Genomic DNA, 72,089 nt, shown 5'->3' with positions numbered 1-72,089 from the left:
CGCCATTAAACAAAAAGCCTACTAATAAAATCATTTGCAAATCATTGGCCCGGTTAATATGATATAGGACATGCAAATTAATGATTTAACCAACGAGAATCATGAAATGTGGTTTTGATCGTTCCCCATCCTTCTTAACACGCTTGCTGCAGTGCGCTTGTTGATTGTGAACTAGCAAAATAGATTCTTAATTCAATGTTTAATAAGCGCATAGCAAGCAATAGTCGCAGCAAAAATCCTTTAGAGACACTGAATAAAAAACGAGTCGAAGATGCTAATGATTATGTAAATAAGGTCATCAGAATGCTGTCACACATAATTCCCTATAATCCAAAAACAAATTGCTTAATTGATGAAAACACTTCACCTCCTAATCTTTCAATGACGGGATCAAGGTAGTCCAGGTATAGTAGTAGTAGTAGTAATAATAATACTGCAGAATAGCATTATGATAGATAGATAGATAGATGGCAGTATGCATTATATACTTGTATAAAGGCATTTGCTATGTCATGACTATGTTCTCTACTATCGTTCGTGTTCTGTAATCGATTACAACAATTAGACACATATTTTCCAAAACGGTAATGGAATTTGCAGTGTCATGAATTTGTTGTCACCAATCACCTACTTTTTCCATTTTGACAAACCTTTGCAATTAACAGTCCTATGGAGAATTTCATGACATGCCCTTTCTTGTCAGGAGACACGATTGACTAAATCCCGTTTTTCAAGGTTTCATGTTACAAAATCAATGAGTCCTTTTATATGAATCCTATATTAATACATTTCCTGGCATTGTTTGTCACAGGATAGATAGGAACAATTTAACTGAGGAAATGAATGCAGAAGTGCTGTTTTTGACACTTAGACCTGTTTAATAGATCCTCAACTGACACAATATTGGAATACCATGCACTGAAAACAGTTGAAACTATTAAACTTCACAATTTACTAAAAACAATAGCTACACAATACAATGTATGATCTACAAATCATCTGTATGTAAATGTTGTCATCCTACTGTACATACTAGACCTATCATATATGGTAATACCACATAATAATTGAAAAATGCCACATTGTGTGGCCATGAAGTCTAGAATTACAGGCTTTTCACAAACAAAAGTATAACATCATGCTATTAATAGGCCTAATGTCTTTCTGAAAATGTTGCCTCTGCTATTACATTTTAGCCATTTAGCAGATGCTGGTATTCAGTGTGATTTACAGGAGCAATTCGAGTTACGTGCTTTGCTAATGGACACACTGACAGATTTTTCACCTAGTCAGCTCAAGGATTTGAACCAGCGACCTTTCGGTTACTGGCCCAAAGCTCTTAACCTTCAGTCTAGCTGCCATGCAACTAGCTCCCTGCTATCTCCCTTTCAACCCAGGAACTAAAGCAATTCCCCAAATTAAAGGTGCAAATACGTATCCAAACGAGGATGATAATCTAGACAAGTTTATATGAATTGCTGAATCATCAGTGTTCAAGTCAAAAAACAACAACTTTGATCTAAGTAGTAATTACGGAGTCACATTGTTTCCAATTATTTAGATATAAAGAAAAACTCTGGGGTCGTTTTTGTGCCACATTGTGATATCAGCGTTTTAATCCTGTCTTGACATTCTAGTGCCACACTGTAGATCTTCACCAGCCTCCCCTTTGACAAACCCAAACCCCCATTTTGGTTTGTTCCATCCTTCCTTAGATCTGAGCAAAAGGAGATAGACTGGAGAAAATCAAAACTACAAAGCGTCCGTACATGAGGGGTTGTCGGCTATGGAAGGCAACACTCTCCTTTCCCCCAGATCACAACGTAACAGACTTGGCTCCAACATAATCTCACAAGACTCAACAGTCTGCAGCCCACGTTTATCCACAGGGGGTTGAGCTACCCAACCCCAGCCTCATCGTCAACCCCTGTCTCAACCCCCCCCTTTTTCCTGAAAAGAGAACTCTCCCTCACAGTGACCCTGTGCTGACTCCATTTCCCTAATCCTTTAAATTTGGGGCAAAGCCCGAAATGATGAGGAGCCGGCCTTTGTCATAGGTGATGTCCTCTGCCTCTCTGTGTTTCCCCGTGGCAAGGGAGAGCTTGGGTAAAGTCGCAGGAGATCCTCTCCATGTCTAATGGAGGCTAAATGGGGCAAGAATCAAAGCCCACACAAAGGGGCCCGTGGATGGAGCAGGAATTCCCACAAACCAAGCAAGCCGTAAAAGGGTCTTCTTCTTCTTCTTGCACCAAAAGACGAAAGGGTGAGTGTTGGAAGTGTAGGTTGTAGAAAAGTTGAAGTCCCTTTAAGCAGTGCATCAGGGGTCCTCGAGATGAATGGACTCCCTGACCAATCAGGCATATTCATAGCAGTGAGAAAATAATAGCAATAGACACTCAAAACCTCCAAGGGCTGCCACTAGAGTTGTGCACCCCTACTATGTCCCTGGCAACTCACTGTCTAATTCTCAGAGGCCGGTATTCTAATGAAGAAGTGGCATTCTGTCACGCCCTGGCCTTAGTATTCTTTGTTTTCTTAAGTATTTTGGTTAGGTCAGGGTGTGACATGGGGAATGTATGTGGTTTTTGTAGTGTCTAGGGTGGTTGTAAGGTTTAGGGGGTTTATTAGAGTAGTTGGGTTTATGTTTAGTATAGTAGTCTAGCTGTGTCTATGGTTGAGTGTAGGTATCTAGGAAAGTCTATGGTTGCCTGAATTGGGTCTCAATTAGAGACAGCTGGTTATTGTTGTCTCTGATTGGGAGCCATATTTAAGGCAACCATAGGCTTTAGCTGTTTGTGGGGAATTGTCTATGTTGAACGTTTGTAGCCTGTGTGTGTGCACTACGTTTATAGCTTCACGGTCGTTTGTTGTTTTTGTATAGGTTGTAATAGTGTTTCGTTTCATGTTCATCTTCGTTATAATAAAAGAAGATGGCTTATTTTCCACATGCTGCGTTTTGGTCCGTCTCTCCTCCACACGATCGTGACAGAATTCCCCACCATCATCGGATCAAGCAGCGTGTGCAACAAAAGCAGGACCCACCTACACAGGACTATTGGAATTGGGAGGAAATTCTGGACCGCGAAGTACCAGGAGAATATAACCGCCCCAAAGCTGAGCTGGAGGCAGCGAAAGCAGAGAGGCGGAGATATGAGGAGGCAGCAAGGAAACAAGGCTGGAAGCCCGTAAGTCAAACCCAAAAATTTCTTGGGGGGGGGGGCTCTCGGGTAGTTTAGTTGGGTCAGTCGGGAGACGTGAGCCAACTCCTCCTGCTTATCGTAAGGAGCCGGTGAGGGCGGATTTGGAGGAGAGTGATGCAGAGACAGTAAAGGAGTTAATGGAGAAATTGGAGGAGAGAGTTATGAGGGATGTACTGGTTTGGTGCATGAGGCACGGCATTCGTCCGAATGAACGTGTTGGTGAGTTAATGTCACCGGGAACAGCTCTCCATACTCGTCCTGAGGAGCGTGCTAGCCGTCTGGTTAAGACAGTGCCTACAGCACGCACAAAGCCTCCTGTGTGTCTCCAGAGTCCTGTGCGTCCTGTTACTGCTCCTCGCACTAGCCCTGTGGTGTGTGTTCCCAGCCCAGTACCACCAGTGCTGACACCACGCACCAAGCCTCCTGTGCGTCTCCAGAGCCCTGTTCCTCCTCCACGCACTCTCCCTGTGGTGCGTGTCTCCAGCCCAGTGCCTCCAGTCCCGGCACCACGCACCAAGCCTCCTGTGCGTCTCCAGAGCCCTGTACGCACTGATCCTTCTCCCCGCACTCGTCCTGAGGTGCGTGCCCTCAGCCCGGTACCACCAGTTCTGGTACCACGCACCAGTCCTATAGTGCGCCTTGAGAACTCAGTGTGCCCTGTTGTTGTTCCCCGCACTAGCCTGAAGGTGCGTGTCCTTAGCCCGGTACCTCCAGTTCCGGCACCACGCACCAGGCCTACAGTGCGTCTCAGCCGGCCAGAGTCTGCCGTCTGCCCAACGGTGCCTGAACTGCCCGTCTGCCAAGCGGCGCCTGAACTGCCCGTCTGCCAAGCGGCGCCTGAACTGCCCGTCTGCCCAACGGCGCCTGAACTGCCCGTCTGCCCAACGCCATCTGAACTGTCCGTCTGCCAAGCGCCGCATGAACTGCCCGTCTGTATTGAGCCTTCAAAGCCGCCCGTCTGCCATGAGCCTACAGAGCCGTCCGCCAGACAGGAGCCGCTAGAGCCTTCCGCCAGACAGGAGCCGCTAGAGCCTTCCGCCAGACCGGATCAGCCAGAGCCTTCCGCCAGACCGGATCAGCCAGAGCCTTCCGCCAGACCGGATCAGCCAGAGCCTTCCGCCAGACCGGATCAGCCAGAGCCTTCCGCCAGACCGGATCAGCCAGAGCCTTCCGCCAGACCGGATCAGCCAGAGCCTTCCGCCAGACCGGATCAGCCAGAGCCTTCCGCCAGACCGGATCAGCCAGAGCCTTCCGCCAGCCATGACCAGCCAGAGCCGTCAGCGAGCCATGACCAGCCAGAGCCGTCAGCGAGCCATGACCAGCCAGAGCCGTCAGCGAGCCATGACCAGCCAGAGCCGTCAGCGAGCCATGACCAGCCAGAGCCGTCAGCGAGCCATGACCAGCCAGAGCCGTCAGCGAGCCATGACCAGCCAGAGCCGTCAGCGAGCCATGACCAGCCAGAGCCGCAAACCAGACAGGATCTGCCAGAGCCGCCAACCAGACAGGATCTGCCAGAGCCGCCAACCAGACAGGATCTGCCAGAGCCGCCAGCCAGCCATGAGCGTCCAGAGCCGTCAGCCAGCCATGAGCAGCCAGATCCGTCAGCCAGCCATGAGCAGCCAGATCCGTCAGCCAGCCATGAGCAGCCAGATCCGTCAGCCAGCCATGAGCCGTCCAGCCAGGATCCGCCAGAGCCGTCCAGCCAGGATCCGCCAGAGCCGTCATCCAGCCAGGATCCGTCCCTCAGTCCGGAACTGCCGTCCCTCAGTCCGGAGCTGCCCCTTATCCTGGTGCTGCCCCTTATCCTGGTGCTGCCCCTTATCCTGGTGCTGCCCCTTAGTCCGGTGCTGCCCCTTAGTCCGGTGCTGCCCCTTAGTCCGGTGCTGCCCCTTAGTCCGGTGCTGCCCCTTAGTCCGGTGCTGCCCCTTAGTCCGGTGCTGCCCCTTAGTCCGGTGCTGCCCCTTAGTCCGGTGCTGCCCCTTTGTCCGGTGCTGCCCCTTAGTCCAGTGGGGTTAATGTGGAGGGTGGCCATTTGGAGGAGGCTACGAAAGCGGGTAGTGACTATGGTGGGGTGGGGACCACGACCAGTGCCGGAGCCGCCGCCGTGGACGGAAGCCCACCCAGACACTCCCCTAGACTTTGTGCTGGTGCGCCCGGAGTTCGCACCTTAAGGGGGGGGGTTATGTCACGCCCTGGCCTTAGTATTCTTTGTTTTCTTAAGTATTTTGGTTAGGTCAGGGTGTGACATGGGGAATGTATGTGGTTTTTGTAGTGTCTAGGGTGGTTGTAAGGTTTAGGGGGTTTATTAGAGTAGTTGGGTTTATGTTTAGTATAGTAGTCTAGCTGTGTCTATGGTTGAGTGTAGGTATCTAGGAAAGTCTATGGTTGCCTGAATTGGGTCTCAATTAGAGACAGCTGGTTATTGTTGTCTCTGATTGGGAGCCATATTTAAGGCAACCATAGGCTTTAGCTGTTTGTGGGGAATTGTCTATGTTGAACGTTTGTAGCCTGTGTGTGTGCACTACGTTTATAGCTTCACGGTCGTTTGTTGTTTTTGTATAGGTTGTAATAGTGTTTCGTTTCATGTTCATCTTCGTTATAATAAAAGAAGATGGCTTATTTTCCACATGCTGCGTTTTGGTCCGTCTCTCCTCCACACGATCGTGACACATTCAGAGGTCTACTGTGGAGGGAGTTGACTCATGTTATGCAAATTCACAGTTAAATGCTGACTTGGGAAATAACACTAGGGGTTAATTCTTCAGATTTTTCAGAGGTTAAAAATCTTACTATCCTGTAATAATTAAAAAAAAATATATATAGACATCAATGTTTAACTGACGTGTGTGTATTTGCCTATGTTTTGCCAAGACTTACGATTACATTTCCTGTCCAACACATTCACGTAGAGGACAAGGCTGTCCACATGCTTTTATATACATATATATATATACACACACACACACACACACACACACACACACACACACACACACAGCTCTCAGCGAGGAGGTCACCTGAGACAGTGGCACCACACAGTCGGATCCCATCCCGGCAGGAGATACAGTATATTTAATTTCATACTATTGATTTTGACACTTTCAATTATGGCTCCGGCGTTTATGGGCCTTGGATCTACTGATCTGTGATGAAGGCCCTATCAGTGTGGGACCACATGGACGGGAGGGCTCTTTGTCTCCCTTATGGGCAGACACTGTCTGCCACCGATGCTGACGTATTGCCCCAGCCCCCCTCCTGCTCCCCATAATTAATTTCTCATTAGACAGCTCTTTATTGTTTAATTTGTGCCGTTCGTTATCAAATTGGGCAGATTAATTGCTACAGAATTTAGAGGGGGGTGAAAAATACCCACTTTTAATTGCCTTGGGGTTTTATGACACCCTATAGCCTTCATTTGCCCATCCCAGACATATAACTCCCTAAGAATTTTCCCCTGACTTTCTGAAGAATGAACTGGAGGGGTAAATTCTTTGTGAAGATCAAGGTGCCATCAAAGAAGCTTGTTAAAGAGGTTCTCATTAAAGGGTTTCCCAGTGATATATTTCCTCTTGCAGTCCTAATTGCAAAAGTCAGCCTTACAAATTAATGTGTTTTATGGCTGTGGCCTTTTGCTTGTGTTGTGTGTGTGTGTTGTTGTGTTGTGTGTGTGTTGTTGTGTTGTGTGTGTGTTGTTGTGTGTGTGTTGTTGTGTTGTGTGTGTGTGTGTTGTGTGTGTGTTGTGTTGTGTCGTGTGTGTGTTGTTGTGTTGTGTGTGTGTTGTTGTTGTGTTGTGTCGTGTGTGTGTTGTGTCGTGTCGTGTGTGTGTTGTGTCGTGTGTGTTGTTGTGTTGTGTCGTGTGTGTGTTGTTGTGTCGTTTGTGTTGTGTTGTTGTGTTGTGTGTTGTTGTGCCGGGTGCAGGCTTTAAAATGGCAGTAATATGAACTCAGGTTATTTATTGAGATTCTTTTTTGGAGGCTTGTATGTGTTTGTGTATTAGATTACTAGTCTCCATTTACATAGGCAGCCCAATTCTGATATTTTCTCCACTAATTGGTCTTTTGACCAATCACATCAGATCTTTTCATATCAGCTCTTTTTTTCTTTATAGCTGATCGGATTGGTCAAAAGACCAACGAATGAAAATAAAAATCTGAATTAGGTTGCCTGTGTAAACGCAGCCTTAGACTCTATTTTGTAAGTGTTTGCATGTGTATCTTATTCTAACAAAATTACATGTTGGGGAAATCGGTGTGATGTAAATATATGGGAAAACTCAGTTGAAGGAGTTTTTCCTCTTTATTATATAGTATGCACAAAAAGCAACCCAGTCAAGAGGGTAGCCAAGATGAGTCGAAGACATTGACAATGTTTCATCACTTTCCTTTGGCAGATTATATATTTTCCCCTACACAATCCCCAAGTAAGCGCACATTCTGCATTGCTTGGGATAGAGCACAAATGAACAGAAATACAAGTGAGATAGATACTGTAGTGTACATTATACAAGACATTGCTTGGGATAGAGCACAAATGAACAGAAATACAAGTGAGATAGATACTGTAGTGTACATTATACAAGACATTGCATGACGTTGAAATGTTTCCAAAGTGTCCTTTGTGTTTGGATTGAAAAGGGGTTGACAATGACAAGACATACTGATTTGGTTTTCCACAAGTGTGGTCAAGTTCACATTAAGTGCATTCAATTCAATTAATTTAATGATCCTAATGCCAAATCATGGCAGACTTAATTTAATGTATTAGAATTCTGATTCATTCCCTCAATTGACTGAAATTGAAGTATAATTGACTCTGGTAGGACCTCAGGTGAACTACTATAGCCTTCCAGTTCAATTCAGAACTGTTGATCATGTTTACAGCACATATTTAATTGGTGAGTGAAACACTAGTGGCTTTTAACACTTAATAATAGGACACTTTTCTTCGCTTTGCTCAGGCACCTTGTTAACCACTCTTTCTAAGCAAAGCTTAAGTGAAAACAGATAGGAATACTTCCAACCACCGCTTATGAGGGGTCACGTTTCGCTGAGCTGAATTACAAAGTACAGAATACTTGGTTTCAAAAGTGTAGGAGCTTGAAACAATAATTGTTTAGTCATGCCTTGGTGGTTGTGTAAATTATAAATGTTAGTCATTCAGAATCAAATTATAGTTACGCAGTGTCTTCTATGGAAACAATGAATATATTAACAGCCAATGAGCAAAGAGTTCATGGAAAGAGTTGATTGGTCAACAATTTTCTACAGTATTGCTGTTGACAAATGTAACTAAATGGAGAGTGTATAAAAACAAAATCAACTCTCATGTTGATCATGTTTCATCATGTTTCGATGACATCATCATTTAATGAGAGCATTGATGTCAAAAGTAAGATAATTGCTGCTGGTGCCGTGCCCCGATACACCTTAGCAATTACCACATCATTCAACGATTATGGTTCATTATCTTTGTCAGCAGCCAGTAACCCAAACAATGGAGTCAAGCAGAAACCTAGGAGCTAATTGCTTACAGACACAAGTAGATCTGGAGCCGAGGAGGGGCCATAGACTTTGTTGTGATAAAGTGCAGTGTAACTGGGAGGTTGAGTTACGCAAATATGAGTCATTCATTTCTCATGAGTGGCAGATGGACATAGTCAGACGTACAGCTACACCACCAAACACTGTGAACCATGCAACTCTAGAAAGGAGATGAAAAACCAAACTATTAGCTACAGTAGAACATACTAAAGGAACCACCAGCTATAGTTGAATATACCAAATGAACCACCAGCTGGAGCAGAACATACTAAATGAACCACCAGCTATAGTAAAACATACTAAATGAACCACTAGCTATAGTAGAACATACTAAATGAACCACCAGCTATAGTAGAACATACTAAATGAACCACCAGCTACAGTAGAACATACTAAATGAACCACTAGCTACAGTAGAACATACTAAATGAACCACCAGCAATAGTAGAACATACTAAATGAACCACCAGCTATAGTAGAACATACTAAATGAACCACCTGCTACAGTAGAACATACTAAATGACCCACCAGCTATAGTAGAACATACTAAATGAACCACCCGCTACAGTAGAACATACTAAATGAACCACCCGCTACAGTAGAACATACTAAATGAACCACCAGCTACAGTAGAACATACTAAATGAACCACTAGCTACAGTAGAACATACTAAATGAACCACCCGCTACAGTAGAACATACTAAATGAACCACTAGCTACAGTAGAACATACTAAATGAACCACCAGCAATAGTAGAACATACTAAATGAACCACCAGCTATAGTAGAACATACTAAATGAACCACCTGCTACAGTAGAACATACTAAATTAACCACCTGCTACAGTAGAACATACTAAATGAACCACCAGCAATAGTAGAACATACTAAATGAACCACCAGCAATAGTAGAACATACTAAATGAACAACCAGCTATAGTAGAACATACTAAATGAACCACCTGCTACAGTAGAACATACTAAATGAACCACCTGCTACAGTAGAACATACTAAATGAACCACCAGCAATAGTAGAACATACTAAATGAACCACCAGCTATAGTAGAACATACTAAATGAACCACCAGCTATAGTAGAACATACTAAATGAACCACCTGCTACAGTAGAACATACTAAATGAACCACCTGCTACAGTAGAACATACTAAATGAACCACCAGCTACAGTAGAACATACTAAATTAACCACCAGCTGTAGTAGAACATACTAAATGAACCACCAGCTATAGTAGAACATACTAAATGAACCACCAGCTATAGTAGAACATACTAAATGAACCACCAGCTACAGTAAAACATACTAAATGAACCACCTGCTACAGTAGAACATACTAAATGAACCACCAGCTATAGTAGAACATACTAAATGAACCACCCGCTACAGTAGAACATACTAAATGAACCACCCGCTACAGTAGAACATACTAAATGAACCACCAGCTACAGTAGAACATACTAAATGAACCACTAGCTACAGTAGAACATACTAAATGAACCACTAGCTACAGTAGAACATACTAAATGAACCACTAGCTACAGTAGAACATACTAAATGAACCACTAGCTACAGTAGAACATACTAAATGAACCACTAGCTACAGTAGAACATACTAAATGAACCACCAGCAATAGTAGAACATACTAAATGAACCACCAGCTATAGTAGAACATACTAAATGAACCACCTGCTACAGTAGAACATACTAAATTAACCACCTGCTACAGTAGAACATACTAAATGAACCACCAGCAATAGTAGAACATACTAAATGAACCACCAGCAATAGTAGAACATACTAAATGAACCACCAGCTATAGTAGAACATATTAAATGAACCACCTGCTACAGTAGAACATACTAAATGAACCACCTGCTACAGTAGAACATACTAAATGAACCACCAGCAATAGTAGAACATACTAAATGAACCACCAGCTATAGTAGAACATACTAAATGAACCACCTGCTACAGTAGAACATACTAAATGAACCACCTGCTACAGTAGAACATACTAAATGAACCACCAGCTACAGTAGAACATACTAAATTAACCACCAGCTGTAGTAGAACATACTAAATGAACCACCAGCTATAGTAGAACATACTAAATGAACCACCAGCTATAGTAGAACATACTAAATGAACCACCCGCTACAGTAGAACATACTAAATGAACCACCCGCTACAGTACAACATACTAAATGAACCACCAGCTACAGTAGAACATACTAAATGAACCACTAGCTACAGTAGAACATACTAAATGAACCACTAGCTACAGTAGAACATACTAAATGAACCACTAGCTACAGTAGAACATACTAAATGAACCACCCGCTACAGTAGAACATACTAAATGAACCACCAGCTACAGTAGAACATACTAAATGAACCACTAGCTACAGTAGAACATACTAAATGAACCACCAGCTACAGTAGAACATACTAAATGAACCACCAGCTATAGTAGAACATACTAAATGAACCACTAGCTACAGTAGAACATACTAAATGAACCACTAGCTACAGTAGAACATACTAAATGAACCACCAGCAATAGTAGAACATACTAAATGAACCACCAGCTATAGTAGAACATACTAAATGAACCACCTGCTACAGTAGAACATACTAAATGAACCACCTGCTACAGTAGAACATACTAAATGAACCACCAGCAATAGTAGAACATACTAAATGAACCACCAGCTATAGTAGAAAATACTAAATGAACCACCAGCTATAGTAGAACATACTAAATGAACCACCTGCTACAGTAGAACATACTAAATGAACCACTAGCTACAGTAGAACATACTAAATGAACCACCAGCTACAGTAGAACATACTAAATTAACCACCAGCTGTAGTAGAACATACTAAATTAACCACCAGCTATAGTAGAACATACTAAATGAACCACCAGCTATAGTAGAACATACTAAATGAACCACCAGCTATAGTAGAACATACTAAATGAACCACCAGCTACAGTAAAACATACTAAATGAACCACCTGCTACAGTAGAACATACGAAATGAACCACCAGCTATAGTAGAACATACTAAATGAACCACCCGCTACAGTAGAACATACTAAATGAACCACCCGCTACAGTACAACATACTAAATGAACCACCAGCTACAGTAGAACATACTAAATGAACCACTAGCTACAGTAGAACATACTAAATGAACCACTAGCTACAGTAGAACATACTAAATGAACCACTAGCTACAGTAGAACATACTAAATGAACCACCCGCTACAGTAGAACATACTAAATGAACCACCAGCTACAGTAGAACATACTAAATGAACCACTAGCTACAGTAGAACATACTAAATGAACCACCAGCTACAGTAGAACATACTAAATGAACCACCAGCTATAGTAGAACATACTAAATGAACCACTAGCGACAGTAGAACATACTAAATGAACCACTAGCTACAGTAGAACATACTAAATGAACCACCTGCTACAGTAGAACATACTAAATGAACCACCAGCTATAGTAGAACATACTAAATGAACCACCTGCTACAGTAGAACATACTAAATTAACCACCTGCTACAGTAGAACATACTAAATGAACCACCAGCTATAGTAGAACATACTAAATGAACCACCAGCTATAGTAGAACATACTAAATGAACCACCTGCTACAGTAGAACATACTAAATTAACCACCTGCTACAGTAGAACATACTAAATGAACCACCAGCTACAGTAGAACATACTAAATTAACCACCAGCTGTAGTAGAACATACTAAATGAACCACCAGCTATAGTAGAACATACTAAATGAACCACCAGCTATAGTAGAACATACTAAATGAACCACCAGCTATAGTAGAACATACTAAATGAACCACCAGCTACAGTAAAACATACTAAATGAACCACCTGCTACAGTAGAACATACTAAATGAACCACCAGCTATAGTAGAACATACTAAATGAACCACCCGCTACAGTAGAACATACTAAATGAACCACCCGCTACAGTACAACATACTAAATGAACCACCCGCTACAGTAGAACATACTAAATGAACCACTAGCTACAGTAGAACATACTAAATGAACCACTAGCTACAGTAGAACATACTAAATGAACCACTAGCTACAGTAGAACATACTAAATGAACCACCCGCTACAGTAGAACATACTAAATGAACCACCAGCTACAGTAGAACATACTAAATGAACCACTAGCTACAGTAGAACATACTAAATGAACCACCAGCTACAGTAGAACATACTAAATGAACCACCAGCTATAGTAGAACATACTAAATGAACCACTAGCTACAGTAGAACATACTAAATGAACCACTAGCTACAGTAGAACATACTAAATGAACCACCAGCAATAGTAGAACATACTAAATGAACCACCAGCTATAGTAGAACATACTAAATGAACCACCTGCTACAGTAGAACATACTAAATGAACCACCTGCTACAGTAGAACATACTAAATGAACCACCAGCAATAGTAGAACATACTAAATGAACCACCAGCTATAGTAGAAAATACTAAATGAACCACCAGCTATAGTAGAACATACTAAATGAACCACCTGCTACAGTAGAACATACTAAATGAACCACCTGCTACAGTAGAACATACTAAATGAACCACCAGCTACAGTAGAACATACTAAATTAACCACCAGCTGTAGTAGAACATACTAAATTAACCACCAGCTATAGTAGAACATACTAAATGAACCACCAGCTATAGTAGAACATACTAAATGAACCACCAGCTATAGTAGAACATACTAAATGAACCACCAGCTACAGTAAAACATACTAAATGAACCACCTGCTACAGTAGAACATACGAAATGAACCACCAGCTATAGTAGAACATACTAAATGAACCACCCGCTACAGTAGAACATACTAAATGAACCACCCGCTACAGTACAACATACTAAATGAACCACCAGCTACAGTAGAACATACTAAATGAACCACTAGCTACAGTAGAACATACTAAATGAACCACTAGCTACAGTAGAACATACTAAATGAACCACTAGCTACAGTAGAACATACTAAATGAACCACCCGCTACAGTAGAACATACTAAATGAACCACCAGCTACAGTAGAACATACTAAATGAACCACTAGCTACAGTAGAACATACTAAATGAACCACCAGCTACAGTAGAACATACTAAATGAACCACCAGCTATAGTAGAACATACTAAATGAACCACTAGCGACAGTAGAACATACTAAATGAACCACTAGCTACAGTAGAACATACTAAATGAACCACCAGCAATAGTAGAACATACTAAATGAACCACCAGCTATAGTAGAACATACTAAATGAACCACCTGCTACAGTAGAACATACTAAATTAACCACCTGCTACAGTAGAACATACTAAATGAACCACCAGCAATAGTAGAACATACTAAATGAACCACCAGCAATAGTAGAACATACTAAATGAACCACCAGCTATAGTAGAACATACTAAATGAACCACCTGCTACAGTAGAACATACTAAATGAACCACCTGCTACAGTAGAACATACTAAATGAACCACCAGCAATAGTAGAACATACTAAATGAACCACCAGCTATAGTAGAACATACTAAATGAACCACCAGCTATAGTAGAACATACTAAATGAACCACCTGCTACAGTAGAACATACTAAATTAACCACCTGCTACAGTAGAACATACTAAATGAACCACCAGCTACAGTAGAACATACTAAATTAACCACCAGCTGTAGTAGAACATACTAAATTTACCACCAGCTATAGTAGAACATACTAAATGAACCACCAGCTATAGTAGAACATACTAAATGAACCACCAGCTACAGTAAAACATACTAAATGAACCACCTGCTACAGTAGAACATACTAAATGAACCACCAGCTATAGTAGAACATACTAAATGAACCACCCGCTACAGTAGAACATACTAAATGAACCACCCGCTACAGTACAACATACTAAATGAACCACCAGCTACAGTAGAACATACTAAATGAACCACTAGCTACAGTAGAACATACTAAATGAACCACTAGCTACAGTAGAACATACTAAATGAACCACTAGCTACAGTAGAACATACTAAATGAACCACCCGCTACAGTAGAACATACTAAATGAACCACCAGCTACAGTAGAACATACTAAATGAACCACTAGCTACAGTAGAACATACTAAATGAACCACCAGCTACAGTATAACATACTAAATGAACCACCAGCTATAGTAGAACATACTAAATGAACCACTAGCTATAGTAGAACATACTAAATGAACCACCAGCTACAGTAGAACATAGTACATGTGAGGGTAGGCTCTTCTTTATAGGGACATCAAACTATTTTTCAACAAAAGTAATCCTACTAAGATGACCAACAACAGACCGCACAAAATCAAATCTGGTTATAGAGTTTAGTGATAAGGGAAAAATAACATTCCTCCTTCGAGCAAGACACAATTGAATTTATATGCAATGCAATCAGTTTGATCTGAAGGATAAATTATATTTGACTGATCCCAGTATAGCCCTGTGACCAGCTCTGCTTGAGAGCCAGGCTCTGTAGTCCATCACAGGCTCTTTAAAGAACCTGGTAGTACTGTTCAACCACCCTGAGCCCACGCTATCCCACTTGTCCTCCTTGCACCATCACAGCAACCTTATAAAGTTGCAGGATTCCTCTGGAGCTCTGGACTAGATGGGATTACTTGCATACTTTGTGTATCTCTGCATCATCCCCTCATTCAATATATCTGATTATTATAATTTGTTGAAGATGAGGATCTGCTGCTCAAAAAACGTATGCACGCTAGATCAAATGTTTAGGCTTCTACAAGGAAAGGGCAACTGTTTTGTAGTCGGGTTTATGATTTTGGCTGAGTTCATTCAAGGAGATTATAAAAGTTATTCCAACACTTTCCACATCTCTGTCATTCAGTTCAATAATGCATTACAAAAGACTGATGGTCCAAAGGCCTAGGCCTGTTTTTACAAAACATCTCAGAGTAGAAGTGCTGATTTAGGATCAATTTTTCCTTTTAAATCATAAAGAATTAAAGGGGGTACCTGATCCTAGATCAACACTGAGACACTTGGTGAATGGGCCCAGGCCTAGCAGCCCTAGTTCCAAGGGGCTGTTCAAAGACAAGATATACTATTCGAATACACTGGTACTGGTGGTTGTGTGTCAATGTGAGCTATTATATCAGAGGGTTTATTTGTTTATTTGTGCAGTAATAATATCAAGATCATTTAAATTTCAGTGTTGCCATCACATTGTTATTAGAAATTAATAATCTTTCACCTATTTAGATATTACTACACATGACTCAGGTTGAAATACTTGTAACTTGAGTTAAAAGTATCTGCAGCAACAGTAGTAATGCCCCAGAACATTTCCATGGGCCTCCCTCCCTCTGCTTGAGTCATACAACACAAGTATTCTCCCTCAAAGACCAGTCTCAATCTTTCTTACACCACCCCTACACACACACACACACACACACACACACACACACACACACACACACACACACACACACACACACACACACACACACACACACACACACACACACACACACACACACACACACACACACACACACACACACACACACACACACACACACACAGACACACACACACACACACACCGACTGGCTTACACAGGGGCCCCATCATGAAATGGGGTGCGTGGCTAATTATAGCCGCGCCAGTTTGCAATGGAAGGCGAGCTTCTCGCTGTGTGGTGGAGCCACGGAGGCTGCACAAACATCTCCTCAGAGACCCCGCTCTTGTTTAATGAAACATCGGCAGGGGCCTCACAGGGGCCCTGCAGGACGGGACGCACACAGAGGCAGCTAAAACCCAGTCTGACGGACAGTGTCAGAGAGGCCATGCCAATTATGTTCTCAGCAACAATCTACCCCCCCCTCCCCTCCCCCAACCCTAAGCCCCTCAACCCCAGACAAAGAATAACATGGGAAAGATATGCTTACTAATCCCCCCCAAGCCAAACATGAAAAGTGTATGGATTTATTTGTTTAGTCAACGAGTAGGTGTTTCAGATTGAAGTGGTGGTGGTGGGAGGAGGGTGGTGGGAGGAGGGTGGTGGGTGGTGGGGCTGCTTAATGAGGGCTCACAGATGTCAGCTGTTTATGTTTGCTGTGATTGAATTGCGTGAGGGAGGCCCGACATCAGCTTCAATGCCGCTGCTCATTCGGACATGTTATTGTGGGAGTAGCTAGCTAGCGACTTTTAATGGCTGGACAATTTGTAGATGGGACCGAGCCTGGGTGTGAATGTATTTAAAGAACATACTCTGTTTTGCTACTTAATTCTTATAGGCATCCCTTTGCGTAAAGCTTGATCCACTTGAGTGTCCTGAGAGCTGAAAGTTAGACAGTCCTGTGCTTCCAGACGTCTTAGAATGCAGAACTGCCTGGAATGCATTGGAAAACCATGAATAGCATGTGTTAGTTACCATTGCCCTGTTTGAATACTTCATCCTTCTTTCTTTGAAAATGCATCCTTCTAGCCTCGCTTCTTTTTAAAATGGTAGCATTAGAATAAGTGAAAAATAGTTACATTTAACATTTATAGCTATGTCACCTTAGCTGACATTAGTTTATCTGAAATGTTCCATCAAAGTCTTTAACGAGGTCAGGAGAAGGGCAAGAAAAACTTCCAAAAGGACTAATTCGAGGCAGAAAGGAGTTGGCGCACTCAACAAATACAGTCAGAAATTGATTTATTTTAGCTCACTTTAATCCAATGTACAAGATGAGAACAGGTGACTGACGTTTTGCCATCAAGCTGACGTCTTCCTCAGAGTGACGTGACCATTGCACTTAACTCCAATTTATGGTCCTAGTGGACCATTGAGACACAACAATGGAAGAAACAAGGTCCTCAGTCTCCCTACTGCTAGTACAGGGATCACATGCTTCTCCTCTGATTTGCTCTGTAGAGATGCTACTGCCTCTACTTCAGCCTGAGTGAGAATGTGATGGAGAGCTCTACTGATGGTCTTATACAACGAGCTGGCAAAGGTACGTCGTTCTACAGACAGAGAGTGATGGTCTCTCATTAGTCAACTACTGTAATGGTGTTACGCGTACATATCACCTGTGTAACAGAATGAATGGGGAGCAGAGGACAGGAGAAGAATAGAGAAGGGAAGGATAGCTTTCTATTCATCGCAGCAAGAAGAAGCTTGGAGAAGAGCGATCTATATTAATCTATGGGTGTGAATGTGTTCAAAGAGATGTGAAGCTTACGGTATTGTCTACGATGAAACAATCAATCATTCTCTGTCAAATCATCTTTGGATGTGGTCCCACTTCATTCAAGTGGCACGAGTTCTCAGTATTATAACTGTGTACAACGAGTTCTCAGTATTATAACTGTGTACAACGAGTTCTCAGTATTATAACTGTGTACAACGAGTTCTCAGTATTATAACTGTGTACAATGAGTTCTCAGTACGACAAGACACAAACGAATTGGTGTCCCCCTTTTTAGGAAAGAAGTGTAGAGACAATGCCCCCCAATGCACCCATCCTCTTCCTCTTCCTCCTCCTCCTCCTTACCTTCATTCTGTGCTTCTCAACGCAGCAGGGATTGTCACTCAGCCGACAATGGTGTCTGAATGCACTCCCCCGACAATGGCAAATATAAGGCCTGCAAATGAACCAGTGAGGTGGGACTCGTGATTACGTCTTTATTTGCCCTAACGGGATTAGCACGCCTGTAAAAGGGACAGCACACAAAGTTACACGATTAAGGACGGTGTCGGTTTCTTGGCCATGGTGACAAAAAGAGCACCTACCAGCTTCCCCTCAGGCCGTGGATGGGAAGCTCTGTGGAATTTTGCCTGGAGGCCCCAAGATCACCTCAATCACCTCCTCTACATCTTCGCTGTGACCAGAAATCCATCACCTTACCACCTTGGTTGCCTGTTTCCAACCCCTGTAACTCACAGCTCATTGTGCATAAGAAACACAATTCAATTCAGCTAAAAGGGACAACTATCTCCTCAGCTGTGGTCTTAATAGGCTTAAGGAGGGAAAATAAATCTAATTGCGTGTTATTGGCCTGAAGGTAATCCTGTCGCTTTGACAGCTCAATGAGATTTTGTGGGGGCGAGGCGTGCTTCTTGTTTCTGGCACTCAACTGCTGCAGGTTGAGAGGTGCTTATAACAAAGCCAAGGGGCTGAAAATGCACTACGAACCCCTTCTAAGTGGTCTGGAATTCTTAATAAGTGCACTTTTGTGGTGAGAATTCACGCCCCTACACTTTCAATCTTCAGCTTGGTTGGATCGTCAACCCATACTTTTTGGGGGAGGAAATATTATAAAAGCCTGGAAATGTGATTCATTGGCATTCGAAGGAAGGAGAGGTGTTTGGAATTAATCGTTTCAGTGCACTGTTTTGAGTCGTATTAGATGCGATTAATCGACAATTACGCTGTCTGCCTTTGCCACACAATCTTATTTCCACTGTTTCTCTTAAATGAACCCAACCAATATAAAACACTTTGCTTGTTATTTGGGTTTGGAAATGGTTTCCAGTCCCTGAGCTATAGCCTATGATCAGATTGTACTTTACTTTGGTTCCATCATAATTGGAGCCCCACTTTTGCCCTTTTGTACACATTATTATGTTGTTAAATCTATCAAGTTAGAGGTTGGGCATTTAAACCACATAGTCACATGCATTGTTAATCCCTTTTCTGTTATTTCAACTCAAGGAGATTTGGCCCCTCTCAAGGATTTCTCCAAAGGCACAATACCTCTCAGCTGTGCATGTGGTCATGAATGCACTAGCGAAGACAGATAAATAGCGCATGGTGTAAATAGGACCCACTACAAAGTGGATGGAAACAGTTTTCTAACTTATTTACTTCAGAACGATCAGGGAAACCACCTATTGACTTCCCACCCCTCTCTTTCTGGAGATATAACAGTCTGTCTTTAATTTAGCGAGTACTTAAACAACTCACTTTTCGGGAATAAGTACTAATGGTTTCCCCTTGGCTGTGTGGCCCCCGGCCTGTGGAATCTTAACCATTGTGGTGGCAGCTTTAACTACATGCAAATAGCACACAGACAAGATGGTTAACCTCAGACGACACTAGATTCGGCTCTTTGCATGAAGATCGCCTAGCTATGTCGGTTACAACCCGCTGATTTACTCTCCCATCACTAGGTAATCTAATGAAGATGGATGAAGCCCTTACTGGAATGGCAACAAATGATGCTCAAGTGAAATGGAATGATGCTCTGGAGTTAACGTAATTTAAATCCTCAGTTCACAGACATTTTGGAAAAACATGATTTTTGATGTCATTTAAAAAATGACATGCTGGAAAAACATGGTTCATAGTGTTGCAACCCCAACAAGAAGTAGACTTCACTGGACCTTTAGACATGGCAGTACCAAACATCTGAGATAAGCCTGTGTGGTATAGATACAACTGATACATGAATAGGAAACGGATTGGCTGTGTGTGGGTTGTTGAGTTCCGAATAATCAGTTAGGGTTGTTTTAAAACAATAGGAAACTCTCTGAGAACCCCTTTCAAGTCTTTGATCACCTGTATAGTTATCTGCACCGCTATAGACAAGACCCTTCTGTGTAACGTTTAGATAGCGCCCTCCTGCGCTAGCAGGATGTGGTCATCCATTATGTGGTCATGCATGCAATCAATGAGCAATTTAGAGAGAGGGACTTTGAAGTTGTGTTGCCAGTGGATCCACAGAGCATGTATGAAACCAGGGATCTTCCTCGATGACACTGATAAAAGCTGAAATAGCGTCTCTCATAAAATACCGAAGCAAACTGTGTGCTCCACAGCCTTCCCTATCCAGGCCAAGGTCTCCGATCAGAGTGAAATACCAGAGGGAGTTAAGGTGGCTGGTTTTCTCTCCTCTCTCTCTTGAATCTGTGCATGGGTTTGAAATGTAATCTTAATATTAGTATCAAGTCATTTAGCTTTTGTTCCTAATTTTGAACAAGGGACTGTGGACTGTGTTAAAAAAACTATATAATAACAATATTGGGCCCGAATTTGCTCAATTACGGATAAACTGAAATTGCAGTGTTTTCACTCAGAATGTTGATGCTCTTTTGGAAGCATTAAAGGTGCTGATATTTTTTATGGGCATGACGTCTCTGATTGCTTTTGCCTTTTGAGTCACAGATTATGATGTTTACCTTTTGTAGTGCTGTAACGTTTTGAATCCCAGGCAAACATAGGTTGTTTCCCAGTAGCATATCACTATATGATTTAGCCATTCTTTCCAAGTGTACCGCATAAGCCTTGATACTATATGTTACAGGTATAAAGACCATCTGCAAGCACAGGGGTAATAATAAGGTATTAATAAGTTTTATCTTTGTATGAACTGTCTCAAACTCATTTTCTGCTTCTACACATACGGAAGTAAAGTATTTCCACACACCTGGAAATAAAGTCATTTCAGACAGCTGGAAGATAAGTCCTTTCACACACAATTTAATAGAAAGTTAACATCCATATTGTAACGTGTTTTGTCCTCGTCTGAAGAGGAGTATGAAATGTCGGACCAATGTGCAGCGTGGTAAGTGTCCATTTTAATTATTATAAAACTGAACACTAAACAATACAAAATAACAAAGTGCAAAATACTGAAAAAACCCGAAACAGTCCCGTATGGTGAAAACACTAACACAGGAAACAACCACCCACAAAAACCCAAAGGAAAACATGCTACCTAAATATGGCTCCCAATCAGAGACAACGACTGACACCTGCCTCTGATTGGGAACCATACTAGGCCAAACACAGAAATAGACAACCTAGACATACAACATAGAATGCCCACCCACATCACACCCTGACCAAACAAAACATAGAAACATACAAAGCAAACTATGGTCAGGGCGTGACACATATGCATCACACCAAGTATACTTTCCTTTTTTTAAGTGGCGTTTGCCTGTTGCAACATCACTCATCAGGAACCATTCTTTATTCTCATAAGACTAGGTCATGCATTGATGTCAATAGAAGATTTGTGCTAAAGTATTACAAGTTAAGAGTCAGCCATAGAATCCAGATATGAGTTATGATATGAGTGAAATATTATAAATGTGTGGTGGATTTCCGATGTGGGGGAATGATAGATCTCTCATGTGGGGGGGGGGGGGGGGGTCTCCCATGTGGGAAGGAACGGTGGATCTCCCATGTGGGGGGATGGTGGAGCACTACATTGTTGGGATAGTGTAGAAGCCCAATATCAGCTAGGGAAAGCGCCTGGGGCCAAACTCACAGCTCATTGAAAGTTTTGAGTAAAGAAGGCCACATTACCCACAAATCCATTGGAAGCCCCAAACATGGATAATTACAACTTTCATCAATTTAGTCTGTCAGGGAGGCTCTTTTCTTTGCCTTTCTTTCTGTAACAAATTCTCTTCTCCTGTTATGCTGATGAATGAGGACCCAAAAGCGACTTAATAGAAACAGAGTCTTTATTCCAGTCTTAAACAAAAACCGATACTCCTGGATAATATCTTAGGTAAATCCAAAACAGGAAAACTGAAATCCTCTCGTCAGTAGAGAGGAACGACTGGAGACGCGGCCACAGACTGCAGGTCGCTTCGGGAAGGCACAGGCCGTAGCTGACATAGACACCTGCTCACACGCAGCATCTGAAGAAGGCAAAAACACGACAGGGCGGAACAAGGACACAGAACAGCAAACATCAAACAAGGATCCGACAAGGACAGAAGCGGAAAACAGAGGGAGAAATAGGGACTCTAATCAGAGGGCAAAATAGGGGACAGGTGTGAAAGAGTAAATGAGGTAGTTAGGAGAATGAGGAACAGCTGGGAGCAGGAACGGAACGATAGAGAGAGAGAGCGAGAGAGGGAGAGAGGGAGGGAGAGAGAGGGATAGAAAGAGGGAAAGGACCTAATAAGACCAGCAGAGGGAAACGAATAGAAGGGAAGCACAGGGACAAGACATGATAATCAATGACAAAACATGACATCTCCATGCCCAGACCTGAAAATGAGAGAGAGAGCGAGTGTGTGTTTGTGTGAGAGAGTTTGTGTGTGTGTGTGTGTGTGTGTGTGTGTGTGTGTGTGTGTGTGTGTGTGTGTGTGTGTGTGTGTGTGTGTGTGTGTGTGTGTGTGTGTGTGTGTGTGTGTGTGTGTGTGTGTGTGTGTGTGTGTGTGTCTGTGTGTGTCTGTGTCTGTGTCTGTGTCTGTGTCTGTGTCTGTGTCTGTGTCTGTGTCCGTGTCTGTGTGAAAGAGCAGGATCCCCTTTTGGTATCTAACTGATAACAATAACTATCTTCAAGCCGGGGCACCCATTGCTGTGACTTGATATGATTTTTATCAGATGCTGAAATGCTACATTACCAAGTGAGCAGTAAATTATGTCTAAACCAATTACAGCAGGACCCCAAGCGAGCTATCGACCAAACCAGGCCAAGAGGGAGGGGGGTAGGAGGGGAGGAGAGGAGTGAGAGAGAGGGGCACAGAAGGAGGGGTTACCATTTGTCTTGATTAGGAGCGTCTGGGGGCGCATGAGAGTCTGGCGATAAGGGCTTCGGTGTGTGTGCGCCCATGCACGTGTGTGTGTAAATGGGGTGATGCAGAGAGTGGGAAGGGGGGAACAAAGTGACTATTGATGCTAAAAGATTTATATATATTTAGGGATGGTGTGTGTATACCATCCCTAAATATATATATTTAGGGATGGTATATATTTAGGGATGGTTTGTCAGGGGTAGGGTTGCAAAGTGAGGGTATATTACTGGAAAGTTCAAAGTTTACCAGTAAACTTTAAGCATTTTGGTAACTTTCAAGGAATATATGGAATTTTATTCGATGATGTCTAGTGGCCTTTTTGGGTACTTCAGATTATCACGTGTCTGTAATTATCTCTAGATGATCCTTTTTTTATAGCAACGCTGCAAAACATTATCCTAAATAGGTACAATAAACTTAGTGAATACCAATGATGTTTAATATGAGAGTTTTAGCATTAAATATTTGATTTATTTTACAATATTTCTTTGTGAGAAAATACAATCGCTGGAAGAGTTGCAGATTTAATTGAAAATAATACCATTGTTGATTAGATGTTTTTTTCATTAATTAGGCTATTTTGTCTTGAACCATATTAAATATTTAATCTATTTTTCGTAGCTGTCTATTTACCACCACAAATCGATGGTGGCACTAAGACTGCACTCAACGAGCTGTATACGGCCATAAGCAAACAAGAAAATGTTCATCTAGAGGCGGTGCTACTAGTGGCCTGTGATTTTAAATCAGCGAAACTGAAAACCGTTTTACCTAATTTCTACTAGCATGTCACCTGTGCAACTAGAAGAAAAACAACTTTAGATCACCTTTACTCCACACACAGAGACGCATACAAAGCACTCCCTCGCTCTCCGTTTGGTAAATCTGACCATAACTCTACCCTCCTGATTCCAAGGTCAAACTCAAACAGGAAGTACCAGTGACGCACTCAATATGGAAGTGGTCCAATGAAGTGGATGCTAAGCTACAGGACTGTTTCGCTAGCACAGACTGGAATATGTTCTGAGATTCATCTGAAGGACTTGAGGAATTTACCACATCAGCCACCGGCTTCATTAGTAGCTGCATCGACGACGTCGTCCACAAGGTGACCGTATGTACATATCCCAACCAGAAGCCATGGATTACAGGCAAAATCCGCACTAAACTACAGGCTAAACCTGCCACTTTCAAGGAACGAGACACTAATCCTGACGCTTATAAGAAATCCCGCTACAACCTCCGACGAAACACCAAACAGGTAAAGCATCAATACAGGACCAAGATCTAATCCTACTACACAGGCTCTGACACTTGTTGGATGTGACAGGGCTTGCAAACCATCACTTAATACAAAGGGAAACTCAGCCGATGAGCTGTCCAGAGACGCGAGACTACCAGACGAGCTAAATACCGTCTAAGCTTGCTTTGAGGAAAGCAACACTAAACCATGCATGAGAGCACCAGCTATTCCTAATGACTGTGTAATCACGCTCTCCGTAGCCGATGTAAGACCTTTAAACAGGTTAACATTTACATGGTCGCAGCGCCAGACGGATTACGAGGACTCGTACTCAGAGCATGCGCTGACCAGCTGGCAAGTGTCTTCACTGACATTTTCAACCTCTCCCTGACCAAGTCTTTAATACCTACATGTTTCAAGCAGACCACCATATTCCCTGTGCCCAAGAACGCCAAGCTAACCTGTCTAAATCGCCCCATAGCATTCACATCTGTTGCCATAAAATGGCTAGTCATGGCTGGTCATGACTCACATCAACACCATCATCCCATATATCCTGGACTCCAATTTTCATACCACCCCAACAGATCCACAGATGACGCAATCTCTATTGCACTCCACACAGCCTTTTCCCACCTGGACCAAAGGAACAACTACATGAGAATGCTGTTCATTGACTATAGCTCAGCGGTCAACTCCATAGTTCTCTCCAAGCTCATCACTAAACTAAGGACCCTGCGATTAAACACTTCCCTCTACAACTGCATCGTTGACTTCCTGACGGGCTGCCCCCCAGGTGGTGAGGGTAGGCAGTAACACATCTGCCACACTGACCCTCAACAGGGGGCCCCTCATGTGTGCATGCTTAGTCTCCTCCTGTAATCCCTGTTCACCCACAACTGTGTGGCCACGCACGACTCCAACACATCATTAAGTTTGCCGACAACACAACGGTCGGAGGTCTGATCACCAATGGCGATGAGGCAGCCTATAGGGAGGAGGTCAGAGACCTGGCAATGTGGTGTCAGGACAACAACCTCTCCCTCAATGGAATCAAGACAAAGGAGCTGATCGTGGACTACAGGAAATGGTGGGACGAACACGCTCCATTCACATCGACGGGGCTGTAGTGGAGCCGGTCGAGAGTTTCAAGTTCCTCGGTGTCCACATTACTAAGGACCTATCATGGTTCAAACACACCAACACAGTCGTGAAGAGGGCACAACAACACTGCTTCCCCCTCAGAAGACTGAAAAGATTTGGCCTGGGTATGAAGGTAAAACAGTGACTAAAGTTTACAAGCATGTAAAATACTAACCTCAGCCAAAAGTTTCGTAGTTGTAAAAAAAAATCTGCAAGGAAGAAACAGAAAAAAACATTTGCTCTGGTTGACAGGGCTTTTTATTCTGACCAATCAGGTGAGGTGTTGTCATTTTGGAATCCGCTTTCAAGTTTCACAAGCTTCACAAGACTAACATTAGGTTAGAAAATAATTATTTGCTCTTTGTTTATTTGCTGTGTAGTTGGTTGGCTTTGCTAGCTAGCAAGCTGAGATGGCAAACGTTAGCTAGCTTGCTAATAATGTTTTGAGGAGTACAGGCTAACTCCCTTCTACTTTCTGTAGAATCAAGACAAGAGGGGATGGGGAAGAATATTAGATGTGCAGTTGCTTCATCTGGCTGATGCAGTGCCCAGACGAGATGAGTGCTAACTGCTACAGAGATAAGAAAGTGAGATCTCTCAGATTCTATCTTTATAGTTTTATTGGTTTGCTATATGAGCTGTTTTTCCTGATATAGCCAGCTAGCTAGTTGTTGTTGTTCTGGTGTCGGTTAAATATTACAGCCACAACATCATGATCATGTAGTGAATCATCTGCAGACCAGTGATGAGGAGAAAAGCCTGCTTTGTGTGAGCTAGCTAGAACAACATCAACTAACTAGCTACAATATCAGATAACCATTTTCAGGAAAAGCATGGATAGAGCTAGCTACCTGTAGTTTTTTATTATTTGAAACCACCACATGCACATCATTTGTATTTGTTTTACATTACATATTATGTTTAATATATTTGTACTGTATTGCTATCTGTCTCAAGTTGTACAAATCAACAGCAGGAACAATGCTCAATTCTGTTGAATTGTCAAGTGGACTGAATTCTCATTCAAATAATGTTGTGCCTCTCTTTCAGATCTGCTAAGCACACGTCTGCATCTGCTAGCCACACAACCACTGCCTCAGAGTGTAAGCTCCTTCCTGCCTGGCCCTGTGTTTTACCCAAAAGGCTCAGACTTTTCGGTTTCCATCAACGATGGCCGGCACCCGTGTCTCACTGAGTTATGGCTCCGGCGGACCTGCTCTCACTTGGGGCCAAGCCAGGCCACTGGTTCTTTTCAGCTGTCATTTACATAACAATGGCTAACTGTGGACTTTATTACCTTCTCACAAAGCAACAGTTCTGATTATGCAGAGGCTGTTGATTCTGCTCTTCACATGTCCTCACTGTCAGCCCTAGCTATGGAAACAATTTCCCTAGTATAACATAAGGGTGCATACACTAGTGATGCTACAGTCGAAAAAGCAGAATTGGATGCTTTGTGAATATGGGCCCTGGTGTAATGTGTGATCTTAGGCATGCTCCCATGAGCACCACGGAGGAAGGAGGGGAAGGATTACAGACAGCTTCTCTCTACCAAACCTTCACTACGTCATCCAATGTTTGCTTCATGAACAATTGTTGCATCTTCTAAAATAAATATAGAATAATTTTTTTTCATTCTGTTTCAGTTTTTTATGCTGGATGTGAAGTAATTTATCAGGTCTATATTATATTGAATTGTTTACATTATATATTATAATGTATTGTTTTAATGTTGTTTAAAATCGCTCCACCATTTCCTGGTTGCTAAAACTCTAATCGTTCACCTAATTTCAGTTTATGTGACAAAATAAGCTAATATAGTATAGAGAATCATTGTCCCACCTAAACCACTGTGAAATATATTTTTCATAACCAAAAAGATTATATTTTCAGCTGTTTGAAGCTGGTGTACAAAACAGAAAGTAAAAGACGCAAAAATGAAACTTATGAACGGGAAGCATAGAAATAGCACATTTTGAACAGATCTGCCGCTTCAATTAGATTGATAGATCTATAATTCACAATTCCTACGTGAATTTGGTCAGGTGGCCCAAAAAGTTACATATTGCCACTTTAAATGTTTATTAAATATATATTCAGTCACTTTGATTATTTTATGTGACCTTTTTAAATGTTTGCTAAGATGATGGATGTTTTCTATTGTTACTTTGTACATGCTGAAACAGTCTCATTCTTTTTGGGGAAGCACTCGTCAACCTCAGATGTGTATTAATTATGCATGTAAACTTAATTGACCAGGAGAGATAGTTGACAAACAAACATAATTGGATGTTTGTAAAATATTGGGAAAAAATGTATGCTGTATATGCTTCAAAGTACAGATTTAAGGGTATTGAAGTGGTAAACACAATGGCATAAAAAGGCAAAAATAATTAAAGAGGAGAAAATAAATGTACAATGGTTATCTCTGTATTAGTATTACCCTCATCAGCCCATTAAAACACCTAGGTAGAGCAGAGAGGACTTAGAGCATGTGGCTTTGCAACACACAGGTTTGTCATCTCCACACTGGGTTGATTTTAACAGTGCGACGCCACACAGGCCTCATGCCACTCAGGTAAATTAATAAAAACACCAAACTAATGAATGAGCACACAGGGCAACAGCACTTCAGGAGCACACAGACACAAACAATATCCCTGGCACCAATATATTCAACTGGCTTAGCTCACTATTACAGCACTACCAATTTCCATTTATTAAATTCCTTTTCAGAGGGGTGGTTGGAAACAGCCGATGAATCTGCCAAAGTCGATGAATCTGCCAAACGCTCCAGCTTTGTTAAATGATGAGTTTCTCACAAGACTGGCCTATTTGTTTTTTCTCGCCTGAACGATCAGAATCTAGGATTACAGGGACTCTCCGCAACTATATTCAATGTGCGGGACAAAATTGAGGCTATAATTAAGAAGTTGGAGCTTTTCTCTGTCTGCATTAACAAGGACAACACACATATCTTTCCATCATTGTAGGATTTTTTGTGTGTAAATGAACTCAAGCTTACAGACAATGTCAAATGTGATATAGTGAAGCACCTGAGTGAGTTGGGTGCGCAATTACGCAAGTACTTTCCCGAAACGGACGACACAAACAACTGGATTCGTTATCCCTTTCATGCCCTGCCTCCAGTCCACTTACCGATATCTGAACAAGAGAGCCTCATCAAAATTGCAACAAGCGGTTCTGTGAAAATGTATTTTAATCAGAAGCCACTGCCAGATTTCTGGATAGGGCTGCGCTCAGAGTATCTTGCCTTGGCAAATGTTAAGACACCGATGCCCTTTGCAACCACGTACCTATGTGAGAGTGGATTCTCGGCCCTCAGTCAAATTTGTGTGTGGAAAATGATATATAAAATTATTGATTATTATAATATTATTATTTGTGCCCTGGTCCTATAAGAGCTCTTTGTCACTTCCCACGAGCTGGGTTGTGACAAAAATTCACACTCATTCTTATGTTTAATAAATGTATCATATGTGTGGCAGGCTTACAATGACGGCAAAAAACAATATTTGAGAGTGCGCTGACCCTGGTGCTAGAGGGGGTACGCAGCTGGAGGTTGAATGTTTGAAGGGGTACGGGACTATAAAAAGTTTGGGAACCCCGGTTCTAGACGATTCTGGGCTTCCATCTTTGTGGCACCAGTTTGGGGAAGGCCCTTTCCTGTTTCAGCATGACAATATCCCCGTGCACAAAGCGAGGTCCATACAAAAGTGGTTTGTCGAGATCGGTGTGGAAGAACTTGACAGGCCTGCACAGAGCCCTGACCTCAACTCCATCGAACACCTTTGGAACGCTGAGTGCGAGCCAGGCCTAATCACCCAACATCAGTGCCCGACCTCACTAATGCTCTTGTGGCTTAATGGAAGCAAGACCCCGCTGCAATGTTCCAACATCTAGTGGAAAACCTTCCCAGAAGAGTGGAATTGGTTGTTATAGCAGCAAAGGGGGGACCAACTCTATATTAATGCCCATGATTCTGGAATGAGATACTCAATAAGCAGGTGTCCACATACTGTTGGCCATGTATCTACTGCTCTGTTACTAGATACGGGCTAGCCAGAAGCCAGCTCTGTAGTGGTATGCGGAAACACCGTTTTTAATTATTTCATTCATCTTCCTCACCAATGCCTTGCTGTAGCTTTCAAATTCTGTGAATATCATTTAGTAAATTCAACAAATTTGATCCATATTTAGCACAGTGAAAAATGTGCTTCAAAGACAGAACACTGGCCCCCTGTTTGAAAATACGTTCCAGAATGTCAACACCTCACCTGATTGGTTGGAAGAAAAAGCCCACCCACCAGAGCTGTCGTGTTTTTCTCTACTGCTTCCTTCCTTTTACAAGCACATATTTTTTTTTACAACTACAAAACTCTTGCCACAGGTCAGTCACTAAATTAGTGCCAAAATTGATTTGACACCAGTAGCAGGGCATTGGTAAAATCACTGGGGAAGCCAAGCAAGAAGAAAATGTCATATTACAACCTGTGTTGTAATAATTGCGTTGTTTGTTCTATAACCTGTTAGTTCATATGCCTTGACACCGTGATATGTAGGCCTAAAGGCAGAGACAATAAGAAGACACAGTTGCAGAATACATTCAACCACACCTTTGTTTCATCACAAAACCAGAGAGTAACATCTGTCCTGTGAAGTCCATAAAGCATATTGCATGTAGCAAATATTTACATGACCTACAGCATGGTCAAGCAAGTTAATGTTTTTGACATTGTCGGACTATGAAACAACTATTGATTTAGAACCACAGAGAGTTACCGCAAGTCGCAAAGAAAACAGGAGCTGCCTCCACTATTGTAGAACCATTTCAACATCAACATTTCAACATCATCAAATCACCTATGCTTAGTCTAATACAGTGACAACTAAAACATTTTAGTCCAATCAACGTAAGCTAAATATGATGTGGCTGTCCATGGTTCTGATTTCTGTGTGTGTGTTTGTTTGTGTGTGCGCGTGCGTGCGTTCGTGCAAGTAGACATGTTGACTCACCCTACTTGTAGAGAAACGCCAATGCCATCCTCCTCTCTTTCATGTTAACGAAACGGTCTATGACTCTGTCATACACTTATGTTTTGTTGTCCTAGGCTACCTGGCTAAAATGATTGCTTGCTAGCCTAACTTCCTTTCATGGGCAACGTTATCTAGTTAACATCAGCTTTCTACATCTAGCTACATATTGAACTTCCATCCAGGTTTACAATGTTGGAAATTCATGGTTGGATCAGAATCTGCATTATAATCATTGGCCGGTACAGAAAATTAAGTAAAACCACAAGTCCCTATCTCAATCCATGGCTAATTTAGGAAAGGGACAATTTTAGCTAGCTAGCTAGACACCAGAGGACAACAACACAACAAGATGAATTGTTGCAAGTTGTTGTGATTGGAGTGAAGCCAAATCCAAACTGGCTTCCCATTACACTTTTTTTTGGTGTGCCAGGACCATTCCCAGTAGAGCTCCCTCTGTTTAACTCAATGTTGATTGGCTATTATTTTATACTTTTTTTTATCAAGGGAGGCCAAATGCTCGCTGGCTTCCCTTGCATTCAATGCTACGGGCGGCAACAATGTCATAGTATTCTTTACCAAACAGCATCAGATAGCTGGCCTACACATACAGAGACTGAGAGGCGCTGTTCCGCTCGTTCGGATGCTGTCTCCGGTGAGATACAGTTAGGAAAATGATGAAACACAGAGAGACGAAATATACATTATTTTATATGATTTGTAGTTTTTTTCTTGGTAAATGGCAAATGTAGTTTTAATTCACAGAAGAAGATTCACCAGCCGCAAGTTAAGTATATGAGTTCTCAAATTAAGTTGCATGCTTGCAAATTTTATTGAATTTGTTCACATAAAATTCCGTTTGTTGTTGTATTTATTCACACATCACATTACGTGTTTGCGAGTGTTGTTGCATTGATTTTCAAAATAATAAAACATTTTTGCAACTACAAATCTGATTATACAGGTGTAACTCATATTTTACATGTGCAAATCATACATTACATGCTTGTACACTTAAGTCATTATTTACATGGGCCCTCAAATCCTCAAAAAGTTATACAGCTGCACAATTGAGAACATCTTGACTGGCTGTATCACCGCTTGGTATGGCAACTGCTTGACCTCCAACCACAAGGCGCTATAGAGGATAATGCGTCTGGCCCAGTACATCCCTGGGGCCGAGCTCGCTGCGATCCAGAACCTCTATACCAGGCGGTACAGAGGAAGACCCTAAAAATTGTCAAACACTTCAGTCACCCAAGTCATAGGCTGTGGCATGGCAAGCGGTACCAGAGCTCCAAGACTGGGACCAAAAGGCTCCTGAACTGCTTCTATCCCCAAGCCATAAGACTGCTGAAAAGGTTAATCAAATGGCTACCCTGACTATTTGCATTGACCCGCTTTTATTCTTTTTTGCACTGACATTCTTGCACAGGCTCTATGCACACTCACTGGACTTTACCTACACACTCACTGGACTCTACCTACACACTCACTGTACTTTACCAACACACTCACTGGACTTTACCTACACACTCACTGGACTCTACCCACACACTCACTGGACTTTACCTACACACTCACTGGACTCTACCTACACACTCACTGGACTCTACCCACACACTCACTGGACTTTACCCACACACTCACTGGACTCTACCCACACACTCACTGGACTTTACCCACACACTCACTGGACTCTACCCACACACTCACCGGACTCTACCCACACACTCACTGGACTCTACCTACACACTCACTGGACTTTACCTACACACTCACTGGACTCTACCTACACACTCACCGGACTCTACCTACACACTCACTGGACTCTACCTACACACTCACTGGACTCTACCTACACACTCACTGGACTCTACCCACACACTCACTGGACTCTACCCACACACTCACTGGACTCTACCCACACACTCCCTGGACTCTACCTACACACTCACTGGACTCTACCTACACACTCACTGGACTCTACCCACACACTCACTGGACTTTACCCACACACTCACTGGACTCTACCCACACACTCACTGGACTCTACCCACACACTCACTGGACTTTATCCACGCACGCACTGGACTTTACCCACGCACTCACTGGACTTTACCCACACATTCACTGGACTCTACCCACACACTCACTGGACTCTACCCACACACTCACTGGACTTTACCCACACACTCACCGGACTCTACCTACACACTCACCGGACTCTACCTACACACTCACTGGACTCTACCTACACACTCACTGGACTCTACCTACACACTCACTGGACTCTACCTACACACTCACTGGACTCTACCCACACACTCACTGGACTCTACCCACACACTCACTGGACTCTACCTATCAGACTCTACCCACACACTCACTGCACTCTACCCACACACTCACTGGACTCTACCCACACACTCACTGGACTCTACTAACACACTCACTGGACTCTACCCACACACTCACTGGACTCTACCCACACACTCACTGGACTTTACCCACACACTCACTGGACTCTACCCACACACTCACTGGACTTTACCCACACACTCACTGGACTCTACCCACACACTCACTGGACTCTACCCACACACTCACTGGACTCTACTCACACACTCACTGGACTCTACCTACACGCTCACTGGACTCTACTCACACACTCACTGGACTTTACCCACACACTCACTGGACTTTACCCACACACTCACTGGACTCCACCTACACACTCACTGGACTTTACCCACACACTCACTGGACTCTACCTACACACTCACTGGACTCTACCCACACACTCACTGGACTTTACCCACACACTCACTGGACTTTACCCACACACTCACTGGACTCTACCTACACACTCACTGGACTCTACCTACACACTCACTGGACTCTACCCACACACTCACTGGACTTTACCCACACACTCACTGGACTTTACCCACACACTCACTGGACTCTACTCACACACTCACTGGACTCTACTCACACACTCACTGGACTCTACTCACACACTCACTGGACTCTACCTACACACTCACACATTTGGCACATGTCACAAATACAATTTGATTTGATCTATCAAATTGAAACTCATGGACATTATGGACACAGATATAAAAAAGGAATAGTATATATAAATATATGTATTTTTAAGTTATTTTAAAGTATAAATTACCAAAGTTACCATAGATTTCCATAGATTGCCTGTTAAATACCAATATTATCGAAGATTTTTGCACCTTTGGTAAATTACTGGTAGCTTTGCAACCCTAAGCAGGGGTTGCAGGAAAATCAAAGACAAATGTCAGGGTAAAAGTTGTTTCAAAGGTGGTGCCTTATAAATGAACATGTCATAAATCGTGAGAAATTAACCTCAGGTTGGACAATTAAAAGTGCCAAAGCTGGTTCAAATTTGTTCCACCATATATAGTCTAAACGGCACCCCGTTTCCTCTGTCTTTCATCTAGCTGAATCTTTCAGTCTGTATTTTAATGCAGACAAACAGAATATGCAGGAATGATGTCCCTATTGATGTAACAGTGACAGACATCAGAAATTTCTTTAATTTCTTCCTGCACCAATCTCTGCCTGGATCTAGTTAGTGTGTGAGTGTGTGTGTTTGCGTGTCCGCGCGTGTGTACAGCACATTGTGTGTGTGTGTGTTCAGAAACAGACTCAGCTGTCTTTGAAGCTCTTCTTCCGTCCATAGAGAGGGGGTATGGGGACTGACTGGCTGTTTTGACAGTGGTCCAATCTCTTCTCTTTCTCATGGCTTATCTTCATCATCAGCGGCCATTTTGTTTTATACCCTCATCCTTGTCATAAACATCCTCACAGGTCAAATAGGTGGTCACAGAGCGGAATGGCTTCCAATCCCATCAACAAAATTGGAGAACAGATTAAAATGTAGGCCACATAAATTAAAACAATGTGTATAATACTTTTGTTTGTTTGTGCACATCCTTTTTATCCAATCAACTCTGCTGTTGTAAAATAATATCACTAACTAATTGATTGTGTCACGTTCTGACCTTAGTTTCTTTTTATGTCTTTGTGTTAGGTTGGTCAGGGCGTGAGTTTGGATGGGTAGTCTATGCTCTGTTTTCTATGTTGTTGTATTTCTATGTCTGGCCTGATATGGTTCTCAATCAGAGGCAGCTGTCGATCGTTGTCTCTGATTGAGAATCATATTTAGGTAGCCTGTTTTCCCACTATGGGTTGTGGGTGTTTGTTTCCTGTTTAGTGTTTGTTTCACCTTTCAGGACTGTTCGTTTGTCGTGTTTGTTGTTTTGTCAAGTGTTACGTATTTTTATTAAATAATATGAACACTTATCACGCTGCACCTTGGTCCTCTTCTCCTTTTCCCGACAACGTGTGTGACAGATTGATTCATTGGGTTGATTAGTCATTTGATTTTCTTATTGGTCATTTTATTAGCATGAAATTAGTCCTCTTGATGTAGAGGGGAGAAATATGAATATAGCTATTTTAATAAATTATCATCGTTTTTGGCACGTCACTGTCATGTCTATAGATATCTTTCAGATTCCTAGTTATTATGTAGTCATACATTCAGGAGACTCATTATATTCTGTTCTATGCTGTTCTGTTCTATTCTGTTCTATTCTATTAATTTCTACTCTATTTCTTCAACAATTGTCTTTCTCTATTCGACTGTAGTAAACAATATCCCATACTTATTGACTTTTAAACTCCTAAAAAAACTACATTTTCCCATATCCATTCCCACTCTTTATCCCCCCAGGCCGCCCACATTCACCATATTCCCGGCCGTTATCGGCTAGGAGCCAGTGATGTAGATAAGAAGGAAAAGAGGAGGAAGACTGAAATGAAGCAGAGGGAGGAGAAAAGAGGTTCAATCGGAGTCTTGCCCCATGGGACTAGTTTTTCTTGTCAATCGCCTCAAGCCTGCCTCTATAGTCATTGGCCTCCTGTTAGGGTATCAGTGGGCATAATGTGGATGTGGCGTCAGATATGTCCTGTTAGGGTATCAGTGTGCATAATGTGGATGTGATGTCAGATAGGTCCTATGTGCAAGGTCACATATGGTGGTCATGTGGTGATCACTGACAGAAGTTTTTTCCCCAGATATATGGAAGCATATAGCTGTCAAAATGTATTAACACATATGCCCATTGCTGTTATCTAGTATTTAGTGAATGATTGTTCTGGCTTGGTGAAGTTACAAGATACAGTATATGTCTTCAACAATTATCAGGGTGAGAAACTGTCACGTTCTGACCTTAGTTCCTTTGTTATGTCTTTATTTTACTTTGGTCAGGGCGTGAGTTGGGGTGGGCATTCTATGTTGTTTTTTCTATGTTTTGTTCTATTGTCCTTTTCTATGTGTTTGGCCTAGTATGGTTCTCAATCAGAGGCAGGTGTCAGTCGTCTCTGATTGGGAGCCAGATTTAGGTAGCCTGTTTTTCATTGTGTTTAGTGGGTGATTATTTTCTGTGTAGTGGATGTCACCTTACAGAACTGTTGCGTTTCATTCTCCTTTGTTATTTTGTTTAGTGTTCTATGTTTAATAAATATAATGATGAACACTTACCACGCTGCGCTTTGGTCCTCACCTCATTCCAACGACGAGCGTTACAGAAACCTTTTTTTTAGCACACAGTTACAGTATATATTTTACAGGAGGTTTTCCTATTGAGGTTTTGTGTGTGCAATCCTTTTTGAGAAATTTGGGGCTGTACCAACGTCAAAAGCCTTTGAATCTGAATTCAGCCAGGTTGCAACACACACACACACACACACACACACACACACACACACACACACACACACACACACACACACACACACACACACACACACACACACACACACACACACACACACACACACACACACACACACACACACACACACACACACACACACACACACACACACACACACACACACACACGTGCATGCTCACATGCACAAACATATACACATAGATGTGGCTTGACACAGTTTAGGAGGATGAAGGATTGGGAGAACTGGGAATTCCTGGATTTGGACTAAGAACAGAGAGGATATGAACATTTCACAGCAACCTCCAGCAAACCCCCCCCCCCCTTCATCCCACTAACTCATAGTGACGTTAGCCTGCCGAGCCACACTGCCTCAGTGAGTGGCAGCTACGTCATTGTGCATGTCCTCTGCTTTTCCTCAACAATTTACCACTTTAAAAAACCCAATGACCAATCCGCAGACAATCGCTCGCTGAAACCCTATCTGGGTGAAGCTGATAAAATGCAGATGTGTTTCTCTCAATGTGAATTTGTGACCAATTAAGTGGTCCTCCTAAACACGCACGCACGCACGTACGTACACACACACACACACACCAAAACTTTGGCAAATAAGCAAGTATGTGGATAGTAACACACTAACAAGTCACAATGGTGAATTTGTTCAATAAGAAGCAGACGCATTGGCTTTCCTCCTCCTGATCAGCCAGGCAGATTGGAGGGGTCTCAAGTGCCTCATTTGGGATGGACAAAAGAAAAATTCAGCTCTACCTTTGAGGCTCACGTGACTAGAACCCTGATTCTATTGATTTCATTGTCATGTCCTTGTGGTTGAATTAACAACATTTACCCCCCTTTAAGTTCTACATCCAACAACATTCACCACCTTTACGTTCTATATCCAACAACATTCTCCCTCTTTAAAATCTACATTCAACAACATTCTCCCCCTTCAAGTTCTACATCCCAAAACATTCTCCCCCTTTAAGTTCTACATCCACCACCTTTGAGTTCTACATCCAACAACATTCTCCCCCTTTGAGTTCTACATCCAACAACAATTTTTTTAAATTTCTTTTTATTTAACTAGGCAAGGCAGTTAAGAACAAATTCTTATTTTCAATGACGGCCTAGGAACAGTGGGTTGTCAGCTCGGGGACTCGATCTTGCAACCTTTCGGGTACTAGTCTAACGACTAGGCTACCTGCCGCTAGGCTACCACTAGGCTACCACTCACCCCCTTTAAGTTCTACATCAAACATAAAACAAATTAAGAAAAGGATAGAAAAGGAATTTGGGAGGAGACACCATATCATCAGCATATAGGCCTACAATGTGCATTGCAATCACCTGTGCCTGAATTTAATTGATAGAAATTCAAGTTTCTTTTGGCATCAACAGCACTTCATATTAATGTAGGTATGTCATGAAAATAAATGTTTTTTCTAAGTTGTCCAACAAGCTGGTAAGAGCAGCTTTGGATAAGCTGTAACTATACACAAGTTTAGCTCTTCATTTACTGTCGTTTATCAACAAACCTGCCTATCCAAAGAGCAATATGAGTATGCAGATGTGTTTGTTTTGTTCATTAGGCATATCATTAGCAGTGTTGGGACGTTACGAAGTGCATGAGCGCCTTTCACTGATTGGTAGTGAACTATTGACCGTTTACACTGATTCCATTGTTCAATTTGTAGAGAGGAAGAAACTCTCTGGTCCTACTGTGGTTTGGTCCAAGTGAGAGCCTACGGCTACAGTCTGACATATTCTGTGATCTACCTCAATGTTAATACGGGCAGAGTTAACTGAACAGCCCGGAGCGCTGCGAAACAACAGTAGAGAACATCATGGATGAGCAGCCCTGAGAAACACACACGCAGTGAACGTGTGAGAGAAAAAAAGGCTGTGACAGTTTAATTGGTAGAATTAGTCATGATATTAAAATATTCGGTTTTAGACAGCCAATGGGAGAAGTTTGTAGTTACCACTGGCTGTCAACAGCTAGCTAGAGAAACCATGCACAGTTAGCTGGACACATTAGGCTGATGCTATACACTCCCTGCCAGCAAACTTAACCCAAGTCCAGTTGCATACTTCGTTTGTCTGTTCTGCTCTTCCAAAAAAGTCCATTGCTACTTTTTCGCTACATTAGAATACTCTTCTACATTGAAAACTCCTTTCTAATTTCTGTCAGTTCTGCGGTTCCAACATAAACAGGTCTTTCACCCAGACCAGTGTATTTACTTATGTCAACGCGTGTGCTTGCATATACAGACACTCAACACACTTTTAACATTCTCCCTCGCTACACTGACTATTTGGCCTCGACGTCGGCTAGCTGCCGCTACAGTTTTTTTCCAAAAAGACACATTAAAGCCATATAATTCCTTGGTGAAAGACTCACACTGTATCACAGGTGCATGGCTGAATGCAGGCGTTAACTTCCTTCCCTCTCTCCCCCACTTGTTGAAGTCTATAAGAGAGCTATAGAAAATATTTAAAGCAGTCACTTAAGTCCGCGAGCATGGTTAACGCAGTTGTAAAACATGTTGGGTTACACACGGTCCTGTGCTAGTAGTAAGTGGTGACGACAGCAATATGAGTATGTGTGTTGAGAGAGAAGAGAGAGAGACTGGGATTTACCTGAAAAAACTAAAAGGTACAGAGAGAGAAAGGAGAAGGGAGAGAGAAAGAGAGAGGGGGGAGAGATAGAAAGAGAGGAGGTGCGAGAGGGGGGAGAAAGAAAGAAAGAAAGAAAGAAAGAGAGAGAGAGAGAGAGAGAGAGAGAGAGAGAGAGAGAGAGAGAGAGAGAGAGAGAGAGAGAGAGAGAGAGAGAGAGAGAGAGAGAGAGAGAGAGAGAGAGAGAGAGAGAGAGAGAGAGAGAGAGAGAGAGAGAGAGAGAGAGAGAGAGAGAGAGAGAGAGAGAGAGAGAGAGAGAGCGGGGAGGGGAGGGAGGGGGACCAGTAAAACATATACATTGCTTGAGACCCAGAGACATACAGTATGCTATGTGTGAGAATTTGTCTTGGACAGCCCTTGCTCTCTCTTCTCCATCCCACTTTCTATCGTTCCTCCTTTCTCCCTTTTTCCCCATTCTCCCTCCCTCCCTCCCTATCCCACTCGTTCTCTTCTCTTTCTCCTCTCTTCTCTCATTCGGACTCTTTCTCTCTCTCTATAAATGCTTGGCAGTTTCACGCATGGCTGGGAGCAATTTCCCACAATGTGTAAATTAGTCAATCTCCAAAGTCAGTAAAGTGGCTTTTGAAGGAGGGACATTAATGAAGTGTACCATTAGGCCTCACATTTGTATTCTTAGGGGCTCTCAGGCTTTTGAAGTTGTGAGGCCCGGCCTGATTATCTACATGCCAGCGCTGCATACCTCTGTTACTTAGTTGGAGAGAGGGGGAGAAAAAGAGAGAGAGAAGTTTTGTAGGCTTGCAGTTGCTCTCCTTTACTCCCCCCCCCCCCCCGCTGGACCCTCTAATAAACTGCCATCCAGTCAACCCCGCTGGCCATTTGACAAACAGAGAGAGTGAGGGAAAGAGAGAGAGTATGGAGTCCGAAGAAGAAGAAGAAGAGGGAAGGAGCCCTGACTTTTCACTGACACTTCAAAGCCCTGTCTAGGAGTAAATTGCTGTGGACCGTTTCATTCAGAGTGGCGCTCCCTTTGCGGATGACAGTTGCATGGTGACAAAGTTCAATTGGCACTGTTAGAAGGGGGAGCGAGATCAAAGGTGCACCATTGTAATGGTTTTGTTCCGTTGAAAATCGCTTTTTGTCCATCTGCCTTTTCACTGCCGACTCCGGCTCCAGTCTGAGTAATGGGATTTTTACTCTCTCTGGGTGGAGAGAGAAAGAGAGAGGGAGGGAGGAAGGGAAAGAGAGAGAAAGAGAGAGGGAGTAGAAGGATTCTTTGCCTCAAGGGAAAGAAACTTAGGATCCCCCCTCGCCCTCCTCCTCCACCCTTCTTATACAATCCAAAGGCCAACTGTGTTGATGTTATTATGCCTTTCATCATCCCAAATGCCGAGTCATAATCGCCACTAAGATATGTGATATAGATATATGTAAAAGCCTCTTTTTCTTGACCTCTTATCTCTCTGTTTATTTTGCCTTTGCTATTTATTTATCTTTTTTTCTCTCTTTCACACACATTTGATCTCTCTCTCTCTCTTTATCTATTTATTTTGCTCTCTCCCCTTTATTTATTCAACTATTTCTTTCTTTCTCTGCTTCATTTCTATTACTACTCTCGCTCTCTCTCTATCTCTCTCTCAAGGATCAGTGAGATGGAACAGAGCCTCTGAAGGACTACTTACCCCAATCTGAACAAACAAACAATTACCGTGCTACTGAGACAATCAACAGCTATTTTATACCCTTGTCCCTCCCACCTCTCTCTCTCATCACACACACCTCACTGGAGACTGAGATTTCGACTGAAGTCAAAATCCTTATACTTGTATCAACGTTGAACGTCAATGTTTGAGAGAAAACAATTATATTTCTGTAGCACCATAAGTTAGACGTGAATAGTGTTTTACCAGCTTTTGCCCAGACTTATATATATCTTATATAGACATCCCAAGCAGCTTGAATACTACAATGCCTCCTCATCCACAGTAGCTCTCGGATTAATTGATTCACCACCATGTAAGAACCTCCCTAATGTCATTAAGCTATGAGAACAGAGGAGCGTGTGTGTGTGTGTGTGTGTGTGTGTGTGTGTGTGTGTGTGTGTGTGTGTGTGTGTGTGTGTGTGTGTGTGTGTGTGTGTGTGTGTGTGTGTGTGTGTGTGTGTGTGTGTGTGTGTGTGTGTGTGTGTGTGTGTACGTGAGGATCGATGCTGGAGACAGGAAGCAGGTACAGGGAGAACATTTAAAAAATAATGGACATAAAACGAGACAGGAACAGCGTCTGGACAGGGGACAAAATAACGACATCAATGCTGACACGGGGATGGAGCAGAGGAAACAGACAGATAAAGGGGAGGCAATCAAATAATGATGGAGTTCAGGTGGGTCCAATGAGTCACAGGTGCGCGTAATGAAGTTGACAGGTGTGCGTAATGATAGGCAGTCTGGCGCCCTAGAGCGCCAGAGAGGGAGTTCAGGAGCAGGCATGACAGTACCCCCCCCCCCCCCCCCCCCCACAGGGCCGCCCATCTGGATGAGCCTGACTGGCCAGCCGAGGCATAGGTGCTAGACAAGCTGGCTGGGGCGTAGAAGCCCGACGAAATGACAGAGGCGTGGGAACCTGATGAACCGTCTGAGATGTGGGAGCCTGATGATCTGGTTGAGGCGTGAAAGCCTGATGATCCCGCTGAGACGTGGGAGCCTGCCCACTGGTGCAAGAAAAACCTCTCGAGCCAGCTATGGCGTGGAAGCCCGACGAGCTAGCTGAGGCACGCCCGGTTCCATCGGTGACAGCACCCGGACTCGACGTCACAAACAAAAAACAAAGCCTCGCTGATGCTTCCAATTTTGGTGTCAGCATTGTGTGAGAATCAATGCTGGAGACAGGAAGCAGCTACAGGGGGAACATTTAATAAACTACAGACATGAAACAGGACAGGAACAGCATCTGGACAGGGGACAAAATGAGGGCATCAATGCTGACACAGGGATGGAACAGAGGAAACAGACAGATAAAGGGGAGTCAATCAAATAATGATGGAGTTCAGGTGGATCCAATGAGTCGTAGGTGCGTGTAATGAAGTTGACAGGTGTACGTAATGGTAGGCAGTTTGGTGCCCTCGAGCGCCAAGGAGGGAGAGCGGGAGCAGAAGTGACAGTGTGTGTGTGTGTGTGTGTGTGTGTGTGTGTGTGTGTGTGTGTGTGTGTGTGTGTGTGTGTGTGTGTGTGTGTGTGTGTGTGTGTGTGTGTGTGTGTGTGTGTGTGTGTGTGTGTGTGTGTGTGTGTGTGTGTGCACAACAAGCTCTGTCTCACGTCAGAATTAGACGTTCATCCGTTTCTCACAAATGTCAAATTTTGAAGTTGTTCCAAATGTCAAATTTCGAAGGGTTTAAGGTTAAGTTTAGGCATTTACTCCAAATGTTTAAGGTTAGGGTTAAGTTTAGGCATTAACTCAGAAATCTTAAGGTTAGGCATTAATTCTGAATGGTTAAGGTAAGGGTTAAGGTTTGGGATTGGCTTAAAACTAAAATCTCAAAAACAACTTTCTATCACTGGATTTGAACATTTTACTTTTTGCACCATAGGCAAATGCTAACACACTTCCACCATCCCTGTCCACAATTCCAAGCAAAACCAAAACCTACTTGAAGGGAACAGCGCTCACTGTGCCCCTTGTGGTCGGTTTCCACGTCATCTCCCGAGGTCCTCAGACAAGGATGGACGTCGAATTCTGACTTGTATCACGGCTGACCTGGCTGTGCGCCTGTATGCATCTATGTGCAAACATATTAGCGCTTGTGGCCAACACACAATGTGAGAAGGTATGGATATTTTAGTAGCAAAATGCGTCAGACAGAGGAAGAGTTGGGTCTGTGTGATTGACTGTTGGCCACATGTCTCCTTTTTTCCCCTTTAGCTCTGAAAGAAAAGTGTTATTTCTTCAAAAGGCCCATTTGAGAAACCCTGCAAGCCTGTAATTGCTACGGAAAGACCTGCGATAACTGCCAAAGCAAACACTTGGAGACAGAATTTGAAATACTGTAAACAGCATAGTAACCCACTCACTGTCGAGACCCGAGAGAGGGGTGGGGGTTACGGATGAAAAGTCAAGCGTGTGAAAATAAAGTGTTTTCAGATTTTCATTTTATAACCAGGCGTACAAAGGATCACATATTGAAGGGAAACAACAACCTCCCTCCACTTTGAAGCCACCTCCAAAAGAAGTCCTATGAAAACGAGGCATAGAAAGGTAAGAAGAAACCATTTTCTCACCCTCTCTCTGCATTTCTTCAACAAAGTGAAGAGATATTGAGATCATGCTGCGGCAGCAGTCTTTCGTCGTTGTCTTTAACGACGGATTTTATTTCCCAAATTGAAATTGTCAAAGCGACTCCCCTTTGGAGCGTCCAAAATACTTTATGATCGCCCGTAACCTTTTTTACGTGTTGACACAATATTTTTCTTAAGCTGTCAAATAAAAGCTGGCGATTATTATTTTAAGGTGACCCCTTTTTGCCGCAGTAATGAAGCGAGGTTTGGTCTACTGGGGCAGGGGCCATTAAAACTCAGTCAGGGTTCAGTGCAACTCAACTTAAGTAGTGCACTCCTGTGGGTTTCGTTTTTCACTTTTGTCTCTCTCTCCCTCTTTTTTTTCTCTCTTTCCCCCACTCCCTTGTAAAAACCCAAATCCCCCGACACCAATTAGAAGGCAAAAACGGAAATCTCCTTCCAAACATGACATTTACAGGCCAGGACTTATAACAGTCTCCCCACCCTCTCTTGCTCTAATGCACTCTCTCTCTCTCTCTCTCTCTCTCTCTCTCTCTCTCTCTCTCTCTCTCTCTCTCTCTCTCTCTCTCTCTCTCTCTCTCTCTCTCTCTCACTTTCACTCACTTATTCCCCCTCTCACATCCCCACACTCTCACTCCTTTAAGCTGACAGTGTATGATTCTGCAGTGGTGAGATAAAATATGTAATACTGACTGTGGTCAAATTACTGTGTCCATCCCAAAGCATCCTGCAGTTGGCAGTTTCATTCCTGTGTATTCTCTGGTCAGTCATCAGAAGGTGACGTCACTGCACAAAATATTTTACTGTATGTGAAATGCAGTTTTCTTGAGTGTCTCCATCTTGAGAACCACTTGCTTAGCAACTCTGTAGGTCAAAACACATAATGTCTCTCCAAGTAAGTTTCTCGCCAAAACTTTCAAAAGCATCAGAAAAGTGAACAAAATAATTTTCCATTTCACTACGGCCCTAGCACATTAACTTCAAAACTCCACCATTCCACAGTGGCTCCCAGACTGTAGCCCGGTTGACTGCCAGACTGCCACCCTCAGTGTGAATGGGCCCAAATTACAACTCAATCTATCTGGTACAACTGGGCTTTAACAAGGCTGAGCCACAGCATTAATTACCATGGAACACATAGTTAGCAGAGCAGCCCAGCGTGTCCCTCCCGCTCCTCCATCCCCTCATACTCCAAAATGTACACAAAAACAAAGTTTGTTAATTACCAATAATTACGTTGATTAGAGAGCTTCTCTTCCTTGGCTCCAATGGCGGCTGCAGTGGTGGTGGCGATGTCCGCCACTCATAATATTTGAACAAGTTTTCTGGGGTTCTGTTAGCTGTTTAAATGTTTTTCATGATTTAAATTCAACCCCCTGGCGAAGTCCGGTTGGTTGATTGGCGTAGGGTGGCCATGAGTGCCAATGCCCTGACGATCTTTCAACATTAAAACCCATGCGGTGCGTCACACGGTGATGTCATTTTGAAAATTGAATAGCTCCCCATGTGTTTATGCTAGAGACTTATCGTTTATTGTAGTGGCTTTGGCTCAATCCCCTCTTTCAGTCAATATAATTTGTGGCAATTTCATAATATGGGGCTTGTGAAAGCTTGCTTGTTCTACACATGAGAGGATCCGGACAAGAAAGTCATTACGAAATCATCTGTTAAACCCAAACCGTGTGAGCTAAACTAATACAGTATGTCATCAATATTGAATGGGGAGATTATCATGAACCGGACAGTGTCGGTTTTTTGGCTCTACGACATCCACAAGCTTTATGGCAGTCGTCTGAAATCTCTGGCGTGGACTTCCTCATTTCGAAGAGGTCTTCTCACAAAACTGACTGTCCAGACAGAACTGTTGGAGCTACGATCTAAAGAGGAAACTTTCACAGAGGTGTCTGTTGTTCTGCTCTACAATGCACACAAGCTTCAGGGGAGTTTTCTGAATGGAACGCAGTACTGGGCTGTAAAAATTGCTAAATGTCCATAACGTGACCAAACATGTCTAAATAATTTTATATCTCTCAGATATAGGACAGACATTTCAAAACCATGTTCCTTATGATACATTTTGTGACTTTCTGTTTTGCCATTTATGAATGTGTTATTCAATGTCTTTGTATGAGTGACTCATTGCAAAATTACAGAACAGGGCTGCGGGCAGCTGAGGGAAAATGGAGGAAAACTAAACTTCCGGAGGACCTATCATCCTTTCATTCCGTCCTCACTACCTTATTTCGTCTGTATCCACAGCTAAAGCCACTTTCTATCACTGTAAATTTCAAGCTTCTGCCTTTAACCCTAGGAAACTCAAACTTTTCAACCTTCTCCTCCCTCCTTAATCCTTAACCCCCTCCCTCCCTTTATACGGACGACTTTGTCAACCACTTTGAAAAGAAGGTTGATGACATCCATTCATTATTCACTCAGCCTATTGAATCCACTGGTCCCACTCACACAGAACTACCCTTCGGCTTGACCTCTTTCTCCTCCCCCTTTCTCTAGATGAAATCCTGCGACTAGTGATCCGGCCGCCTGACAACCTGCCCACTCGACCCCATCACCTCCTCCCTTCTCCAGACCATCTCTGGAGACCTTCTCCCATTCCTCACTTCTTACATCAACTCCTCCCTGACCACTGGCTGCATACCCCCTGACATAAAAATGGGACTAGTCGCTCCCTCCTCAAGAAACCAAGACTCAACCCTCTGATGTCAAAAACTACAGACCAGTATCCCGTCTTTCTTTCCTTTCCAAAACGCTTGAGCGTGCTGTCTCTGGCCAACTCTCTCTCTATCTCTCTCAGAATGATCTTCTTCACCTTGACCAGTCAGGCTTCAAGACGGGTCACTCAACCGAAACTGCTCTTGTCTATGTCACGGAGGCTCTCCACACTGCCAAAGCTGACTCTCTCTCCTCTGTTCTAATTCTCCTAGATCTATCCACTGCCTTCAACACGTTGAACCATCATCTCCTCTCCACCCTCTCAGGGATGGGCGTCTCAGGCTTTGCACACTCTTGGATTGCATCCTACCTGGCAGGCCGCTCCTACCGGGTGATGTGGAGAGGATCTGTGTCTACACCACATACTCTAACTGCTGGTGTCCCCCAGGACAAGGTTCTAGGCCCTCTCCACTTCTCTCTATACACCAAGTCACTTGGCTCCGTTATATCCTCAAATGGTCTCTCCTATCATTGATATGCGAATGACACTCAACTACTCTTCTCTTTCCCCCCTTCTGACACCCAGGTGGTGACATGCATCTCTGTGTGCCTGACAGATATCTCAGCTTGGATGTCGGCCCACCACCTCAAGCTGCTATTCCTCCCAGGGAAGGCCTGCCCGCTCCAAGACCTCGCCATCAAGGTTGACAAATCAATGGTGTCCCCCTCCCAGAGAACCTTAGCGTGACCCTGGACATCACCCTTTTGTTCTCTGCAAACATCAAAGCAGTGACTCCCTCCTGCAGGTTCATGCTCTACAACGTCTGTAGTGTACGACTCACACAGGAAGCGGCACAGGTCCTAATCCAGGCACTTGTCATTTCTACTGCATCTCACTGTTGGTTGGGCTCCCCGCTTGTGCCATCAATCCCCTGCAATTTATCCAGAACGCTACAGCCCACCTGGTGTTCAACCTTCCAAAATTGTCCCATGTTATCCCCCTCATCCGCACACTTCACTGGCTTCCATTCGAAAATCGCATCCACTACAAGACCATGGTACTTGCCGACGGAGCAGCAAGAAGAACTGTCTCTCCCTTCCTTCAGGCTCTGTTCAAAGGTGAATACACTAACTGTAAGTTACTCTGGATAAGAGCATCTGCTAAATGTCTCAAATGTAAATTCAAATCTATGGGCTACAGCAGTAAGGGCCAAATTCAATATTTCATCAAATAATTTGTATTTTTTTCTGCCTAAATCAAATGACTAAGTTATACATTTTATGATCATCTTAAAACAATTCCATATGTTAGCTTAGTAGATGTTGCGATCTAAAGGATTAGACCTACAGGGGTTAACGACATGGTGATTAAAATCCTTTCCTTCCTGCGGAAGAGCCCTCTAATTTCATCCCAATTAAATGTTGCTTTGAAAAGTTCAGAGAACTGTAAGAACAATCAGGCAGTTGAATAGTTTTAGAGTTTTTTCTTCTCCGTCAGATAAATATCTTGGTGCTCTTACTGTCATGGTTGATGGAAAATAGATAACATTTTCCATTTACTGCCCTCCTTTGGGGGTGGAGCGGAGCAGTGGATTGGGGGGTGGGGGAAGCCAGAGTGGTGTCAGGGGAAAATTGCACGTGAAAAATGTGGACAAATTATACATTTCGTTCTCAGCTTCATGAATTAATCCAGGTTATCCTGTTTGTTTCAAAAGATCCAATAAAATTATCTTCGATCTGATTTGAGGCACAGGGAAGCTACACCAAGCCGTTCTCATATGAATATGACTCCTGGGTGCATAACTGCTGGTATCAGATTCCGAGTCCCAGGAGTCATTATTATTACCATTACATTTTCATACCGTCCACTAGGGGCAAAAGCAGCACCTATCTAGTAGGCTCGCGACTTGCTAAGGCAGTGTTGATGGGGTAGGATGGGCTTAAACGGCAAGCTATGGTTCAGAGGGTAACGAGTTAAATCCCAGTGCTAGGCACTCATTTACAATTTTTCTGTTTTAACCCTATCCAAAACCTTAACCCTTTACCACTCAGAATGAATGCCTTAACTTAAACATCAAGTTGTGTTTTGGTTGAACTTCTGTGCAGTTTGACTGACAGCTAACATACGTCAAAATATAATTAAAATGGCCACACAGGGCATAATCTACAGACAACACCACATACGGCCCCATGCTGCATAATTAATAAAGATGGCACTGCAGGGGATCGCTTCTGTTCATAACTTTTTTTGTACATAATATTTCCGCCATCATTTCCTATGACCAAAAACAGTTTCTGGACATCAGAACATCGATCACTCAAATCGATTTGGATGAAGATTTCCACTCTCCGGAACTCGAAAGAGACGTCGCAAGAAAGGCAAACGAGCGGGTTCCCTGACGTGACTACATCGGCGGGTAAATAAACCTCCTCTACCCTCCATTCTAATGGCAAATGTAGTACAATCACTAGAGAACAAACTGGACAGCGCTGTTTGAGACTATCCTATCAACGGAACCTGAAGAACTGTAATATCCTGTTTCTTGGGGTCGTGGCTGAACAAGGACATGGATAATATACATCTAGCTGTTTTTTCTTTGCATTGTCAAAAGCGAACTGCAGCTTTGGGTAAGGTTAACTTCTCTAGGATAGGGGGCAGCATTTTCACTTTTGGATAAATAGCGTGCCCAATTTCAACTTCCTTCTACTCATCCCCAGAATATAAGATATGCATATTATTAGTAGATTTTGATAGAAAACACTCTGAAGTTTCTAAAACTGTTTGAATCATGTCTGTGAGTATAACAGAACTTATGTAGCAGGCAAAACCCCAAGGACTAACCATTCAGATGTTTTGTTTTGAGGTCACTGTCTGTTCAATGAGGTTTCATTGGGATACTAGATTTCTAAGGGACTTGTTTGCAGTTACTACCGGTTCCACTGGATGTCACCAGTCTTTGGAAATTGGTTGAGGTTATTCCTTTGTGCAATGAAGAAGTAAGGCCATCTTGAATCAGTGTAACGTTATGTGTACTGTTTGAGAGTTGCGCAAGACTAGAAAAGTAGCGTTAGTTTGTTGTCCTCCTGTATTGAAAAAAGATAGACCCGTCTTCAATTTGATCGATTATTAACGTATAAAAATACCAAAAGTTGTATTACAAAAGTAGTTTGAAAAGTGAAAATGCTGCCCCCTATCTTAGAGAAGTTAATAAGTGCATTGACGATTTTGTACCTACATATCCCAAACAGAAGCCATGGATTACAGGCAACAGCCGCACTGAGCTAAAGGCTAGAGCTGCCGCATTCAAGGAGCGGGACATGCTTACAAGAAGTCCCGCAACGACCTCTGATGAGCCATCCAACAGTCAAAATGTCCATACAGGACTAAGATCAAATTCTTCTACGCTGGCTCTGACACTTGTCAGATGTGGCAGGGCTTGCAAACTATCATGGATTACAAAGGGAAACCCAGCCATGAGCTGCTCAGTGACGTGAGCCTACCAGATTAGCTAAATTCCTTCTATGCTCGCTTCGAGACAAGCAACGCTGAACCGTGCTGCACCAGCTGTTCCGGACGACTGTGTGATCTCGCTCTCTGTAGTCGATGTGAGTACGACTTTTAAACCGGTTTAATAACATTCACAAGGCCAGGGGGCCAGACGTATTACCAGGACGCGTACTCATAGCATGCGCTGACCAGCTGGCAAGTGTCACACCATAGCACTCACATCAGTAGTCATGAAATGCTTTAAAAGGCTGGTCATGGATCATGTGAACACCGTCATCCCAGACACCCTGGACCCGCTCCAATTCACATACCGCCCTAACAGATCCACAAAAGACGCAATCTCTATTACACTCCACTCGGCCCTCCCACCTGGACAAGAGGAACACCTACGTGAGAATGCTGCTCATTGTGTATAGGTCAGCATTCAACACCATAGTGCCCTCCAAGCTCATCACTAAGCTCAGAACCCTGGGACTGAACACCTCCCTGCAACTGGATCCTGGAATTCCTGACGGGCCTCCCCCAGGTGGTGAGGATAGGCAACAACATACCCACCACACTGACCCTCAACACGGGGGCGCCTCAGGGGTGCATGCTTAGTCCCCTCCTGTAATTCCTGTTCACCCACGACTGCGCACGACTCCAACAGCATCATTACGTTTTCTGACTAAATGATGGTGGTTGGCCTGATCATCGACAACGAAGAGACAGTCTATAGGGAGGAAGTCAGTGACCCGGCAAGGTGGTGCCAGGACAGCAACCTCTCCCTATACATCAGCAAAACAAAGGAGCAGATCGTGGACAACAGGAAACAGAGGGCTGAGCACGTCTCCATCCACATCCACTGGCTTCCTGTTAAGGCTAGGGTTGATTTCAAGGTTTTACTGCTAACCTACAAAGCATTACATGGACTTTCTCCTACCTATCACTCCAATTTGGTCCTGCCTTACATACCTACAAGTATGCTATGGTCACAAGGAACAAGCCTCCTTATTGTCCCTAGAATGTCTAAGCAAACAGCTAGAGGCAGGGATTTCTACCTACCAGAGGTGTCGTCGGACAGGGCCACAGTGCCACAGTGCCCCCCCCGTCTCAGCCTCCAGTATCTATACTGCAATAGTCTATGTGCCGGGGGGCTAGGTTCAGTCTGTCCTATGTGGTGAAATTCTTCTGTCTTATCTGGTGTCTTGTGTGAACTGAAGTATGCTCCCTCTAATTATCCTATCTCTCTCTCGCTCTCGCTCTCTCCCCTCCCAGAGGATCTGAGCCCTAGGACCATGCCTCAGGACTATATGGCCTGATAATTCCTGGCTGTCCCCTGTCCACCTGGTCGTGCTGCTGATCCAGGTTCTGCTGTTTTGCCTGCGGCTATAGAACCCTGACCTGTTGACCAGACGCGCTACCTTATCCTGCTGCTGCTCCATGTTCAACTGTTCTGCTTGTGTTTCTTGGACATGCTCCCTTGTCCCAGACCTGCATATTTAAATTTTTTTGTACTTTTGACTCCGTTTCTCCCAAATTGATATTTACAGTCTTGTCCCATGGCTGCAACTCCTGTACAAACGAGAAAGAGAGAGAGAGAGAGAGAGAGAGAGAGAGAGAGAGAGAGAGAGAGAGAGGCGAAGGTCAAGAGCCATTCGTCCCCCGAAACTTGACCCTGCCAAGCCGCACTGCTTCTTGACACACTGCTCGGTTAACCCGGAAGCCAGCCGCACCAATGTGTCAGAGGAAACACCGTACAACTGGCGACCGAAGTCAGCGTGCGCAAGGCTCGCCACAAGGAGTCGCTAGAGCACGATGGGACAAAGAGATCCTGGTCGGCCAAACCCTCCCTTTAACCTGGACGACGCTGGGCCAATTGTGCTCCGGTCACGGTCGGCTGCGACACAGCCTGGGATCAAACCCGGATATGTAGTGACGGTTCTTGCACTGCGATGCTGTGCCATAGGCCACTGCGCCCCTCGGGATGCCCTGGACTTGCTGTTTTCATCCCTTTCTCTCTCTTTCCCTCCCTCCCTTTCTCTCTCTCTCTACCGCACCTGCTGTCTCGACCTCTGAATGATAGGCTATGAAAAGCCAACTGACATTTACTCCTGAGGTGCTGACCTGCTGCATCCTCTACAAGCACAGTGATTATTATTTGACCTAGCTGGACATTTGAACATCTTGAAGAACAATCTGGCCTTGATGGCCATGTACTCTTATAATTTACACCAGGCACAGCCAGAAGAGGACTGGCAATCCCTCAGAGCCTGGTTCCTCTTTAGGTTTCTTCCTAGGTTCCTGCCTTTCTAGGTAGTTTTTCCTAGCCACCATGCTTCTACATCTGCATTGCTTGCTGTTTGAGGTTTTAGGCTGGGTTTCTATATACGCACTTTGTGACATCTACTGATGTATAAAGGGCTTTATAAATACATTTGATTTGATTGACGGGGCTGTAGTAAAGCAAGTCGAGAGCTTCACATTCCTCGGTATCCATATCACTAAGGAATTATCATGGTCCACACACATCGGGCCGAACTCCCTGCCATCCAGGACCTCTATACCAGGCGGTGTCAGAGGAAGGCCCTACAAATTTGTCAAAGACTCCAGCCACCCAAGTTATAAATTGCCCTCTCTGCTACCGCATGGCAAGTGGTACCGATGCAGCAAGTCTGGAACCAACTGGACCGTGAACACCTTCTACCCTAAAGCCATAAGACTGCTAAATAGTTAGATAAATCGTTAACGAATAGCTAACCGGACTATCTGCATTGACCCTTTTTTCACTAACTCTTTTGCCTCATCACATGTGCTGCTGCTACTGTTATTATCTATCCTGTTGCCTAGTCACTTTATCCCTACCTATATGTACATACTGTATCTATCTCAATTACCTCATACCCCTGCACATCGACTCGGTACTGGTACCATGTATATAGCCAAGGTATTGTTATTCATTGTGTATTTATTCCATGTGCTATTATTTTTCTATTTTTGATCTCTCTGCATTGTTAAGAAGGGCCTGTGAGTAAGCATTTTACTGTTAGTCTACACTTGTTGTTTATGAAGCGTGTGACAAATACAATTTGATTTGATTTAATACGGCCCCAAATGCATGTCTTTGTTGCTGCAGTTATGCACAGGGACTGGGTTTTCTTTGGGGGTTGAATTGCACTCTCAATAAGAGAAGAACAACAACAGATGTAGGATATTCATTTGACCAGTATTGTCTCAACAAAAGAATCCTCCAGAAACAGGATTTGAATGTTTAGTCCATAATGTTGCTTGATCGGTGATTAGGTTATTAGCTGGATAAAATTAGGCTAGATGAAAAATGCAATAGTTTCTGGTTTCATGTTTTATTAGTCATATGTATGGGATACACGTTAGTGGTGCGCGAGTCAGCTGTTTGTTCACCTGCACCCGCCAGACCCTAACCGCTAATATAGAAAATGTGCTGTAGTCTACAGTCAGAGACAGCAGAAAGATTTTTTAACAGGAGGTTCAGGATTATTTTTTCTGCCTGATTTTGATATGTTTCTGCTTATCATTTCCAACATTTTGGTAAGCTATTTGTTAGTAAATCTGTCTATCATTAGATACATGCAGCATCTCTTCTGTCATTATATATTGCCATAGAAGACTAAATAAACCCTTACTCACCAAAATTGTGCCTATGTTTGGTGTATCATTTTACTGCAAGTGAAATGTTTAATTCTGCAGGAGTTAATATTAAGGCTATGTGAGGTTATAGATCTACTTACAGTCAGTGTCCAGATTTCAGTTACTATTTAACCAATCTGAACAATAGGCTACAGTTCTCTTGACGTGCCATAGGCCTATTTGAAGTCCCCATCTTGTGACTGACGAATGTGTATAGCGCCTTACAATCATCACACATAATATAGCAGGTACTGCTATCATCCTATTTTATTACTTCACCAAATCTTGCCCAAACATTACTTTTCTGTCCCTCCCTTCTCTTTATTTTCAGCTTTTCTCATAGTGCATTAAACTCCGACATTGTCCTTTTTGCCTCTGAGGATTATATCTATAGACTACATTTTTTCTGACCATTCCCAAAAGCGTTTGGCGATTGGCGTGTAGGCTATTTGGCGCAAGTACAGTTAGGCCCTAAACCTTAGGCTTATATAGTAATGCCAGATAGCCTAAAACAATGAACAAAAACCCCTAAATGTAGTCTATAGATATAAATTGCACCAGAATTATACATTTATGGATTTTTTAAGGTATTGTTTTCTCTATATTCAACCCGCCCGCCACTTACCGCCCTTCATCCACACAATATTTCAACCCTAAACCTGCCCGCCCCACGGTTATAACCAAGGGGACTGCAGGTTATAAGACAACCAGCACATCACTAATACGCATGGTATACATCTTCAAATTAAATGCTTACTTGCAGGTTCCTTCTCGACAATGCAACAGCAATAAGAAATAATAAAAGATAAGAATACAAACATTAAATAAATGGCTCAGTAGAATATAATAAATATTTTAGCATACAGGAAGGCACAATTTATAGTCCAATATTTATATATATTAGGGAAGGGCGGGAATGGGGGAAAGTGTATAAACTGAGCCGTATAATAAGAGTCTGGTAGCAGCAGTTGTGATGTGTGTGTGTAGCATGAATGCATATATGTGTGTGTATGTCTGTGGTTTTGTGCATGAGTGAGTCCATGTGTGCTAAGGTGCGGAAATCAGTCCAGTTCAAGTGTTCAGCGGTCTGATGGCTTGTAGATAAATCAAATCAGATTTTGGTATCAGACCTCATGCTCCGATACCGTCTGCCCAACGGTAAAGGAGAGAACTGATCATAGCTGGGGTGTGTGGGGTCCTTGATGATGCTCCATGCCTTCCTCAGGCACCATTTTGAGTAGATGTTCTAGATGAGTGGGAGTACGGTCCCAGTGATGTAGTGGGCTGTCTTCACCACCCACTTGAGGGCCTTGCAGTCATGGACAGAGCAATTCCCATACCAGCCCTGATGCTTCCTGTCAGGATGCTCTCGATGGTGCAGCGGTAGGATTAATATAACCGTGTGTTAGTGCAGGTTTTCAGTGAATTTATGTAAATCATGAAGCTCATCTGCAAAAGAGTTATCAAATTAAGATCCTATATCTGTACAACATGTAATTGACTCCATTACCATTCCAAATAAAAGTTTTAAAAAATTAACAATTAAAATGTCTTGAGGATGCTGGAAGTTAGGGCCTCATGTCGCACCATAGGGCAAAATCTCATAATCCCAGAACTTTTGATGATGTACACATGGCAAGAGTATGCAAAGCTGTCATCAAGGCAAAGGGTGGCTATTTGAAGAATCTCAAATATAAAACATTTTAATTTGTTTAACACTTTTTTGGTTACTACATGATTCCATATGTGTTATTACATTGTTTTGATGTCATCACTATTATTCTACAATGTAGAAAATAGTACAAATAAAGAAAAACCCTTGAATGAGTAGGTGTTCTAAACCTTTTGACCGGTAGTGTACAGCGCTATTAACCTGCTGTGGTCTCTCCCATGAAGGCAGGGCCGGAGGAGGGCCCCTCCCTTTATCAGATGCAGATTGGAGGAACTAAGAAGGCCCAAAACTTGGCCGGACTAAGACAACCCGCAACGGGCCTGGACAAACACAACCCACCACAGGGCTGGACTAAGACAACCCATCACGGAGCTGGACTAAGACAACATGTCACGGAGCTGTACAAAGACAGCCTGCCACAGGGAGAGGCCACCGATGTCTCTGAGTGGTTTTGAGAAGCTGAGATTTATGCTCCTCCAGCATTTACTGGCCTTTGCTACATTGCCTATGTAACCCCTGCGTCACCCGCTCTGTCTGGACACATTGCAAGGGGAAAGGTGGATATCTGTTACAGCCTTCTTCCCACCACCACATGTTACAGACACACAAATATCATACCACCAAGACATGCTAACCTCTCACCATTATAATTACAGGGGAGGTTAGCAGTTTTGGTGTGGTATGATAACTTTCTCACTCTGACCTGTCCACCGGACGTGCTACCTGTCCCAGACCTGCTGTTTTCAACTCTCTAGAGACCGCAGGAGCGGTAGAGATACTCTTAATGATCGGCTATGAAAAGCCAACTGACATTTACTCCTGATTATTATTTGACCATGCTGGTCATTTATGAACATTTGAACATCTTGGCCATGTTCTGTTATAATCTCCACCCGGCACAGCCAGAAGAGGACTGGCCACCCCTCATAGCCGGGTTCCTCTCTAGGTTTCTTCCTAGGTTTTGGCCTTTCTAGGGAGTTTTTCCTAGCCGCCGTGCTTCTACACCTGCATTGCTTGCTGTTTGGGGTTTTAGGCTGGGTTTCTATACAGCACTTCGAGATATTAGCTGATGTACAAAGGGCTATATAAAATAAACTTGATTTGATGATCATTATTCACGATTCTGTCATGTTTTGTCATTGATTATCATGTCTTGTCTCTGTGCTTCCCTTCTATTCGTTTCCCTCTGCTGGTCTTATTAGGTTCTTTCCCTCTTTCTATCCCTCTCTCTCCCTCCCTCTCTCCCTCTCTCGCTCTCTCTCTCTATCGTTCCGTTCCTGCTCCCAGCTGTTCCTCATTCTCCTAACTACCTCATTTACTCTTTCACACCTGTCCCCTATTTTGCCCTCTGATTAGAGTCCCTATTTCTCCCTCTGTTTTCCGCTTCTGTCCTTGTCGGATCCTTGTTTGATGTTTGCTGTTCTGTGTCCTTGTTCCGCCCTGTCGTGTTTTTGCCTTCTTCAGATGCTGCGTGTGAGCAGGTGTCTATGTCAGCTACGGCCTGTGCCTTCCCGAAGCGACCTGCAGTCTGTGGCCGCGTCTCCAGTCGTTCCTCTCTACTGACGAGAGGATTTCAGTTTTCCTGTTTTGGATTTACCTAAGATAATATCCAGGAGTATCGGTTTTTGTTTAAGACTGGAATAAAGACTCTGTTTCTATTAAGTCGCTTTTGGGTCCTCATTCACCAGCATAACAGAAGGATCCGACCAAGAATGGACCCAGCGACTACGGATTCTCGCAACACTGCCGTCGAGTTCCAGGGAGCAATGCTCGGCAGACACGAGCAGGAATTGTCTGCTGCTCGTCATGCCGTTGAGACCCTGGCCGCTCAGGTCTCCGACCTCTCAGGACAGTTTCAGAGTCTTCGTCTCGTGCCACCAGCTACTTCCTGGTCTTCCGAGTCTCCGGAACCTAGGGTTAATAACCCACCATGTTACTCTGGGCAGCCCACTGAGTGTCGCTCCTTTCTCACCCAGTGTGATATTGTGTTCTCTCTCCAGCCCAACACATACTCAAGAGAGAGAGCTCGGATCGCTTACGTCATATCACTCCTTACTGGTCGGGCTCGGGAGTGGGGCACAGCTATCTGGGAGGCAAGGGCTGAGTGTTCTAACGATTATCAGAACTTTAAAGAGGAGATGATACGGGTTTTTGATCGTTCAGTTTTTGGGAAGGAGGCTTCCAGGGCCCTGGCTTCCCTATGTCAAGGTGATCGATCCATAACGGATTACTCTATAGAGTTTCGCACTCTTGCTGCCTCCAGTGACTGGAACGAGCCGGCGTTGCTCGCTCGTTTTCTGGAGGGACTCCACGCTGAGGTTAAGGATGAGATTCTCTCCCGGGAGGTTCCTTCCAGCGTGGACTCTTTGATTGCACTCGCCATCCGCATAGAACGACGGGTAGATCTTCGTCACCGAGCTCGTGGAAGAGAGCTCGCGTTAACGGTGTTCCCCCTCTCCGCATCTCAACCATCTCCTCCCACCGGCTCAGAGACTGAGCCCATGCAGCTGGGAGGTATTCGCATCTCGACTAAGGAGAGGGAACGGAGAATCACCAACCGCCTTTGCCTCTATTGCGGTTCTGCTGGACATTTTGTCATGTCATGTCCAGTAAAAGCCAGAGCTCATCAGTAAGCGGAGGGCTACTGGTGAGCGCTACTACTCAGGTCTCTCCATCAAGATCCTGTACTACCTTGTCGGTCCATCTACGCTGGACCGGTTCGGCTGCTTCCTGCAGTGCCTTGATAGACTCTGGGGCTGAGGGTTGTTTTATGGACGAAGCATGGGCTCGGAAACATGACATTCTTCTCAGACAGTTAGGGAAGCCCACGCCCATGTTCGCCTTAGATGGTAGTCTTCTCCCCAGTATCAGATGTGAGACACTACCTTTAACCCTCACAGTATCTGGTAACCACAGTGAGACCATTTCCTTTTTGATTTTTCGTTCACCTTTTACACCTGTTGTTTTGGGTCATCCCTGGCTAGTATGTCATAATCCTTCTATTAATTGGTCTAGTAATTCTATCCTATCCTGGAACGTTTCTTGTCATGTGAAGTGTTTAATGTCTGCTATCCCTCATGTTTCTTCTGTCCCCTCTTCTCAGGAGGAACCTGGTGATTTGACAGGAGTGCCGGAGGAATATCATGATCTGCGCACGGTCTTCAGTCGGTCCAGAGCCAACTCTCTTCCTCCTCACCGGTCGTATGATTGTTGTATTGATCTCCTTCCGGGGACCACTCCCCCTCGGGGTAGACTATACTCTCTGTCGGCTCCCGAACGTAAGGCTCTCGAGGATTATCTGTCTGTTTCTCTCGACGCCGGTACCGTGGTGCCTTCTTCCTCTCCCGCCGGAGCGGGGGTTTTTTTTGTTAAGAAGAAGGACGGTACTCTGCGCCCCTGCGTGGATTATCGAGGGCTGAATGACATAACGGTTAAGAATCGTTATCCGCTTCCCCTTATGTCGTCAGCCTTCGAGATTCTGCAGGGAGCCAGGTTCTTTACTAAGTTGGACCTTCGTAACGCTTACCATCTCGTGCGCATCAGAGAGGGGGACGAGTGGAAAACAGCGTTTAACACTCCGTTAGGGCATTTTGAATACCGGGTTCTGCCGTTCGGTCTCGCTAATGCTCCAGCTGTCTTTCAGGCATTAGTTAATGATGTACTGAGAGACATGCTGAACATCTTTGTTTTCGTTTACGTTGACGATATCCTGATTTTTTCACCGTCACTCGAGATTCATGTTCAGCACGTTCGACGTGTACTCCAGCGCCTTTTAGAGAATTGTCTCTACGTGAAGGCTGAGAAGTGCGCCTTTCATGTCTCCTCTGTCACATTTCTCGGTTCTGTTATTTCCGCTGAGGGCATTCAGATGGATCCCGCTAAGGTCCAGGCTGTCAGCGATTGGCCCGTTCCTAAGTCACGTGTCGAGTTGCAGCGCTTTCTCGGTTTCGCTAATTTCTATCGGCGTTTCATTCGTAATTTCGGTCAAGTGGCTGCCCCTCTCACAGCTCTGACTTCTGTCAAGACGTGCTTTAAGTGGTCCGGTTCCGCCCAGGGAGCTTTTGATCTCCTCAAGAAGCGTTTTACATCCGCTCCTATCCTTGTTACTCCTGACGTCACTAAACAATTCATTGTCGAGGTTGACGCTTCAGAGGTGGGCGTGGGAGCCATTCTGTCCCAGCGCTTCCATTCTGACGATAAGGTCCATCCTTGCGCTTATTTTTCTCATCGCCTGTCGCCATCGGAACGCAACTATGATGTGGGTAACCGCGAACTGCTCGCCATCCGCTTAGCCATAGGCGAATGGCGACAGTGGTTGGAGGGGGCGACCGTTCCTTTTGTCGTTTGGACTGACCATAAGAACCTTGAGTACATCCGTTCTGCCAAACGACTTAATGCACGTCAAGCTCGTTGGGCGTTGTTTTTCGCTCGTTTCGAGTTCGTGATTTCTTATCGCCCGGGAAATAAGAACACCAAGCCTGATGCCTTATCCCGTCTCTTTAGTTCTTCTGTGGCTTCTACCGACCCCGAGGGGATTCTCCCTGAAGGGCGTGTTGTCGGGTTGACTGTCTGGGGAATTGAGAGACAGGTAAAGCAAGCACTCACTCACACTGCGTCGCCGCGCGCTTGTCCTAGTAACCTTCTGTTCGTTCCTGTCTCTACTCGTCTGGCTGTTCTTCAGTGGGCTCACTCTGCCAAGTTAGCTGGCCACCCCGGCGTTCGGGGTACGCTTGCTTCTATTCGCCAGCGGTTTTGGTGGCCTACTCAGGAGCGTGACACGCGCCGTTTCGTGGCTGCTTGTTCGGACTGCGCGCAGACTAAGTCAGGTAACTCTCCTCCTGCCGGTCGTCTCAGACCGCTTCCCATTCCTTCTCGACCATGGTCTCACATCGCCTTAGACTTTATTACCGGTCTGCCTTCGTCTGCGGGGAAGACTGTGATTCTTACGGTTGTCGATAGGTTCTCTAAGGCGGCACATTTCATTCCCCTCGCTAAGCTTCCTTCCGCTAAGGAGACGGCACAAATCATCATTGAGAATGTGTTCAGAATTCATGGCCTCCCGTTAGACGCCGTTTCAGACAGAGGCCCGCAATTCACGTCACAGTTTTGGAGGGAGTTCTGTCGTTTGATTGGTGCTTCCGTCAGTCTCTCTTCCGGGTTTCATCCCCAGTCTAACGGTCAAGCAGAAAGGGCCAATCAGTCGATTGGTCGCATATTACGCAGCCTTTCTTTTCGAAACCCTGCGTCTTGGGCAGAACAGCTCCCCTGGGCAGAATACGCTCACAACTCGCTTCCTTCGTCTGCTACCGGGCTATCTCCGTTTCAGAGTAGTCTTGGGTACCAGCCTCCTCTGTTCTCGTCCCAGCTCGCCGAGTCCAGCGTTCCCTCCGCTCAGGCTTTTGTCCAACGTTGTGAGCGCACCTGGAGGAGGGTCAGGTCTGCACTTTGCCGTTACAGGGCGCAGACTGTGAGAGCCGCCAATAAACGTAGGATTAAGAGTCCTAGGTATTGTCGCGGTCAGAGAGTGTGGCTTTCCACTCGTAACCTTCCCCTTACGACAGCTTCTCGCAAGTTGACTCCGCGGTTCATTGGTCCGTTCCGTGTCTCTCAGGTCGTCAATCCTGTCGCTGTGCGACTGCTTCTTCCGCGACATCTTCGTCGCGTCCACCCTGTCTTCCATGTCTCCTGTGTCAAACCTTTTCTTCGCGCCCCCGTTCGTCTTCCCTCCCCCCCCCCCCGTCCTTGTCGAGGGCGCACCTATTTACAAGGTACGGAAGATCATGGACATGCGTTCTCGGGGACGTGGTCACCAGTACTTAGTGGATTGGGAGGGTTACGGTCCTGAGGAGAGGAGTTGGATTCCATCTCGGGACGTGCTGGACCGTTCGTTGATTGATGATTTCCTCCGTTGCCGCCAGGGTTCCTCCTCGAGTGCGCCAGGAGGCGCTCGGTGAGTGGGGGGGTACTGTCATGTTTTGTCATTGATTATCATGTCTTGTCTCTGTGCTTCCCTTCTATTCGTTTCCCTCTGCTGGTCTTATTAGGTTCTTTCCCTCTTTCTATCCCTCTCTCTCCCTCCCTCTCTCCCTCTCTCGCTCTCTCTCTCTCTATCGTTCCGTTCCTGCTCCCAGCTGTTCCTCATTCTCCTAACTACCTCATTTACTCTTTCACACCTGTCCCCTATTTTGCCCTCTGATTAGAGTCCCTATTTCTCCCTCTGTTTTCCGCTTCTGTCCTTGTCGGATCCTTGTTTGATGTTTGCTGTTCTGTGTCCTTGTTCCGCCCTGTCGTGTTTTTGCCTTCTTCAGATGCTGCGTGTGAGCAGGTGTCTATGTCAGCTACGGCCTGTGCCTTCCCGAAGCGACCTGCAGTCTGTGGCCGCGTCTCCAGTCGTTCCTCTCTACTGACGAGAGGATTTCAGTTTTCCTGTTTTGGATTTACCTAAGATAATATCCAGGAGTATCGGTTTTTGTTTAAGACTGGAATAAAGACTCTGTTTCTATTAAGTCGCTTTTGGGTCCTCATTCACCAGCATAACAGATTCATTCAGGATGATCTGTAATCACGGTAGCATCCACATTAATGTAGAAGTGTTTAGAAACATATTGTATTTTTATTTACAATAAAGGTGACTCCAAAATGACACAATACATTATTACCAATACTTTTGGTCCCCTAAAATGGGGGGACTAGGAACAAAAAGTGATGTCATTTCTAAACGGTTCATCGAATATACAGTTGAAGTCGGAAGTTTACATACACCTTAGTCAAATTCATTTACACTCAGTTTTTCACAATTCCTGACATTTAATCAGAGTAAAAATTCCCTGTCTTAGGTCAGTTAGGATCACCACTTTATTTTAAGAATGTGAAATGTTATAATAATAGTAGAGAGAATTATTTATTTCAGCTTTTATTTCTTTCATCACATTCCCAGTTGGTCAGAAGTTTACATACACTCAATTAGTATTTGGTAGCATTGCCTTTTTTAACTTGGGTCAAATGTTTCGGGTAGCTTTCCACAAGCTTCCCACAATGAGTTGGGTGAATTTTGGACCATTTCTCCTGGCAGAGCTGGTGTTACTGAGTCAGGTTTGTAGGCTTCCTTGCTCGCACACGCTTTTTCAGTTCTGCCTACACATTTTCTATAGGATTGAGGTCAGGGCTTTGTGATGGCCAATCCAATACCTTGACTTTGTTGTCCTTAAGCCATTTTGCCACAACTTTGGGAGTATTTATTTATTTTATTTTATTTCACCTTTCTTTAACCAGGTAGGCAAGTTGAGAACAAGTTCTCATTTACAATTGTGACCTGGCCAAGATAAAGCAAAGCAGTTCGACACATACAACAACACAGAGTTACACATGGAGTAAAACAAGCATACAGTCAATAATACAGTAGAAAAATAAGTATATATACAATGTGAGCAAACGAGGTGAGATAAGGGAGGTAAAGACAAAAAAAAGGCCATGGTGGTGAAGTAAATACAAAATATCAAGTAAAACACTGGAATGGTAGATTTGCAGTGGAAGAATGTGCAAAGTAGAGATAGAAATAATGGGGTGCAAATGAGCAAAATAAATAAATAAATAAACACAGTAGGGGGAGAGGTAGTTGTTTGGGCTAAATTATAGATGGGCTATGTACAGGTGCAGTAATCTGTGAGCTGCTCTGACAGCTGGTGCTTAAAGCTATTAAGGGAGATAAGTGTTTCCAGTTTCAGAGATTTTTGTAGTTCATTCCAGTCATTGGCAGCAGAGAACTGGAAGGAGAGGCGGCCAAAGGAAGAATTGGTTTTGGGGGTGAATAGAGAGATATACCTGCTGCAGCGCGTGCTACAGGTGGGTGCTGCTATGGTGACCAGAGAGCTGAGATAAGGGGGGACTTTACCTAGCAGGGTCTTGTAGATGACCTGGAGCCAGTGGGTTTGGCGACGAGTATGAAGCGAGGGCCAGCCAACAAGAGCGTACAGGTCGCAGTGGTGGGTAGTATATGGGGCTTTGGTGACAAAACGGATGGCACTGTGATAGACTGCATCCAGTTTATTGAGTAGGCTATTGGAGGCTATTTTGTAAATGACATCACCGAAGTCGAGGATCGGTAGGATGGTCAGTTTTACAAGGGTATGTTTGGCAGCATGAGTGAAGGATGCTTTGTTGCGAAATAGGAAGCCATTTCTAGATTTAACTTTGGATTGGAGATGTTTGATGTGAGTCTGGAAGGAGAGTTTACAGTCTAACCAGACACCTAGGTATTTGTAGTTGTCCACATATTGCTGGACGGGCGGGCAGGTGAAGGCAGTGATCGGTTGAAGAGCATGCATTTAGTTTGACTTGTATTTAAGAGCAATTGGAGGCCACGGAAGGAGAGTTGTATGGCATTGAAGCTTGTCTGGAGGGTTGTTAACACAATGTCCAAAGGGACAGATATGCTTGGGGTCATTGTACATTTGGAAGACCCATTTGCGAACAAGCTTTAACTTCCTGACAGATGCCTTGAGATGTTGCTACAATATATCCACACAATTTTCCGTCCTCATGATGCCATCTATTTTGTGAAGTGCACCAGTCCCTCCTGCAGCAAAGCCCCCCCACAACATGATGCTGCCACCCCCGTGCTTCATGGTTGGGATGGTGTTCTTCGGCTTGCAAGCCTCCCCTTTTTTCCTCCTAACATAAAGATGGTCATTATGGCCAAACAGTTCTATTTTTGTTTCATCAGACCAGAGGACATTTCTCCAAAAAGTACGATCTTTGTCCCCATGTGCAGTTGAAAACCGTAGTCTGCCTTTTTTATGGCGGTTTCGAGGCAGTGGCTACTTCCTTGCTGAGCGGCCTTTCAGGTTATGTCGATATAGGACTCATTTTACTGTGGATTTTGTACCTGTTTCCTCCAGCATCGTCGCAAGGTCCGTTGCTGTTGTTCTGGGATTGATTTGCACTTTTCACTCCAAAGTACGTTCATCTTTAGGAGACAGAACGCATCTCCTTCCTGAGCGGTATGACGGCTGCGTGGTCCCATGGTGTTTATACTTGCGTACTATTGTTTGTACAGATGAACATGGTACCTTCAGGCATTTGGAAAGTGCTCCCAAGGATGAACTAGACTTGACTTAGATTTCTTTTGATTTTCCCATGATGTCAAGCAAAGAGGCACTGAGTTTGAAAGTATGGCCTTGAAATACATCCCCAGGTACACCTCCAATTGACTCAAATTATGTCAATTAGCCTATCAGGAGCATCTAAAACCATGACATAATTTTCTGGAATTTTCCAAGCTATTTAAAGGCACAGTCAATTTAGTGTATGTAAACTTCTGACCCACTGGAATTGTGATACAGTGAATTATAAGTGAAATAATCTGTTTGTAAACAATTGTTGTAAAAATTACTTGTGTCATGCACAAAATAGATGTCCTATCCAACTGCCAGAACTATAGTTTGTAAACAAGAAATTTGAGTGGTTGAAAAACAAGGTTTAATGACTCCAACCTAAGTGTATGTAAACTTCCGACTTCAACTGTAGATTAAAATTCCCTCTGATGATAGCTGACAGTCTGGACTTTTAACCTCATAGTCATGGTATCATTTAAAACCCAAAGTGTTGAAGTACAGAGCCAAAACTACAAATAATGTGTCACTGTCCCAATACTTTTGGAGCTCACTGTATATTATCCCAACACGGAAGTGAGGTCACCAAAGGTATGGGTACAGTTGGTTAGTGGCTTGTCCCGATATACATTTGGTTGTATATTATTTCCTTCCAGTAGACCTAAAGTGTACTTTTTGTACAAAGGCACAAGGACTGAACTCCACAGCTTAACGGACGTTGCATTGACAGGGATACCCAACAAACATGACATGCACTCTGAAAACAAACACCATCAGTGGCTAACCCCACCCTCCCACCCCTCCAAAAGACACTCTGAACAAGACATCAATAAATAAATGCTTATTTTGTGGGAGTTTGGTCCAGCGTAGTTGACATATGTTCCCCGTAGTCCAGAGAGGCTTCAGTTGGCGAGAGTGAGGACAACGGGGTGGTGGCGGCAGCGGGGGCCGGGGGAAGCAGTGCGCTGCTGGCTTATTGAATGACCTAAATGAGCTGAGGAGACCAGACTGGGGTTCTTAGCCTTTTGAAGTTTACAAATCATTCTGAAGGCTCTGGGGCTGAGGGGGCCATCGAGAGGGAAGGGGCTGCCTTTTGATGTTTTAAATAAAAACATCGGGAAACAAACAAACAAGGGGAGCGGGAAAGGGAGAGACGAGGGGAGAGGGATAGACGAGGGGGGGTAAGGAAACATCATGTTACCCATAGCAACTTGGGAATGATGATGGCTAAGAAACCACTTCCTGTCTATGATGGGAAAATTGCACAAGTTCACTGTTGGTGTCTGTAAATGTGTGTGTGTGTGTGTGTGTGTGTGTGTGTGTCTGCAGTCTACAGTATCTGTATCTACTATAAATGTGTGCACATATGTAGATGTATATGTTGTGTGCTTTAGAGAGGAAATGAATGTCAGAATAGATCTCAGTGGAACAATGCAGCACTGTGTGTGTGTGTGTGTGTGTGTGTGTGTGTGTGTGTGTGTGTGTGTGTGTGTGTGTGTGTGTGTGTGTGTGTGTGTGTGTGTGTGTGTGTGTGTGTGTGTGTGTGTGTGTGTGTGTGTGTGTGTGCATACTTGCGTTCGTGCTTGTGACATTGGTGAACTCTGATGTCTGCTTCATATTTCATCTTACAAAATAGACCATTGACCAGAAGTGTCACCACATGTCCCTTATGAGGAGCAAGACATCAGCTAAACCAGAAGGTCCATTGGTTGGATGATGGTGCTTTGCAACCCTACATTGGGTTTGATTCCCGCATTGGGCATTAGCCTAAATTATTGTATTTTATCTCTCCTTTTCATACATTTATGGTGACATCTGTGCTCTTTCAAAGACATCTTTCGGCATCACTTATGCACTGCTCAGCTGTATAGTGTATACTGAAGAAAAGGTACATGAAACTGAATCACAATGAAAGGAAACTGGACCAATTCCAATGTAATTCAATGCATTAACCAGTGTAGTTACATGTAATTATACAAATGTATTCATATTCTATGTAACTATGAAAGTTTGTGGGGAAAATCACCCATCACGTTGGCTTGAATGTATAATTTTTGCTTCTTTTGCTTCACTGCTTCCTAAATTGCCATTCCCAAAACATCTGACTAAATATACCTTCCTGTTAGTTCTCCATCATTTATTTGTTTATATTTCAGATAATAATGTATAAATATCCCATGGAAATACATTGAATGATATACTAATGATTCCTTAAAGCCTATTTACCTAGACTCAAGTACGCCTACCACCAATTCAGATAGTTTCTAATTGATATGGGCTGGATTTGATTACGCAAAAGCTTTTTGTTGCTCAGACAATCAAGGGCCTCTTCCAAGTTATTTAGCATAACGAATTAATTAAGGCGTGGAAATGTGATAAAATGTCTCTGTCCCAGCGAAAACAACATCCATTTTCATAATGGAAAAGCCTGAAATGTAATTAGTGACATAATCATGGCAAAATAAACTTGATTTAAAACACATTGTCTGTGTTCTGGAAGTCTCCATACTCAACCCAATCCTTAAACCGCACTGTGAATACAATCTTTTGTTTTCCAAAAATATTTACTGTTCTTGATGTCTTTTCCATTTGCTATAGATTTTTTTTACTCAGGTACATGACAATGTACTCATTTACGTAAAACACATGAAAGAAACCTGATATTTTTTTTTAAATCCATGCCTATAACTTGGAAATGAGAAATGAGAAAGTGAATTCGGCATAGGCCACAGGACACCAGCAACTCAATCAACAACTGTCCAAGGACGTTAGGAATCCAGTTCAACTTTATGACCCAGTGACTCCATATCCATCTCACTGTTTTTTGTTGTTGTTGGGCACAATAGTCATTGTTTATACTGTGCTTCACTACCACACCTATTGATAACTACAAGAAACGTATCTTGTCAAAGTTATTCACAGATACCCAGCCTTGTCTTTGCCCTCTGAGGTAAATCTTAGACATGAGCTAGGGGAGCTACTCATCACACGAGCATAGTTCATAGTTCACAAACAAAGATAATAATAATATATTTATTTAACTTTCATAGTGCTATACAGATGGGTATAAAGATACTTATTTGCCACCTTAGATATAGTTAGATATAGACATTAAACACACGTTTTCTGGTAACTTATTAGTTTTTAAACAGGCTTACACCCAATAAGGCCCGAGGGGGTGTGGTATATGGCCAATATACCACGGCTAAGGGTTGTTCATAAGCACGACGCAACGTGGAGTGCCTGGATACAGCCCTTAGCTGTAGTATAATGGCAATATACCACAAACCCCAGAGGTGCCTTAGTGCTATTATAAACTGTTTACCAATGTAATAAGAGCACTAAAAATACATGTTATTCATACCCGTGGTATACGGTCTGATATACCACGGCTTTCAACAAATCACCATTCAGGGCTCGAACCATCCAGCTTATAATATTATTTGAATCACACACAATCTCTCTCCTCCCCCCCGGTGAAACCAATGTCCAACTGATCGAGGTTGGGAGTGACATCTGGCAATTTGATGGAGTGGATTTGGTTTCTTGGGGGCAATTCCAGGCCGCTGTCCCTGGGCGCCAAAACCCTTTCTGGTTTGTATATGACTTACATGTGTACGACGGGAGAAAGGGAGGGAATGGTGTGTGTGTGTTTGTGTGTGTGTGTGTGTGAGACTATTGAGGAGAGAGAAAGGGGAAAGCGGTTACTGCAAATGGAAAACAGCAGTCCGCCATGTACATTAATACAAGCCTTTCATCACCCCTTCCCCTGAAGCATCGCCTCTCCCCTTATCATTTACTTTAAATACACACATTAGACTCATCAATAAAAGCTAATGCCTCTTTATAAAACAGAGGTCTATTTCCAATGAAGGGCACATTTCCCAGACCCCTCCGAGTCTCCTTCAATCCCAGACAGTGATGACTGATCCATCCCCCTATAACAAAGTCTCAACCATCCCTAGAAAAGCCAACAAACATGCAAATATGTCCAAATACGGAGCCTGCTGCTCGCTGACATGGCTATATTGTCTCTTCCTCAAAACAGATGGGAGGTGAAAAGAAATAAGCGGGAGAGAGTGACTGTAGATACTCTATTTTTGCCTGCTATTCATCTGTGGGTTTGAGGATCTCTATAGGTGAGAAAAATGTACTCCTGAGTCGGGCTGCATTGGGATGAAATGTACGGTGTCCATTTTAGGACACCCTCAGCATCACGCCTCATGGCTACGTCGAGAACACTAGCCATGCCAGCAGCATACCACCCTGCATACCACTGCTGGCTTGCTTCTGAAGCTAAGCAGGGTTGGTCCTGGTCAGTCCCTGGATGGGAGACCAGGTGCTGCTGGAAGTGGTGTTGGAGGGCCAGTAGGAGGCACTCTTTCCTCTGGTCTAAACAAAGATCCTAATGCCCCAGGGCAGTGATTGGGGACACTGCTCTGTGTAGGGTGCCGTCTTTCGGATGGGACGTTAAACGGGTGTCCTGACTCTCTGAGGTCATTAAAGATCCCATGGCACTTATCGTAAGAGTAGGGGTGTTAACCCCGGTGTCCTGGCTAAATTCCCAATCTGGCCCTCAACCATCACGGTCACCTAATAATCACCAGTTTACAATTGGCTCATTCATCCCCCTCCTCTCCCCTGTAACTATTCCCCAGGTCGTTGCTGCAAATGAGAACGTGTTCTCAGTCAACTTACCTGGTAAAATAACGGTAAAATAAATAAAATAAAAAAAATAAGACATCCTTCCTCTTTGTATTATCCAGAGGTGGTATAGTAAAGAACACCCATAGATGTAGGTCTGACAGCAAATATTGATGCTGACTCTTTGTTGCATCATATCTTTTCCATGTGAATGTCATTGTTGTTTGATGACTTCCTAATATGGATGCCATATATATCATCAAACTATGAGCTCTGACTATCAACAGGCGCATGTCATATTCAGTGTAGAACTACAACGATACAAGCTGTGTGTTTCACAAGGTATGAGAATTTTCTGTTCAAGATAATCAGCACAGTGTTTGCCCTTTTTCAGACCCAGATTAAGCATACTCCTGGACTAAAATGCATAATCAATAAAGAATGTATATTAAGGAAAGAAAAAATATATATTTTAAATATATCTTTTAAATAATATCTTTTTTTTTTAAACTATATATGGAGGATTGGAAATGATGTAGACAATTACATTGGTAGAAGCTACAATCTATCTGCAATATTAAAGCTGATCTTCCCCCTAAAATAATAATAAAACAATTCAAAATACAAAACATTTATATGAAGTGTTTCATGAATGCTTCTCAAAATTGGCCAGTTAGTCTATCTATAAATAGAAGCCCTTTCCCCACTGCATTTAATGACCTTTCAAATAGGCACAAAGCTAATGAAGACAACTCACAACAAGACATCTTAATCAAATCATACTTTATTGAAAGTGCATTTAAACAAATCAACACAGTAAAATAAATAAAATAACAATTTTGACATAAAATTAGACCAACAGATACCCGAACAAACTAATAATGAAGGAAGCAAATAGTGAAAGTTTGAATACACTTGGAGCATGTTTTTCCTATATGTGTGACTCCACTCCACCATGTAATGTGGGTAACAGACATCATCATAGCTTCTGTGCTCATGTCTGGCTCCACTGAGTTATTAACATGTTGTGGGTTACAAGGTTTGCTTTTGGATATTGCCACATGAAAGCTGAGGTGGAGGTCAATAGCATAGCCCTACTGTGGCTATGAAAATATTATCTGGGTTTACCCATTACGGCTCACACGAACATGCTGGGCTCAAAGACAGGCGTCACATCTTACCCTACCATGATCAAAGGGAAAATCTACCCAAAAATGTAAATAGGATTTTTCATCACTAGGCAATTTTAGATGCGTCCCAAAGAAAAGTGCATTCCTTGTTCCCTGACCAGAGGGCTGTCTGTCTGACTCTCTAACTACATGTTGAGGTGGCCTTTGGGAAATATGTCTATGGTTAACTGTTTCTTTAGTTTGCCTGCTTTCAAAATTTTAAATCAAGTTGACAAGCATAAGCAAGTAAGAGATCCTGAATAACAGTATTAAAATAACCTTTTCATTTTTTATGCCAAGGATGGCATCTTCTGTTCTTCAAAAGATAGACACTAAAACCCGGACAAAACCAAAATAACTGTAACCCTAACTTCTTAGATTTGGATTGAAAAATATTTCAATAAATTCACAGCTATTGTTATATGAAAGTGTCATGAACAATAATATATGAGTATCATACATTGTCATACCAGTACATATTTTAATATATACTCTCTGAGTCAATCAAAAGGTAGAATTGTCACACCTTGAAATAAAGGTAATTATAAAGATGACATTTTTGGGGAATGTGGCCACTTGATTTCCAGTGTTATGCATCACATGTTGAGAGGTGATTGGGCAATTGAAGTCTATGTCTGTTTTTTATTTAAGAAAGCTCGGTGTTGCCAGCGAATCTGTCTGTCTGTCCAGGAATATTTGTTACTAATTTAGTAGACAAGGCTTGAATTAAAAAGTTAAGGTAGTGCCTGAGGTAGAACCAAAAATGTAAATTTTTTAATTTATTTTTTAATTTAACCAGGTAGGCCAGTTGAGAAGAAGTTCACATTTACAACTGTGACCTGGCCAAGATAAAGTAAAGCAGTGTGACAAAAACAACACAGAGTTACACATGGGATAAACAAACGTACAGTCAATAACACACTAGAAAAAGCTGTATACAGTGTGTGCAAATGAAGTAAGGAGGTAAAGCAATAAATAGGCCAATAGTGGCAAAGTAATTGCAATTTTGCAATTTACACTGGAGTGATATATGAGCAGATGAGGATGTGCACGTAGAAATACTGGTGTGCAAAAGAGCAGAAAAACAAAAACAAATATGGGAATGAGGTAGGTAGTTGGTTGGATGGGTTATTTACAGATGGACTGTGTACAGCTGCAGCGATCAGTAAGCTGCTCTGTCAGCTGACGCTTAAAGTTAGTGAGGGAGATTTAAGTCTCCAACTTCAGTGATTTTTGCAATTCGTTCCAGTCATAGGCAGCAGAGAACTGGAAGGAAAGGCGGCCAAAGGAGCTGTTGGCTTTGGGGATGACCAGTGAAATATACATGCTGGTCCCGTGTAGCTCAGTTGAAATATACATAGGTCCCGTGTAGCTCAGTTGGTAGAGCATGGCGCTTGCAACGCCAGGGTTGTGGGTTCGTTTCCCACGGGGGGCCAGTACAAAAAAGTATGAATGTATGTACTTGTAAGTCGCTCTGGATAAGAGCGTCTGCTAAATGACTTAAATGTAAATGGAGCGTGTGCTACGGGTGGGTGTTGCTATGGTGACCAGTGAGCTGAGATAAGGCTTATAGATGACCTGTAGCCAGTGGGTTTGGCGACGAATATGTAGCGAAGACCAGCCAACGAGAGCATACAGGTCACAGTGGTGGGTTGTATATGGGGCTTTGGTGACAAAACGGATGGCACTGTGATAGACTGCATCCAATTTGCTGAGTAGAGTGTTGGAGGCTATTTTGTAAATGACATCGCCGAAGTCAAGGATCGGTAGGATAGTAAGTTTTATGAGGGTATTTTTGGCAGCATGAGTGAAGGAGGCTTTGTTGCGAATAGGAAGCCGATTCTAGATTTAATTTTCGATTGGAGATGTTTAATGTGAGTCTGGAAGGAGAGTTTACTGTCTAGCCAGACACCTAGGTATTTGTAGTTGTCCACATATTCGAAGTCAGAACCGTCCAGAGTAGTGATAAGAGACGGATCTCAACTGATTGACAGAGTTGCTATGTAGAGGTTTGAGAGGGTGAGCACTAAAATTCATAAATCAATAATGACCCATTTAATAGAATCAAATGATTGTCTGAGTGTTTAAAAGGTAGATAGAGACCTCAAAGATGGCTCACTAGAAAGA

This window comes from Salvelinus alpinus, chromosome 12, assembly GCF_045679555.1.
Source record: "Salvelinus alpinus chromosome 12, SLU_Salpinus.1, whole genome shotgun sequence".
Taxonomy (NCBI): domain Eukaryota; kingdom Metazoa; phylum Chordata; class Actinopteri; order Salmoniformes; family Salmonidae; genus Salvelinus; species Salvelinus alpinus.
Note: the sequence above shows the minus strand (reverse complement) of the source record.